Here is a 71430-nt window from a genome sequence, read left to right on the forward strand (position 1 = left end):
CACAAACCATGATGCACACTGTGGAGGACTGCAAAATGGCAACTTCCTGGAGCTCTTCATGCCTTGAACATGACTGATAAGAAGGCTGCGGCATACACTAAATAAATAAAACGAACCACACACAGCTGAGTTACGCCCCCACTCCAGCCTTCCTGGCTCACAAAGGTTGGGGCATGATGTAGAGTATCTGCACCCAATACACTGCCTAGAAGCATTTGTCTCAGTACACCCAGTCCCCAACCCAACATATTACCCAGCCAGTCTCACACCCACCTTGCAAAACCTAGGTATTGTTCCTTGCTGTGATATTGACTCACATCATCCTTTATTGCCTCTAACGTTTGTGTGGTTTTGAATTGCAAGACCACCACTGCACCTGGTTTTGGGTCCCAGAATGAAAGAAGTTGTGAACTGCTGCTCTAATACACAGAAGCATATATTCACCAAACTTAATGCCTATAGCGGAAAGTTACTCCACTCCCTCCTTTAACCAAGTTTAAGATACTTGCATACTTTCAAAGATCTAAGCGGTCTCTCACTGTATCTTTGCAGGAACCATGAATAGAAACAGAGAATTGCAGGACTGGAAGGGACCTCGAGAGGTCATCTAGGCCAGTTCCCTGCATGAATATTAGAAGCCAGCAAAGAAACACTTACCATAGTTGCCTTCTAAATCCATTTGACTGATGCTGAAAGAACTGAAGCTTTGTTGGAGGACGCTTTGAGCCAGTCTCTGAATCTCACTCTCCTCCTGAAAATATCAACCCTACAGACAAAAAATGAGGAGATTCACAGATTTCTAAGGCCAGAAGAGAGAATTACGATAATCTAGGAGTGGTTTTTAACCTGTCACCTGCAGACCTCTGGGGGTCCACAGACTATGTCTAGGATTTCCAAAGGGGTCCTGCACCTCCATTCACAAATTTTTAGGAGTCCTCAAATGAAGAAAAATTGAAAACTACTGATCTAGGCTGACCTTCTGTAGAACACAAGGCATAGGACTGCCATGAGTTAATTCCCATTTGACCTAGAGCAGATCTTTTTGAAATCAAAATTGGATGTCTTTGGAAAATTTGATGGAGAATCGACAACAGTTGGTAATTTTTCCAGTGGTTAGTTATCCTCACTGTTAAAAATAAACCTTATTTCCATTCTGCATTTTTCTAGCTTCAACTTCAAGGCACTGGAAATAACTTTAAAGTTATTTCAATTTATCCATCACAGCTATTAAGTGTCAAAGATCAACTGCACTACAGCAAGTGGTAGACTTTACAGCTACGCTGTGCAGGCATAGGATACAAGCTTATTCTTGGGGGCCCACGTATAATGTAGGGTACCGGGAACCACGTATTCTTGTGCTCCACAGAGAAAAGGTTTCCTTCAAGATGCTAACTTCCACAGATTTTTGTCTGAAACATCCTCTTTTCCCAATACATTTAAGAGGATTCAAAGAACCAGTTCCCAAGAAAAATTAAGCCATGTATTTGGGGAGCTCAGTTATCTTTTCTTATACACACTTAAAGTAATACACACTTGAGCCCCTCCACCTGCCTGAGAGGTCAACACTTTTACACCTACCTCGTGGCTCATGATCTGTATGAAGAACTTGGTTCCTGATGTTTTAGTTAAAACAAACAAACAAAAAACGCAAAGAGTTAGATTCTCTCCTGTCTTCACTGCAATTCACACAATTTGAATGCATCAGTCATCTAAAAAAATCCTTCCCCCCAAGATTATAAGTCTAAATAAGAGAGAATTTAAAGGACTGCACAGTCTAGAGTCAACCTGAATCTCCGATTTGGTTGCCCATCACAAAATATGTTTGCTACCCCGCTGTGACGGTCGTGACAAAAATGAGAAGGGGGAGGATTTGTTGCCTTTTGCTCATCTTAACTCTGCAGAGCCAGCCCAGCTACAGGAGGGAGAGCTCAGGTCTATTCGGCATCATCATTGTTATTATTTATTTGTATTAGCATAGTGCCCAGGAGCCCTAGTCATGGACAAAGATCTGTTGTGCTAGGCACTGTACAGTGATTAAACAAATGCAACATTAACAGAAGAAAAGGAGGACTTGTGGCACCTTAGAGACTAACCAATTTATTTGAGCATAAGCAGAATTAATATCATATTGCCTCTATATAAATCCACACTACATCCATATCTTGAATACTGTGTGCAGATGTGGTCGCCCCATCTCAAAAAGATATATTGGAAATGGAAAAGATACAGAAAGGGGCAACAAAAATTATTTCACTGCAGAAACAGCTTCCTTATAAGAAGAGAGAAGACTGGGACTTTTCAGCTTGGAAAAGAGATGACTAAGGGGGTGAAAGTAAATAAGGAAGTGTTATTTCTGCTTCTCATAACACAAGAACTAGAGGTCATCAAATGAAATTAATAGGCAACAGGTTTAAAACAAACAAAAGGAAGTATTTCTTCACACAATGCACAGTCAACCTGTGGAACTCCTTGCCAGAGGAAGTTGTGAAAGCCAAGACTATAACAGGGTTTAAAAAAGAACTAGATAAGTTCATGAATTAGTCAGGATGAGCAGGGATGCAAAACCAAGCTCTGAAGTGTACCTAGCCTCTGTTTGCCAGAAGCTGGGAATGGGCCAACAAGAGGTAAGGAGGAATTCTAGGCTACCCTGAGCTGTATGGTTATGACACTATCAGACCCCCCTGCTGGATCCCAAGGCCATAGAGCCATTCAGCCAAATGGATGGTATTGAGATGGGGGACTATGACCTGTTCAAACAGGCTTTGCTGCTGAAGTTTGAACTGACCCCCGAGGCGCACAGGAAACGATTCCGGGGTGTACGCAAGACCCCAGGTGTCACTTACAAGGAGGTCACCAATCTGCTGGGGGAATATCTCCGTAGCTGGGGGAAGGGCACAGGGGCCACTACCGCAGAGGAGGTGTGTAACCTGGTGGGGTTGGGGCAGCTGTATGACATCTGCCCTCCAGACCTAAGGATGTGGTTAGTGGACCGGAAGCCTAAAGATCTGGGCAGTGCAGGGGCACTAGTGGATGAGTTTGTGAACAGCAGATAGGGGGCAGGAGGGAGACCCATATCAGGGACTCAGAAGGGGAGTCACACAGAAACCTCTCCAGGGTGGGACTCCAGGAAGCCCAACTCACAGGTGCCCCTGAAGGCCGGGGCAAACCGACCCCCCATGGGACTTGAGGGACCTGAAATGTAATTACTGTGGCCAAAAAGGACACAAGGTGGCTCAATGCCTGAAGATGGAGGAAATGGCAGCCAAGCAGAACCCGCGGGGAGTCAACTGGGTGGAAGCCCCCCGAGAGGGGGCACCGCGGGTCCAGGGGGCCGCAGTCGATAGGGCTATGCTGGGGTCAGGGGACACACCGAAGCACGAGGGTAGGGCTTGACAGTGCTGGGCCAGAGCCTCTGTCCCAAGGTGGGGAAACTGAGGCACCGCCAACCAGGGCTGTACCCTCAAACCCAGCAGCCGAATTCCAGATGGAGCTGCAGGAGGATCCCTCCTCAGAGAAGCTGAGGGCCCTTGCCGGCCACAGTGGTGCAGGATCCCAGGGGGAGGACCGCCGGGAGAGATTCCTGTGGGAGAAGGGATTCCTGTACCGGGAATGGGCTGGTTCAGGGCCAACTGAACCTTGGAAAGCCAGGAGGCAATTGGTGGTCCCCCCCAGAGGGACCACCACAGACTGTTGTACTTGGCCCACAATATTCCCCTTTCAGGGCATCTGGCGCACCAGGCAGAGGCTGCTGCAGAACTTTTAGTGGCCCGGGGCCTATGACACTGTCCAACAGCATTGCAGGGCCTGGGACTCCTGCCAGAGGGGGGGGGGAAGGTCCAGGATAAGTGTAAAGCAGCTCTGAGACCTCTGCCCATCATAGAGGAGCCTTTCCAGAGGGTGGCCATGGACATAGTGGGGCCCCTCAGCAGGGCAACCCGGTCAGGGAAGAAATACATTCTGGTGGGGGTAGATTTCGCTGTGCGCTACCCCGAGGCAGTGGCCATGTCCTCTATGGAGGCAGACACCGTGGCAGACGCGCTGCTCACCATTTTTAGCAGAGTGGGTTCCCCAAGGAGGTCCTTACAGACCAGAGGTCCAACTTCATGTCAACCCTGCTCCAGTGCTTGTGGGAGAAGTGTGGGGTCTGACACACCTGGGCCTCGGCGTGTCACCCTCAGTCCAACAGGCTGGGGGACAGGTTCAATGGGACCCTAAAGATGATGCTGAAAACCTTTCTGGACCAGCACCCACAGGACTGGGAGAAGTATTTACCCCACCTGCTGTTCCCATACAGGGAAGTGCCCCAGGAATCCACAGGGTTTTCCCCTTTCGAGTTGTTGTATAGGAGGAGGGTGAGGGGACCCCTCGACTTGATGAGGGACGAGTGCGGGGGGAAGGCCTCCCCCAATGGAGTATGTTCTGACCTTTCTGGAAAAGCTCGCGGAGCTCATGGGCTTGGCCAGGGGAAACCTAGCCAGGGCACAGAGGAAGCAGAAGGTCTGGTACGACCGCTCAGCACGTGCCTGCTCCTAGGCTACCAGGGACCAGGGGATGCTTCTCATCCCCATGAGGAAGCACAAGCTGCAAGCTGCCTGGGACGGCCCCTTCAAGGTCATCAGACAGGAAAATGAAGTGAAATATGTCGTGGAACTGTCCATCTGGGCACACCGCCACCGGGTGCACCATGTCAACATGATGAAGCCATACTGGGACAGGGAGAAGTTGGGGCTGGCTGGGTGTGGGCAGTGGGAGGAGAAGGGAGAGGATCCCCTGGTGGGACTCCTCCCTGAGGGGGGGGCTGACCCCTCGCTGGAATCAATTCTCCTCTCAGACCAGCTAACCCCTGCCCAGCAGGCAGAGATCAGAGAGGTGCTGCCTTCACACCGGCAGCTGTTCTCCAGCCGGCCTGGGCTCACTAACCTGGCTGTTCACCGGGTGGAAACAGGAGCCAATCTTCCCATCAGGTGTTCCCCATTCAGGGTCACTAGGAAAACAGCCCAGGACCTGGAGAGAGAGGTTGGAGACATGCTGGCTTTAGGGGTGATCCAGCCGTCCTCCAGCCCCTGGGCCTCTCCCATGGTGCTGGTCCCCAAGAAGGATGGGTCGATCAGGTTCTGTGTGGATATCGGAAGTTCAGTGCCATCACCGTGTCCTATGCCTACCACCGATAAAATCCTAGACAAGTTGAGGGGGCGCTGATGTGATGAAGTGGGACTGTTCTTAATGTTTCCTCTGAATAGTGTGGGGGTGCCTCAGTTTCCCCTATGCAATTCTTAAGGATCTAGGTGGTGGGATAAGGGTGTCTGATCACTGCAGAGCCCTAGAGGGCAGGTGTGTGCAGGAGTCTGGACACAGAGAATGGCCGACACCCTGTTTCCTGGCCACTGATGGCCTGGGCCCTTTCCCCCTGCAAGGTGAGAGCTAAAGGGTTGGAGAACAAGGGAATCAGGTGCCCTCCTGGCCGGGGAAAGAGACAAAGCCCAGAGGAGGAGGGGCTGGAGGGAGTTTCAGTTTGGGGCTGGCTGGGACATGGAGTGAAGGGCAGACGTGGTTGTCTGGCTCACTGCCCCCCAAAATGGAGCCAGCTGAGGGGTCCTCTTCTCTGCACCTACAAGCTCTCTTTTAGACCATGTTCCTGTCATTTAATAAACCTCTGTTTTACTGGCTGGCTGAGAGTCACATCTGACTGTGAAGTTGGGGGGCAGGACCCTCTGGCTTCCCCAGGAGCCCCGCCTGAGCGGACTCGCTGTGGGAAGCACACGGAGGGGCAGAGGATGCTGAACGCTCCGAGGTCAGACCCAGGAAGCTGTGTGAGCCCTGTGTCCTGCAGACAGTCTGCTCACAGACAGGAGACTTCCCCAGAGTCCTGACTGGCTTCATGGGGAGCAGTTCCAGAGCATCGCCCGGGGACTCCATGACAGCTATCAAATCCCCCCTCACTCTTCTCTTCTGCAGACAAAATAACCACAGTTCCCTCAGCCTCTCCCCATAAGTCACGTGCCCCAGCTCCCTACTCATTTTCATTGCCCTCCGCTGGACTCTCTCCAATTTGTCCGCATCCTTTCTGTAGTGGGGGCCCAAAACTGGACGCAATACTCCAGATGAGGCCCTCACCAGTGCTGAATAGAGGGGAATAATCACTTCCCTCGATCTGTGGGCAATGCTCCTACTAATGCAGCCCAATATGCTGTTAGCCTTCTTGGCAACACGGGCACCCTGCTGACTCATCTCCAGCTTCTCATCTGCTGTAACCCCAGGTCCTTTTCTGCAGGTCCTTTTCACCAGTTCCTTATCCACCTTTCAATTCTCATATTAAACCCCAACTTCTCCAATTGAACTAATAATTTCCCAATTGTATCAAATGCCTCGCTGACATCCAGGTAGATTAGATCATTGGTTCTCAAACTGGGGGTCACAACCCGGTTAAGTGGGGGGGGTCACGAGCCCCGACCCCAGCGCACGGCTGTAAGTTGCGAGCCCCGACCCCTGTGCCAGGCTGTCAGCCCCGACCCCTGTGTGGAGCTGCGGGGCTATGAGCCCCAACCCGGGCACACGGCTGTGGGTCCCGACCCCTGTGCTAGGCTGTGAGCCCTGACCCCGATGTGCGGCTGTGAGTCCCGACCCCTGCGCCGGGCTGTGAGCCACGACCCCGGTGTGCAGCTGTGAGTCCTGACCCCAACCCCTGGGCCGGGCTGTGAGCCGCGACCCCAACAGGGAATCGTGGTTGCGAGCCCCGACTCCAACCCCCACACAGGGCTGCAAGCCCAGACCCCAACCCTGGCCAGGAGCGGGGCAGTGATCCCTGAGTCCGAATGCCACATGGGGTTGCAGGTCCTGACCCCAACCAGGAGTGGGGCTGTGAGCCCTGAGCTGGGGCATCCAGGACGCTGGGAGCTCCAACCCCTGTAATGGGGTTTCAGGCGGAGCCCGGCCATGCTGAGGGTTATCAGCCGGGAGCACACACAGGGTTGTCAACCCCGAGCCCCGCCACCCGCTGTGTTTTAGTCTGAATTTAAAAGCAGTGAGTAAAGGTCTATTCATTTTAAGCAATAGGGTTTAAATTTAGTATTTAACATAGTGTTAAATATCAAAAATGTGTTTTTAATTTTTAAGGGGGGGTCGCACTCAGAGGCTGGGTGTTCGAAAGGGGTCACCAATACAAAAAGTTTGAGAACCACTGGATTAGATCTACTGCGTTTCCTTTGTCTGAAACCTCAGTTATCTTCGCAGAGACGCCGCTCAGGTTGGCCTGGCAGGACCTACCGATTGTTAAACCAGGGTGTATTTTATCCCAGTTACCGTTCACCCCTTTGTCCTTCGTTACTTTCTCTCTCAAAATTTGTCCCAAGACCTGGCAGAGAGCTGAGGTCAAATTAAAAGGCCTGTAGATACCTGGACCACGTTTTTTTCCATTTCTTAAAAATAGGAACTATATTAGCAATTCTCCACTCCCCCGCCCCGAGTTTACAGAGTCATCAGAAATCCTTGCTATTGGGCTTGCAATTCCATGTGCCAGTCCCCTTACTGTGCATGGATGGAGCTTATGGGGTGCTAGGGGCTGCAGTGAGTGGGGTGGGAGGACCCAGTAGGGGGCACTCGCCCCTTCTAGTCTGTGCCAGCCCCAGCATAGTGCTCAATTTGTGCTATTTTGGGGGTTGTAAATCTAAGCTCCTGAGCGCTTGTCACTAAGAAGCCCATGTGCAGTGCAGCCTGGTCATAGAATCATAGAATACCAGGATTGGAAGGGACCTCAGGAGGTCATCTAGTCCAACCCCCTGCTCAAAGCAGGGCCAATCCCCAATTTTTGCCCCAGATCCCTAAATGGCCCCCTCAAGGATTGAACTCACAACCCTGGGTTTAGCAGGCCAATGCTCAAACCACTGAGCTATCCCTCCCCCCGGCTCCCTGACCCAGCTCCCCACGCTCTGTGCAGCGCAGTGCAACTAGATGTGGGATTCTTCACTTGTCCTAATCTACTGTGCTGTGTGGCTGTTAAACAGCTGCTCCGTCCCACCCCAGAGGTGGCTGCATCTCAGTGCTGGGCAAAGGATCCCTGTATAAATAGCCCCTGCACCCCACCCCAGAGGTGGCTACATCTCAACCCCAGGGATGAACTGAGTGACTGGAATACAAGTGACTCTAGTCCTAGGAGTGACCAGGGCTGCTGGGCCTCTTGCCGGGGAGGTGGGCAAGGCCTCAGCAGAGATTGGGGCCCTGGGGTGGTGCAAGGCCGGGGCCGAGATTCTTCTGGCCGTGGGAGCCCAGTGACTCAGTCAGTGCCCCGCTCCCAGCCAGCCCTCCCCATTCACTGAGCCCTTTGTGCCAGCCATGTCGCTCTGAGTCGCACTAGGTGCCACTCGATAGGTCACCTACAATCACACGGTTTCTTTTCGGTGCCTCGACTGGGCAGCGGGTAATGAGAGGTGGATAACGGATTCTCCAGGCCAGGACTGCAGACCTGCTCCCCCGCTGTGCCAGGGATGCCCCGCTGGTCCCATCTCTGCCCCAAGAGCCTCCCCCCGCAGTCCCTGGCAGGGAAGGGATTGCCCCAATGCCAGCACCCAGCAGGCCTATGTGTGACATGAGCTTGGGGGTCTCAACCGCATTCCTAGGGGGATGGGTCCATGCTCTGATGGGCATTAGCTGACAGCCAAGGACTGGCCAAGAGTGCCCTCCCCGCCTTCTCGGGCAGGGCAAGGGGTGGAGTACAGAGTGATCTGCTGTGGGGCCCAGGTCCTCAGTCTCTGGGGCTGGCAGCACTGCCCCAGCGATGAACCTCCCCCAGGGGCAGGGAGCAGCTGCCGGGTCCAAAGCATCCCAGCAAACACTGGCCATTCGGCACCAGCCAGGGGAAGGTCTCGCACCCAGGCCATTCTGGATCAGAGGCGTGTGTGGGGAGATGGGAGCTGAACACGGACCCCTCTCCAAACTCCCAGCGGCCCCCAGGGCCTCGCCCCTGCGATCCCTCTAACGCCATGGGCACAGGGTCCCTCAGCCAGCACCCCCATAGGGCCCAACAGTGGGGAACCCAGCCCCTTACCTGGCTGCTACCTCCCATGGCCTTGACGCTGGCCCCAGTTCAGCCCAGTTCCCCCACTCTGCAGGGCACTGGAGAAGCCTCCACTGGCAGCTTTGCCGCTGGCACTCTGTGGCAGCTCCTGCTGAGGCCCCAGGGCCCACGCAGGGCAGCGCTGCCCTCCCAGGGGGCTCGTTAGCCAGGGCCATGCAGAAGCCTGGGTCCCAAAAGCCAACCATGGCTCCCCAGCCGGGAGCGGGTTTCCTTGACACCTGGGTACCTCAGGGGGCCAGATCCTAAAGAGCAGGAGGGGAAGATGCAGAAAGAGGAGAGCTGTGCACGGGGCCATGGAGCGGGGGGAAGGGACAGAGAGACGTTTAAATCAGAGGGGCAGAGGGTGCGCCCCATCTTCCTCAGAGCCCTGGGCTGGCCTGTGCCCCCTGGCACCAGGGGTGGGGGCTGGAAAGTGACTTGCCTTGCCCCAGAGTGCCAAGGCCACTGGCTGTACCGGAGAGGCAGTGCGGCTGCAGGAAACACCGCCCCCCCCCGCCCCGAGCCGGGCTCCGTGGGGCCAGGATTCAGGCCTGGGGAGCTTTGGGCCTTGTGGAGGGGACTCCAGCACTGGGGAAAGGGCCAGCTCGACTGCCCCAGAGCCCAAGGCTTGCGTCACACCCCCATCCCCCACGCCAACGGCCCTGCCCTGAAGGGACCCATCTAGGGGCAGAGCGGAGCTCAGGCTCTGTAGCCCCAGCGTGCCAGTCCCACAGCCGGCAGGCAACGCGGGTGCTGTCCCAACAGGAACTGGACTGAGCCCCTCTCCACAGCCACCACCCACTGTCAGACACTGCTCCCCTGGGACAGATTCGAACCCGTGCCCCAGAGAGGAGAGACGCCCCCTACCCCCGCCAGCCCAGAATATTATTCTTCATCTTACATAGCACTGTCCAGCAAAACACTTCCCAAAGGAGGTCAGTGTCATCATCCCCACTGTACACATGGGGAAACTGAGGCAGAGGGCAGGGAAGGGATTTGCTCAAGGTCACCCAGTGGCAGAGCCAGACATAGACCTCCACGCTGCTGCATCCCAGTTCAGTGCTTTACCCACTAGGCCACACTGCCTCTCTTGACTCTGTGGCCATAGCTCGGGAGCGGCTTTCCCTCCACGCACTGCCAGGGGGAGCCATGAGATGTTTAGTATTGTCTGTCCCAAGTGTGGGGAGGCACGAGCCACCCCGGGTCCTACACAGGTGCCTCTGTCCACATGGCACGAAGGCCGAGCGGGCCCATCAGCTTTGGTGCCCCTCTTGCGTCCCAACATTCAGAAGTCACTAGTCAGGCCTCAAAATCATGAGATTTGCTTAAAAAATCACAAGATTTTAATATTTGTTTGCATTCTGGCATGGCTGTGTTTGGGAGGTGCGAGGTCTGGGGCTTCTCCTCCACGCCGAGGGTGGGCACTTTATCTAACGAAAGCGAAGATTCTTCGTTACTGATCCCATTCCAACTCACCCCCCCACCCACTGCTGGGCTCACCATGCAATGATGGGCGTTGGCAACGCTGGCCGTTTAAGGGTGAAAGTGTGACAAGGTGTTGGTCTACCCTGGCACTAGAAGGGCAGCAGGAAGAGCAGCAGCCCCACAATTGAGCTGCCTTGGAAATTTGGGGGTGTGTGTGGAACCCTTATGTTTTCACCCCTTGCAAAAAATTTTCAAAAGCCTAAAATGTACGTGTGTGTGTGTGTGTGTGTGTGGTTTTTTTCATCCCCTCCCACCCACTTTCCAGTGGCAAATGAGAAAAGGACAAAGGGCAGAGAAATGGGGGAGGGAGGGGTAATTTTTCGAAGGCTGTTTTTAAATTGCTCATCAAAAACCTGAAATGTTTAGAAAGAAGCCAATTTTTTCTACAACACTGTCAAGAAAAAGGCCAATTTACCAACAAAAAAGCTCAGGCTGTTGTTTAAAGAGGAGCAAAAGAAGCAGGGTTGAAATAGGTACAGAATATAATGAAAGGAGGGGGGTGCTCCTATTTGCCCCCCCTTCACCTGCCCCAGTGTTGCAAGAGCAATGGGATGCTCTGTGAAAGCAAATGTCAAGGGAAGTTACATAATTAGCCAGGGGAACTCACTGCAACTAGATGTCACTGACATTGCGAGCCTGGCTGGATTCAGACAAGGATGGTGGGGGGTCGGGGAACAAGGGTGTCAGGACAGAATTTAGAAAAGAGGGCACAAGGCCACTGCTGACTGTCAGGATGAGGGGGATATGCCCCCCTTCCCCCCTCCCCCGACTGGTTATATCATCATTAGCCACTAGGAGGGGGTTCTTGCACCTTCCTCTGAAGTAGCTGGTGCTGGGGTGGCTGGCCCCATTGATCTGATTTGGGGAAGGAGGCAGCAGGGAGAGGGCGGGGTACTGGGCTAGATGGGTCCTGTGACGCTAGCAGACCAGGTGCCAGCTCATGCCCAGGCCCTTAGGCCTCACTGAACACTGACAAATGCAGAGCTTGACCCAGCCTGTGTGTTAGCCGTGTGAAAACAGCTGCTGATCGGCGTGTGTGGAGTGTTTCGACTTGTGGAATTGCTTGCAGGATTGATCTCTCCCATAACCTCTGTAGCCCGTGGTATAAAGTTAGAATGAATGTTTGCATCGTAAACCTCTGTAACTGCTCTACACCACTGAGTTTGCAAGGCAGCTTACGTCCACCTAACACTGCGTCTACACTAAAATTTGGCTCCCGCTGATGTAACTCACCTGCTTTGCCGACTTAATCATGCCACTTCCCCCAGTCAGCGTAGTTAGGTCAATGCAGTGTCAGTGTACGTACTGCGTTGCTTACATCGACTGTCCCACAATGCCCCACACTGACAGTACAATCGATACCACACACCACAGACACAAGGAGCCAGGTGTACGCACACACAAGCGCTGTAACTTGTGTTAACTTGTGTTAACTTGTGCACTCAGGGCGATTTGATTTTGTAGTGTAGCCATGGCCTGTGTAACTCCCCCAACAGGGGAGAAGCATGAATTAGTGTAAAGTGCTGGGCCTGCCCATTGAAACCAAACGAGCCATTGCAAAACATCCTTACTGATTGCCTCTGTTGTTAGATATTTCACTGCGTGTGTGTGTTCTCCCGGTGTGCTGCCCCAGCTCTGTGCAGACAGCCAGCACAGCAGACCTTGAGTGAACCGCCCAATGACCACAAGATCTGTTAAGGGACGAAGGCACCCGGCCAGGTTTATTGTTGACAAGGCATGGTAATAGCACCTGGCAGACTCTACGAGGATACTAAGACATGTATGCCTGTGACAATGGATGCAGCTCAGTGAATGGCAGGACTTTCCATTTCCCCTTTGGCTGGACCAACACATTCTCTCAGAGATACCCTGATACAAACAAGCTGCCCCTCTGACTTAGATACTGCCCTCTGACCTGGCTAGTTATTGTCCACTTTTTTGTACATGTTGGTTTGATTAAAACATTTGTATTTATTACGTTGCTATTTGACCTTATCTTTTAGGAGGGCTCAGTGTGTTCCTGTTATCCTTGGGGAATGTTTTTGTGCCATTCTTGACATTGTGGTTTTTGTACCACGCTTCTGGAATGTGTTTGTGTGAGTCCTTTGTGCCGAGCACTGTCCAGGACTGCACGTTTCTGCACGATCAGCGCTGGGCTGGCCAGGTTCTGGGAACGTGCAAGTGGGCAGGGCCTGACGTTTGCTCACAGCAGGGAGAGGGGATACTGGGCTGGATGGGCCCTGTAGGAACCAGCCAGGCTGAGTTTCCTGCAGGGCAGAGGGAGGTGAGTGGGCCTCGTTAGATGCAGCCTGGGGGGCTGGCTGTGGTGAGGGGGGTCTCGGGCTTTGGGGGGGTTCTCTCCAACAGGCTGTCTCTGTGACTGATGCTGATCACACTACGCTGCCCCCTTCTTAAAGCCCAGCCCAGCCCAGCCCAGCCCAGCAGCTGGAGCCCACCCAGTAATTAGGAAATGAGATTTAATTTCAGGCAACGAAATGCCACGAAAGAGGCGGGTGAGCGGCTTTGGGCTGTGCGGTAAGATGGTAAGCAGCATCACAAGGGCTGGTAGCATAATTGTGAACTTGGCTCAGGCCGGTCGCCTTCCCCACCCCCCACCCAGCCCTGGAGGTTGGGGGCCGACTCTGGGGAGGGCTGGGGGACGAGATGCTGGGTCTCTGCCCGGGAGAAGGGGTGTGCGCTGGGCATCATTCTGGGATCGCTCAGCCCCCAGCATGGCCAGGCCCAGCGCAGGGGGCACCGGGCTGCAGTCCATACCCACAAGGGATGGGCAGGTTGGGGACAGGGCTAGCTCAGCCTGGGTTTGGTGAACTCCGATCTTTAGACAATATTTCCTCTAGGGCCCATTGGATGCACCCGTGCTGCCTACAGGGGGCACTGCTGCTGCATGGGGGTATCACCCACCCGCACCTCCTGCCTCCCACTTCCCCACCCCAAATCACCCCCTGGCCCCTCAACCCATGCACTGTATACAGCTTGCAGTTACTGTAAACCTCTCCCCCTCCCTGCTACTCCCACTGCCTCCCCCCAGCCCTGCTGTAAGCCCCCCAAGTCACCCCGCTCTGCCCCAAACAATCTCCCCAAACAAGCAGGGTCTGCATGCAGGTCTCTGCAGGATGAGCTCTTCTGCAAGCCTGGTGCAGCTTCACCTGTCCCTGGGTCCCAGCTCCACCCTAGTCATGATCCCCCCAATCCAGGCCCAAAGGTCTTGGGGGCCCTGGCACAGCTGACACTGGGAGCTTATGCTCAAATAAATTGGTTAGTCTCTAAGGTGCCACAAGTACTTCTTTTCTTTTTCCTAACCCAAATGTATCCCATTGGCTACAGGGAGTTCCAAGCTGGGACAAGTTCATCTTGAAGTCTTTCTCCAGCAGGCGGATGGTTGCAGAATCTCTCCTGGGTTGCAGAATCGCTCCTAGCCAGGGCTGGCTTTGATGCAGCAGCCTGGGGACGGTGCCCCTTCCTAGCTGGGCAGGGCTCATGCCCTCCTTGCCTGGCCAGTCCCATCGGGCTCCCCTTGAATATGTCCAGGACGCGATGGCTGCAGCCCTGCAGCCGCTGTACAGCCATGGGCACAGTAGGCCTGTGTGTGGGTGTTCGTCTGGCTCCAGGGCTGGGGAGGGAGGAGGAGACCCGGGAAAGAGCAGCAGCAAGCCGTTCGCTGAGTAGACAGGACTGGGCTGGCAGCTTCAGGCGTGTTCCCAGCTCCGCGGAGAGGGACGTCAAGGCTGGCTGGACTGGGTCTGCGCTTCCCTCCGAGCCAGGCTCCGGGCAAAGCGTTGGTGACTGGGAGACCCAGCGTGTGTGTGATTACCCCAAACCTTCCTGCAGGCGCCGGGGGACTGGGTGGCACCTGGAAAGACCGTGGAGGTGTTTCCTTTGGGCCAGCTCCAGCCGGGCCAGGCTCCAAGCTCAGCGCTCCCCTGCCAGCCTCGTGAAGGGTCCTGGAGGAGCCAGAACACAGGGCAGGGGAGGAGAACGTAACCCTGCCGTGGGGCTGGAGCTGCTTGGCAGCCGAGGGCGGTGGGGGGCTGCATGGGGGCTCCCGCATGGGCACTGCTGCCCGCCAGGGGACGGACGGCTGGGCCTGCACAAGGGGGCCTGTGTTTATACCTGGCACAGACACAAGCGCTAGCGCCGCACAGCAGCTCGTGAGGATCTGACGGGCTCCATCCCCAGCCGCGCCCTGACGTGGCCCAGCTCTGTGCCTCAGTTTCCCCCTCTGTAGAACGGGAGGATAGCGACACCAACCCTCCAGCTGTCCCGCTGCAGGACTGGGCCCTTGGTGGCATGGTTCTGGAGGATAGATCCATGCAGCCAGGGAAGGCTGGCATCAAGCTGTCTGTGTTTTTCAAAGGCCCTCCAGCTCCCTCCCCTCCCCCTGCACTCTGGTGCGGATTACAGGGATCCCGGGGCGGTTGTTGATTGGGAACGCTTCCCAGCCGCTGCTCCAGGCCCAGAACACGGTGTGTTCGCTTTCAAACCTCGCACTACGTCTGTTAGCGTTAGCCTTTCACAAGGCCAAGACAAGAGCTGGGGACGCAGCCAGGGCTGGAGCTCTTCTCCATGTTCCCTTCCCGGGATGCCAACCAGCCGGCTGCACCGTGCCACAGCCAGCAAGTTCCTTTCCCTTAACGCTCAGTGGAAACCCTTCCTGCTGCCCCTTGCCAGCCACGCCAGCGTCACACCCACAGACCCTGGTCGTCGGCGGGTGGGGATCAAACCTGGGGCCTCTGGAGCTTAGTGCATGAGCCTCTATTGCATGAGCTAAAAGCCCCCTGGCTGTTAGCGACGGCTGCAGAGCAGACTCATCTTCTCTCTCTCTCGAATGGTCTTGGTGCCACTCGATGGGACACAACACCACACCCAGAAGGCGCGTGGGTTACATCAGCTGGCGGAGGATTAACTTTATATCGAGCTTCAGATCCCCGTCTTGGGCTTTGATTGATTGGGGAGGGGAGTCCCCAGGCATGCTGGGGTGGCTGGGAGGAAATCGAAAGGAGCTGTTTGTGCTGAATTTCCCCCCGCCCCCCTCACCCCACATTCTCCATCACAAACTCCGGGGCAGCAGCAGCTTCCAGTACACTGGGCTCCCCACAGCTCCCATCAGGGCAGACCTCAGCTGGGGCAGTTTGTCCCAGCCCTGTCCAGGGGCACAGCACATTCTCCAGCCCCGTTCCTGGAGCTGTGGTCACTGACACGAGCAGCGGATCTGCCCCAGTGACTTCAGTGCAGCTGTGGGACTCAGTGCTGCAGAACAGGAGGCCCTAGGTCACTAGCAGCTGAAGCGCCAGGATGAGAACCTGGGCCCCAAAGCCGCCCTGTATGACGTCCCCAACCGCCGTCCAGAGGAGAGCGCTTGCCCTGGCTCTGGGACTAGGGTTTTTAATCCGCTCCGGGTGGCTCCGTTCCCCAGCGGCGCAGGCTCGTTCCTACCAGAGGGGTTTATTGCAATCTCTGTTTGCCTCCCGTTAACAGCAGGCGGGAGGGAGGGAGAAGCTAGGAATTGCACACCCGCCCCGCAAGGCAGGTCAGTCTTTCCCGGAGGCCTGGGGAGAGGCTCTGCTTTCACTTTGGCCTGTTCGCTCCATCTGACGCTGTTGTGGGCCGGATGTAAACCAAGCTGGCTGGGTTTCAGCCCAAAACTCATTGCAGGGCCTCTTGATGAGGCACCAAGTCCCAGGGTTAAACAGGGCGCCCTGGGGCTCCCAGCTCCCTGCACAAACAGCAAAATCTCATACCCAGTGTGATAAAGTGGGACTATTCTTAATGTTTCCTCTGAATAGTGTGGGGGTGCCTCAGTTTCCCCTAGGCAGTTCTTAAGGATCTAGGTGGTGGGGTAAGGGTGTATGATCGTTGCAGAGCCCTAGAGGGCAGGTGTGTGCAGGGGTCTGGACACAGAGAATGGCCAACACCCTGTTTCCTGGCACCTGATGGCCTGGGCCCTTCCCCCCTGCGAGGTGAGAGCTAAAGGGTTGGAGATCAAAGGAATCAGGTGGCCTCCTGACCTGGGAAAGGGACAAAGCCCAGAGGAGGAGGGGCTGGAGGGAGTTTCAGTTTGGGGCTGGCTGGAGACATGGAGTGAAGGGCAGATGTGGTTGTCTGGCTCACTGCCCCCCAAAATGGACCCAGCTGAGGGGTCCGGTTCTCTGCACCTACAAGCTCTGTATTAGACCATGTTCCTGTCGTCTAATAAACCTTCTGTTTTACTGCGGGAAGCAGCGCGGGGCGAGGGATGTGCTGGCCACGGCTTCCTGCAGCCCCCGTTGGCCTGCAGTGGGGAACCATGGCCAGTGGGATCCGCGATCGGCCAAACCTGCGGATGCGGCAGGTAAAAAAACTGGCCCGGCCCGCCAGGGGGCTAACCCTGGGGGGCTGCGTGCCAAACGTTGCCGACCCCGGTGCTGCAGCAATCTCCCGTACAGCAATGGCTGTTACAAGACAGCGTAATTTAGAACAACCCAGAGTCTAAAGCTCGGGTGTATTTGAGGATCTGGGCCAGTACTTGGCTGTTTCTATAGTAATGACCCCTGAGCGAGCAGTGTAATGTACATGCTTATCACTGAGCGTGTCCAGAGGCTGCACGTCCATCAGAATGACTAGATGTCCTGATGTGTAATAAAAACACCTGGAGTCATAAAAAATCAACCCAGCCTACTTTACAGGGCCTGATCCTTCTCTCCCTTACAGCATCTGAGCAGTAGGAGAATGGCTAATACGGGCCAGCGTTATGGTTGTTGTATTCTATTTATAAAAGTATAATACTGGCCAGTATTCTAGTTGCTGTATTGTGTTATAAAACAACAACAAAAATAGAAAAATAAAAAATACAAATTAATGTTTTGAATTAATTTGGGGAAAAGAACAATTTAAACAATTTAAACAATTTAAACAATTTAAAACATTTACACAATTTAAAAAATTTACAACAATTTAAAACATTTAAAACATTCCTTTCTTTCTCTCCAGTATTATAGTCTCTCTTGTTCCAATTTTAGGTAGCGGGAGCGAGTAGTATAAGAGCCCGACCATCAATCAAACGTTAACCCCACCCCTTGACCCCGTAAGCCCTGCACACAGGTCACTGGAAGTCCCACCTCATGGGAGTATTACTTCCGGGGTCAAGGCGGACACATGTCCGGAAGCAAGGTGTGTCATGTGACCCCTGTAAGAACTCCTCCCACTGTCCTCTGCTGATCAGGATGGATTTTGCCCCGACAGGAACGCCTCGAGAGAAGATTTGACCAATCAGGGGGAGTTCCGGGGTTTGTGTGACCCCTCTAAGAACTCCTCCCGCTGCCCTCTACCAATCAGGAGGGTTTTCAGCCGCTGGGGACCACCCCGAGAGGAGATTTGTCCAATTGGGGGGAATTCTGGGGCGGGGTGACCCGTCAGGAAGTGGCTCGTGTGACCCCTCTAAGAACTCCTCCCACCACCCCTACCAATCGCGATGGGTTTTGGCCACAGAGGACAGCCCCGAAAGGAGATTCGACCAAAATAGGGTGGGTTCTGGGACGGGGTCAACCGCCCAGAAGAGGGTCGTGTGACCCCTCTAAGGACTCCTTCCAACACCCTCTGCCAATCAGAGTGCAGCACCATCACCTCATAAGTCCCAGCGCTGGGAAGAGGAGGCCATCTCTTACCAAGAAGACGTGGTTTAGAAATTGTGGAAAGGCTGAGAGGAAACGTGGACTCCTTTACCACCCCTGTGAGAACTTCAGACTTTGTTTTAGCCCCGAGGACCTTTGGAGTTGTGTGGAGAAAGCGCTACAGCAGCGACAGTTCTGAAGAGGATGAGAGAGAAGCCAAGGGGATTCCTTTGGCCCAGCCATTGATGGACATGCCAGAATCCGAACCTGAAGCCCAGCTCTTCATGAGACACCCCGATGAGCATGGTGGCCTCTCGTCATCCGCCACCCTGGAGGAGGAAGGAGATCATGGCTTGGGGGAGGCACTGGCAGACAATGTGAATGGAAAAGACGTAGCTCAGGTAAATGAATGATTAAGAAGCGACGGTCGATGATTGGGTGTAATGGGGTTAGGAACCAGGGGTTGTGTAAATCTAAAAACAAACAGTGGGAACTTACGCTTGTTTCTTGTCTGAAAATCTCTCGACAGCTTGACGATGCCTTTCTAGAGGACCCGGAGGCCCTGGACGGCGTTGCATCAAGCAGCGAAGGTGAACCAGGCCCGCCTTGTTTTTGCTCAACGCCGCTAGAAATTGTTGAAGATGACTCCGAGGAGGACGGCTAGGAGGAGTTTAGGAGGAGGCCTGGCATGGAACTCGCTGAGCCAGTGCCACGTCACGAGCGTAAAAATGGTATGCGGACTATTGTACGCGTTGCCGTTTATGCTGTTCTTCATCACTGTCTTAGGGAAAAGCTTTTTGAAAATTGTGAGGGCTGTGTCATAGATGCCCCAGCCCAATGGCACCATGACTGTGACTTGGACTTCAATGGCTAGAAACTGCAAGTTCTGGGGCCTGTGTGCTGAGCTGTGTTTGGAAAGCTTATTGAACACTATTATTGCCATAGGTTATGTTATGCAACGTCTGTGCCTAACCCAAGAACATTTAGCGCAAGGGGTGACCTTGAGAAATGCTGTGCAATTCAGTGGAGACCCTGACCGTGTTTTAAAGAAAATGTCCAAACCGGAAGATGCCTGCTTACAGCGTTACATTGACCGCCTGGTCCACACAAAAAGGGACAGAACCCTGCTTAAGAAAAAGACTATTTGTAAGAAATCTAAAAGGATTAATTGAGAGAATGATGAGGGGACAAACATGCAATATAAAACTTGGTCGCTGTACATTTAAAAAAATCGAATGAAAAGGGCTTTGTGATTATCTGTGTTTCTGTTAGAAGGTCTCTGGCCCTTAAGTGAGCTAAAAGTTTTAATGGAGCATCTGGGTTTGTTTTCAAGAAGCTGTATGACTTTTAAATTTAAAAAAATGGTTTGTGAGAACCTAGGTCTTGTGTCTTTGTGTAAAAGAGACCCATTTACAGCAAAAAGCTGTGAAGTGGGAGGGGAACAAATCCTAAAAATGTGTTTACAGTGTAACCCTTCTGCCCATCAGAGTTGGCCACAACAGGGGCTGGATTCAGTATCGAGGAGTTCCATTCCAGTAACACGACGCAAAACCGGGTCAAGCCCCCACCAGTGGGGCACTGAAGCTCCCCTACAACAAGCTGAAATCACTGAATACTGTGTTAAGTAGTAGGGGGGCCTCAGAGCTGGGGCACCATGAACCCAAAGTGAATTCAGCTCTGCAGTCTGTAACCAAACTCCTAATAGAATCAAAATTACCTCTGACATTACACAATGGCGAGAAAGTGCAATTGGTGTTTGGGGCCCTCAGAAGGGGGCTCACACCACTAGGCACAAACCTCCAAACTCTCTCAATTCACTGGCTTTTGGAATCCTTGTCCCTTGCCTAGCGAGTGCTACTTAGTTGATGGCGAGTCCCTCCGTCATAAAAGGCCAAGGACAGTTCCACTGTCCTTGATTCACATCATCAGGATAACAACACTTTATTCTTCCTGCCCCGATAACAGAGAAACTGGGGATCCCACAGCAGCCAAAGTGACTATTTGGGCTCCTGTGGGCTCATGCTAGGTGGGGTGAGTGTCCTGTGCAAACGAGATCAGCTCCTGAAGTCCTTTTCCACAACTCACCACCAGATGTCAGGGTAGAGCTCATCCTGCCTCTGCTTACAACACGAAAACAAAACAGGGATGGTTCAGACATGTGTTTGAGTACAACAGAGTTGACTCATCCTGTTGAACTCAATGGTTTTAACCACACCCCCCACTGAATAGCGAAGGTAACTGTGATTCCTTACCCTTGTTGCTATAGGGATAAATTTGATGGGTGTGCACCCATAGTAAGGGAGGTGGGTGGGTGAGTTCGGATTAATATGAAATGAAATAAAACCGCAGGAATTCGCAGATGCTATTGGGCAGTTTAAATATAATCCCTGGAGTTGGTAGAGCACTATTGGACAGTGAAAATGACCCAGGAACTGGCAGAACTCTACTGGACAGTTTAAATATGAGCCAGGAGTTGTTTGAATGCTATGGGTCACTCTTTCTAGCAATTCAAAGCCATTAAAAGTTTGAAAAACTTTGAAAAACCCAAAACAACCAACCAAAAAATCCCACCACACACACACACACACACACACACACGGGTCTAACCCAAAACTGAAATGTTTGAAGGCTTCACAAATCTTCACCATGCTTTAGAACAATCATTTGCTCGAAAGACAAATTTTTAAAAGCTGTGGGTGCTTAGTATGGTTGTGATACAACCATTTTATTTCAAGCCCCCACCCCAAACTTTAAGCATGAAAGAAACATGTTTAAAAAACAAGCCCCAAAGACATTTACTGAGATCTGCAAAGGGTCCCCACTTGGAAATGGGTACAGTTACATTACGGATTGGTGATTTACTGTTGAATACTGTAAGAAGGCCCTACAGAAAAATGTATTTTAACTAAAAGGAAAAAAATGGGCCAAAAGCAGCTCGGTTGTGCAGACAGCTTCATTTGTTGGATCATACTAAAGAAGTTCTGTATTAAAATCACAAATGAGTTTGATTCCCCATAGTTTAAATGCCAGGGTATTACTAATTAAGAGGTCTCTTGGGTTTTGGTACTGTTTCTCTCCCTCGCCGTGTGAAAGTTGCAAGCTGCTAATTGTGTTAGTAAATCCTAGACAGAGTCTGTTCTCAAAGCAATACTTTGTAACAACAGAAACAGCACACAGAGACTCCCCGCCCTTTTGTTGTATTTATCTGGCTTTGTTAACGATTGTGCTTTAAAATAGAGATAGAGGATGTATGTGGATGGATGCTTGGTGTGGATAATAACTGAATGATCAGGGAGGTGCCAGCCTAAGAATCCAGTGTCCGTCGGCCAAAGAAGGCGTCAACCAGAGGACCCCCGGAGGGCAGACTGGAATCCACCCAACAGCTTCAAGGATGGGAGAACCGAAGAACAAGACGGAGCCGTCAGGAATGTGCCATCTGCTGATTGATTCAGCAACAGCATGATGAAGCAATTCCCATAGGCTGGCATAGGAATAAATTCCTATAAAAATGGACTCTAGAAACGGAAAACTTTGGGGTCTGATTCTGCAAACCAACTTCCAGGAGCGTCAGATGTGCATCAGACAAGGCCCTGCTCCCTCCTCGTGTCCAGGCCACCTGGCCAGTGGCTTGGCATGAGCAACTCTAAGGCTGGTAACTATGATAACAACCTTGCAGAACCTCTGTGTGTGTGTGTATGAATGAATGTGTGAATAAATATGAAATTGAATGGAATGTTATACCTATAACTAACTGCTTACTATGATTCTTTCTGTATTCACAATAAATGTGGCATTTTGCCTTTTCCCTTTTAATAAGATCCTGCTGGTTTTTATTTTATTGGTATAACAAATTCCCCCACCCCAGATCACAAAAGGGAATGTTAGGGAGGGGTGCCTAACGTCTTTAAGTAGCTATTATTTGAGAGCTGTAGCGATCAAATCAACCTGCTAGCTCCTATTTTGAAGTCTGTTTGAAACAAAGGCTTAGGATGGTGTAAAAACCTCAGGTATTTTGGAGACTCTTTCAACAGAAACTCTCTTGAATGGCTGCTGGACTGCAAAAGGAGCCATGCTCCCTGTTTTTAACTCTGAAAATATATATTCTATTATACCACTCATTGGCCATGCTGTCTTAGTAAATAATGGTGCCTATGTTTCTTGCAGTGTGATCTGTTTAGCATGGAACCAGTCACTTTAAACTGCATTTCATCACCGGGCCAAGGTAAAAACCATTTTAACTGGAGTTTTGCTTAATAACTTCAGGTATTACACAGGTTGGATAGGGATTTGGGGGTAATACTAACTAACATTTTTGCTTGTTCTTTAATTCAAAGGCCCAAACACACATGGGGGGGGGGGGGGCGTAACTTTCTGCAATTGGCTTTTAAATGCATGTGGGTTTATTGAAAAGTATTTTGTTGCAAACTGTGTTTTAAACTCTCTCTCTCTCTCTCTCTCTCTGTAAAAAAAATGATTGTTTTTTTTTTTAAAGTATATGGCTGCAAACTGATGGTAATGGTGTGTTTCAAACTAACAGGGTGTTTTTTTACTGTGCAAAATGTGTTTTAAACTGGATTTTAAAAGTTGATTTTAAAAGCAATTTGGTTTTTATTTTGCAAAATGAGGTGTATTTAAAAAAATGTTTGCGGGTTTGTTGTTTTTTGTTTTAAAGTGGTAGAAATAAACTCAAAACTCCTCTTTGTTATACAGCCTGAAATGGATTATTTTGTTTTAAAACTCTGACTTTTTAAATAGAAAAACACCCTAATGAATATTTTATTTTTAAGTTTACAAGACAGTTTCATGTAATTTATAATAATAATAATAATAATAGTAATAATAATAATATTGTCTGCTCCAGAGTAGGGTCAAAACGTGAGAGACCCTTAGACCAGAGGGTAAACAAGCTTAAAAGAAAAAGAAAAGAGACAGCTGAAAAGAAAATTTCGCCAGATGGATGGATGAAGCCCAGTAAATATACTGTGTTTGTGAGGTTATGAGGTTTTGTATTTTAAGTAAATACATCGGTGTGGGTGAGAAAGATGGTAAAGTTAAGTTTTGTTATATGTTCCTTCCCCCCTAATCGGGTATGTGCAGTTCTCCTGACAATGCTGTAGTCAGAGTTACAGGGACACGTCCACCAGACCAGCCAAAGAACCAGAAATCTGCTTTGAGACCTTTAACAACTCAAAACAGCACAAGAGTGCAGATGTAGCATCAGGGCAGTCCAAATCTCAAATACGTCAAACCCAAGGACAAAACAAAAGATTCTGGTAAAAACCAACCACGCAAACACAACTCCAGTTCCTCAGCGGCCACCTCCACACCAAGCCCTGAGAAAACCGTGAGTGAAAACGCCCACCTATGATGCTTCGTTCAGAAGACTGAGGGACGCTGTATCCTCGGGGGTTCTAAAAGAACGGTATTCTAAAAAGGTTTGGGGAAAATATGATGCTTCGTTCAGAATACCGGTAAACGGTGTATCTTCAGGGGGTCTAAAAGAAAGGAGGGCTGGAAAGCACATCAACAAAGCAAAAGCTTTGGTGGGTGACTTTTTGAAAAATACTTCAATTTTTGGCTCTGCGCAGGCGTGACTAGTTGTGGAAAGGGGCCTGGGTAAAAGGGGCACCCTCAAGGATACACATCAGCTCAGGTGTAAACAAAAGGGGGGACAGCGCTTGGTGGACAAACAAATGGCTGCCAAAAAGTTCCAGGCCAGGGTCGCTGGAAAAATTTTAAAAAGGGCTAAAGAGGTAATGGGGAGGGGGGACAAAAAGAGATGCCCTCGACTGGAGGCTCTCAAACTGGCATGTCTGAAAATGGGGAGGTGGAATCAGACTCTCACACAGAATCTGGTTTAGAAAATTCCCCAGAGGGCTCTCTAGAATGATGGGTCCCCATCTCCTTCCGATGACCCTCACGGAGGCGCCTCAGAGTCTGACTCTCAAATAGCATCTGATGTAGAAGATGCCACTGATGGTCCCATAGAGGAACCCCCCAAGTAACCCTGAAAATGCAGAGGTGTGTATGGAGAGAGTGAGAAGTTGGCAACGTGAATTACCTAGATTTGGGGGGTCAGTGTATTGTGAGGAATTTCATTTTGTCAATCTTGAGTGAATAAATTCAGCTCAGCAGGCTGTTGAAGCCATACACAGGGGGATACAGTTAGTTCTCGATGACGTTAATGGTAGGGTAGGCCCTGATAATTATGTTCAGTTACATTTAGAGAGCCGTAATTTAACTAACCTGTTGTTTTCGGTCTGAAGAACTAGGGATGAGCTGTCTGCTGAGGATTTCTTCAATCAGACCTCAAAGCTGCCACAGAGCAATAGAGTTGCATGTCAATGGGACATTGCACCTCGTTGTGACAGCTGTAAAAAAACAGGGGTGGGGGCCGCTCGTAGAGTTTTAAATTCTATCCTCAGTAGTCAAATCATCCATAAAAAAGAGACAATGTTTAGTAGACCTGACTTACACGGCTACCAATCTGTGTTTTGCGCGTGGGCTCTTGGCCGTCATGTCCGACCATAAACCTACGGACGCGGAATCGTTAGCGGGGGGCGAGAAAGTTGCATGAGAAACTGGGCTGGTCAGATCAAAAAAAGATTATGCTCAGTGACGTAGCAATGTCTGAACAGCATTTAGGAGTCAACATACAGGTGGTGCTGTATGTGGCGAAAGGGGCTTTTTTTAAAGGGGGCGGGGGCAGTTTACCCCAAGACTTATTTCATCCTGTTGCACGATGAGCATTACTATGGGGTTCTGGTTGTGAAAAAGTTGTTTGGAGCAAAAAATGATGGTGAGTTTTGCCCCACGGTGCACAGTCACGGCCACTCTCGCAGGTACAGCTGCTGCCTCTGCTTGAGCGTAACATGCTCAGACAGCGTGGACGTGCAGCTGAGGTGTCCTCGCCGTAGACTGTATTGTTAGTCCAGAGAGCGTTTAGACAGACACATTGACTGGGCATCGACAGAACAAGCTGAATGCCTGTCTAAAACGTTGTGCGATAAGGGTCAGTCTTACGTGGACAAGCGGCACAGGTGTAAAGGGAGGCGCTGTAAGCAGGGTCAGGGTTTGATCGCTGGTGATGTAGACGGTCACCTCAGTTTTATGGACAGCCTTAGAAAGTCCGAATCCTCAGAAAAGTGTATTTGTTATGATTCCGAATACACACAGGAGACTGGGTTGCACACTCCCAATTACATTTTTGCTATGTCCCTCAAGCCGGAAAAGTCCTGGGAATTTAAGGGTGATGAGTGTCTTTCTATGTTTGTTCAGACCTTTATTGGCAAAGAGTTCCGGGTCTACACGTTCCAGGCGCACAATTCCAAAGGTTATGATGCATACTTCATCATTAGACAGTTACTGAAGGAAAAGATGTGCCTAGAACTGATCACTCAGGGTAGTAAACTAATGTGTGTGGAAGTTAAGGCCCTGGGCATTCGTTGTATAGACTCTTTAAACTTCTTGCCCATGAAGCTTGGTAAGCTCCCGCAGGTGATGGGGTTTGAAGGGTGCAAAGGGTATTTTCCACATTTTTTGAACACTTTAGAAAATCAAAATGACGTGGAGCCTATGCCCGGTGTGGAGCACTATGGTGTAGAAAGCATGATGCCCAGGGAAAAAGCAGAGTTTCTCGACCGGTAGCAGGCCCACAGGGAGGAGACGTTTGACTTGCACAAAGAGCTCGCGTATTACTGTCAGCAGGATGTCAAAATGTTGAGACAGCCTTGTATCCTATACAGAAAAGAGATTATGAAAATGATGGAGAAGGGAGATCTAGTAGAGAGAGAACCTGGTAAATTCACCGAGATAAAACTGGGTATAGATCCATTCTGGTACATAACACTGGCATCTGTCTGCATGGCTGTGTACAGGTTTATGTTTTTGGAGCCTAACACGGTAGCTCTTCTCCCTCCAGACAATGATGACAGGCAGAAAAAGATATTCGACCCCATCTATTCAGTGGCTGTTGTATACCTCTCACAAAGAAACTATACAAATACGGCATGCTTTACAGGGTGGGGAACTAGAGGTAGGCTCCTACTCTTTAGAGGGTTATGCCAGTGTTGATAGGGTACACACAGCCTTAGAGTTTAACGGGTGTTCTTTTCCACGCTTGTGCCACCTGTCATTGTGAAAAAGCACAAAACCCTAGGACGGGGACAACCCTTGGGTTTCTTTATTACAAGACGCAGCTCAAGACCGACTATCTGAAACCACTTGGTTTTGTAGTGAGGACTCTTTGGGAGCAAGAGTGGGAAGTGATGAAAGAAACAGACAGGGAGCTTGCAGGTATTTAAAATGAGCCCAGTTGCCCTAGCCTCTCGTGCCTAGGGATGCTCTTTTTGGGGGGAGGACAAACGCTATCCGCCTATATTACAAAGTTAACTCCGGGGAAGAAATCCACTATTATGATTTTACCAGCTTCTACCCTTTTGTAAAGAAAACCAAAGAATACCCTATCGGACACCCCGATATAGTTTAGGACAAATTTGGACCCCTTGCAAATTATTTTGGAATTGCAAAAGTTAAAGTGTACCCCACACAAGGCTTCTTTTTCCCATTGTTACCTGTCAGAGTGGGTGGCAAACTTATGTTCCCGCTATGCCGAACCTGTGCGGAAACGGAGCAGCGGGAGATGTGCATCCATACTGACGAGGAGAGGGCCATCCTGGGGACTTGGTGCACGGTGGAATTGAACGCGGCCATAGCGAAGGGGTACGCGGTGGCAAAAATATATGAAATCTGGCTTTTTAATGAAAAATCTGATGAACTCTTTCCAGAGTACATCAAATGACACCTCCGCCAGAAACAAGAGGCTTCAGGGTATCCCAGCTGGTGCACAGACGAAGAAAAACAAAATAAGTACATGAACTATTTCTACCAGAAAGAAGGCATGCGTTTGTGCCAACACGAGATCAGGTTTAACCCCGCTAAACGCCAAATCGCTAAACTCTTTCTAAATTCCCTCACGAGCGAGATCCCGCCAGATCAACACATCACTGAGTTTGTGTTGGCAGGCCCAAAAACATACGGGTATAAGCTGTCGGGAGGAAAGGTCTGTAGGAAAGTCAAAGGTATTACCCTGAACTTGGCAAACTGGTTGCAGAGGCTTGGTTGGTATCTGTTCACCATCCACATACAAGGCCACAAAATTAATATCATAATGTTTAAAATGAAAGGGATTTTTAGTGTAACTTCCACTCAAGGCATAAGACAAACCCTAGGACAAGCATTTTGGGTAACTGTCCCAAAAAACAGGTTCTCCTGGTTATTGACCCTGCTGCCCACGGGGATGCTAAACACTCTCATTCCCACACGGTCCACGGGATATTTAGCATTTGTGGTAAGCAGGGACTCCGCGTGCCCCAGACGAACGCTCAGGGCCACCCGTACTTTCTTCACAAAAAGGGATGCTGATACAATGCGCAATTTAAAGCCTTCGGCTGCACTGCCCATTAAACAGAAAGCGTCTTATCTGCGCGTCAGTTTAAATTTTCACATCCACTCCGTTCAACAAATGAGACGTGTCTGTTCTGATCTGCCTTCATTTCAATGGTAATGGTATCGATGTGGTGTTTTCTGACAGGAACGTGATGAGGTTTATCGTAGGTGATGGTGACAAACTCATTGTTCCTTCCTCAGACAGGGAGACAGTGTAACAGGGGAACAGAAAAGTCCCTCACAAACGGGTGTTCTACAATATCTGTGTGCAGATACAAGGAATTAACCCCCCTGTGATGTCTGCCCAGAAGGGGAATTTTTGGACGCTGCGCTTGGGGCCCAAACCTAGAATGTTAGCTAGCTCCCTGCTGGTAGAAAACATAAAAGTAAAATCAGCGGATTTAAGGCTAACTTTTCTACCCACAGGGTCATCGTTCATGACCACCTCAGGCGGTGGGGGATGACGAGCCACGGTACTGTTCATATGATCCAATCATTCGGGTATGGACGAGTAATAACCTCGTCGTAGGATAAAACTCTATGCCATATCTTCAAAGGTGATTTCAAAAGGGGTGTCCTCGTTGATAGTGTTCCAGCTGTGCGGGTGTTGTATTTCCACTAACCCCACCTCCCAGGCACCCGGGAGATCCAAGGGCTTAATTAGCTGTATTGTAAAGTTCGAGCTGGTGTTCTGAGGAAAAACTGCAGAGCTGGCATTGCTGGGCAAAGTCATGTAAAACCCGCTGTCGCTCATTTTTCGCTCCCTCAGTCTTTGCAGGAGGAATCTTTTTGTTTGTTTGTGTCTAAACGTCAGAATTGAGAAGCTTCCACCCAGCTGGTAAACTTATCGCCCCCCCCGCCCCCCCGCAAACCATTTCACCAGTAGCTGCTTTTTTCTCCCTTTTCCTTTCTCCGCTAGAACTTTTTCGATCCTGCAAATCTTGTCTTGTTTGGGGTTTACTTTTTGTAAATCTTCAGGGTAAAAAGATCCAGTAACTGTCTCACCCTCGTAATCTTTTAATCGGTATACAGGTCTCGGGCTCCTGGTTAAGGCTTCATCCACTATAAATATCTCATTGGGAAACGTCTGTTCACAACCTTTTTCAAAAGCTCCTTTGGTTTTAGATAGTCTCACGTGGTCGCCTTTTCTAAAAGGGGCAACAACCGGTTTTATTTTAAAACCGTCTCTATCAACCGGTTTCCATATCTTCAGAGAATTGGAAGGGTTAACATCAGCGGGTCTGGTAGGTAGAGTTCTGTAAAAGCTCTGGTTGTAACTCTTCATAAAGTCAGGTAACAGGTCAATGTGGCGAAAGGCGTTATGGGCTGTAAAATATCGCCACATCCTCCACATCTTTTTCAAGTTCTCTTAAAATCGCTCCACAACCCCTGCTTTGACTTCATTATCAGTAACAAAAAGCGTTAACGCTGTGCCGTTTCAACAATCTGCTAAAAGGTTTGTTTCAAAATTCTTTCCACCGATTAGTTTGTCATTTTTGAGGCACGCGACCTTGGCTAAAAATAGCTTTAAAGGCCTTGGATTCCTCACCGCTCATCTTGTCTTTTAGGCCTAAGGCCCAGGCATATTTGGATAGAATGTCTATCACTGTTAAGATGTACTTAAAACCGCTGTTGTGTTTGGAGAAGCGGTGCATACGGACCAAATCTGCCTGCCATTGCGCGTCCACATCTGAAACAACAGTCCTGGTTCTTTTAAAACGTATTTGAGCTGGTTTGTGTAAAGTGTAAGCATCCTGGTGTGAAAGCCAAGCTCTTACCTGTCTTCTATTTAAAGTTTTATGATGCTTTTTGGCCACTTGAAAAAGAAGACTGACCCCGTCAAAGCCCCCAACTTTCCTGGGGGTTTAACAGATTTTCTTTAACAGAGCCATCTGTGGAGACATGACTGTTCCTGGGACCGTCTTTTACGAACACAAGTATGGAGGGGGACACGTTCATTCTGACACATTTAAATAAGTTTTATTAATCACCTGGTTTAACACAATCTTTTACAGCCGCCTGAAACAAAGGACGCCATGATCCCTACCATGAGGGAGTCTGAGCTGGTTCATTCTTCCATTTTTGTCCTTTTCTGGATTTTCCTCGTGAGATCTGGGTCTCAGACAGGAGCAAAAACAGCTGATGTGCGATGGATTTACTCCCACAGGGCTACCGATGTGTAACTTCTCAAAGGCCTCTAGAAAGGCATCGCCGAGCTGTTGAGAGATTTTCAGACAAAAAACAGTGTAAGCACCCCACTGCCTGTTTTTAGATGTATGCAATGCCAGGTCGATTCCTAACCCCATTACACCCCCATGATCAACCGTCGCTTCTTAATCATTCATTTACCTGAGAGCTGTCTTTCCCGTTCACCTTGTGACTCCCCCAAGCCACAATCGCCTTCCAACTTTAGGGCATGGACAATGAGAGGCTGTCACACTCATCGGGGTGCCTCACAAAGGTTTGGATTTTGGGGTCGGGTTCCGACGTATCCATCAACGGTTGAGTCAAAGGGCCCTCCTCGGAACTGTCACTGCCGTAGCGCTTTCTCCACACAACTCCAAAGGTCTTCGGAGCTAAAACAAAATCTGAAGGTCTCACGGGGGTGGTAAAGGAGTCCATGTTTCCTCTCAGCCTTTCCACAATTTCTAAAACATGTCTTCTTGGTAAGAGATGGCGTCCTCTGCCCAGTGCTGGGACTTATGGGGTGATGGTGCTGCACTCTGATTGGCAGAGGGCGTTGGGAGGAGTTCTTAGAGGGCTCACATGACCCTCTTCTGGACGGTTCACCCAATCCGAGAACCTGCCCCATTTTGGTCAAATCTCTTCTCGGGCCTGTCCTCTGTGGCCAAAACCCATCGCGATTGGTAGAAGGTGGTGGGAGGAGTTCTTAGAGGGATCACACGAAGCACTTCCTGACGGGTCACCCCACCCTGGAACTCCCCCCAGTCGGTCAAATCTCCTCTCGGGGTGGTCCCCAGTGGCTCAAACCCCTCCTGATTGGTAGAGGGCAGTGGGAGGAATTCTTAGAGGGGTCACACAAACCACTTCCAGACAGATCACCCCACCCCGGAACTCCCCATGATTGGTCAAACCTCCTCTCGGGGTGGTCCCCAGTGGCTCAAACCCCTCCTGATTGGTAGACCGTGGTGGGAGGAATTCTTAGAGGGGTCACACAAACCACTTCCAGACAGATCACCCCACCCCGGAACTCCCCATGATTGGTCAAACCTCCTCTCGGGGTGGTCCCCAGTGTCTCAAACCCCTACTGATTGGTAGACCGTGGTGGGAGGTATTCTTAGAGGGGTCACACGAACCACTTCCAGACAGGTCATCCTGCCCCGGAACTCCCCCTGATTGGTCAAATCTTCTCTTGGGGCGTTCCTATCAGGGCAAAACCCATCCCGATTGGTAGAGGACAATGGGAGGAGTTCTTAGAGGGGTCACATGACACACGTTGCTTCCGGTCATTTGTCTGCCTTGACCCTGGAAGTAATACCTCATGGCTTGGGACTTCCAGTGACCGGTGGGCAAGGCTTACGAGGGCCAAGGGTGGGGTTAACGTTTGATTGACGGTAGGGCCCTTCTACTACTGGAGCGCCTTGTTCTCTTTGTCTCCCGCTTCATTCCCCAAGCACTCGGCCAGGACAGATGTCATTTAGGACCTCAGTTGCCACCAGCTGGACAGAGGGACTTGGGTCTTTCTTGAGGACCTGGAGAGCTGAAATGACAGAGGACAACATGTTAGTGTACAGACTGTCAAATCACAGCTAAGCGTGACCACAGAATCTTGAAGTACCAGAGCAGAATGATCACATGGTAAAATGTGAAACTGGGCTCAGTCCTTCTATTGGGATGGAAAATACATGAGAGATGAATATGCCTCACTTTTCATATTGTCACCTGTGCCTGAAATAGCTGGAGACTTACTACCTCTGAATACCACGCTACAGAAGCTCTCCAATATAAAGAAAGCTTTAGGTTCCTCCATTGGCTCCCTTCCATGCTCCCAACAAGCGGGGAGGCCCTGACTCGACCAGAAAGTCATCCACTCTGCTGTAAATGGAAGAAGGTCCATTGTTTCAATAGCTTCCACTTTTAAGTTTATTTTCCTTCTCTATTCAGGAGCCACTGTCTGAGCTCCAATAACCCTGGAATTGAACAGAGGCCAGGTCCAAGCTGGTTTGTGCAGGATGCAGGGCACCTACTGGAAGAAAAATTGCTGGTGGGAAATTGGGAGTAGCAGAAAGTGGCTACAATTTCTCCTCACCTGGGGAGTCCACAGAGAGCCAATAAAGCCCAAAGAGTGGATAGCACTGGCTGCGGAGGGGGCCTTGCCAGAACAACCAGGAGATGCACGGACTCACATCACACCCTCTGCAGCTGCCTCCTTCAGGGGAAATTAAAGCTGACTTTCTACTGGGCAAGAGTGAATTTGTCCTTTGGTGTGTGGCTGATGCACTTTGCACCAGTGGTATCGGTTACTGCTGCTTGTCAGCTAAATTCCTTTAGAACTCATGGATGAGCAGAACTTCAGCTGTATTTATTACTTACACATCAGCAGATGTTCCAGGTCTTGCCATTTCATACGCTGCCTGTCTATGTGTTCCAGGATGATGCCTAAATACACAATGGAAAACAAACAACAACCATAAAACCTTCCCTTGTTGAGTGCAAAGTGATATTAGCAGCCCCTAGACAGGTCTTTGGCCTCTCCTACTGTGGGCCTAAGGGTGAGCTGTGGGCAAGAGGATGCTAGTGCAGTTTAGAGTCCACACTGAAGAGAATGAGAAAGACTTTTTTTTTTAAGAATGTTTACACAAAACCCATTTGCTTTAAAGAGTCTGTGTTCCTCTTGCCACTGCTGTCAGTTATTGGAGACATACTAAGCTAGTGTCTTGGTCTAGTGGTCTGAGCAAAGGACTGGGGCCAGGAATAAGTGAGTTCTAAGCAGGGATCCCACAAGGTGACTGATAGGTGAGACTTAGGCCACAATGCCTGCCTGTCTCACCTGGGTATGCTTGGGAGAAGAGGGCACAGGGCCAAAGCGGAGGAACCTTTTGCCTCCTTGACAAGGTGGTGTGGCCAGGAACCTGAAACAGCAGGCGCTGAGGGCAGGTGGGCTGCATGCCTCCCAATGATGAAGTAGTAGTGAAGAGCACTGAGCAACACTGTGGGTGGGTCTGCACTTTGAGCGAGGGGAATCACTCCCAGTTCAATGGGACAGGCCCACTCTAGCTCGGACAGCGCTCGCATGCTAAAATTAGAATGTAGCTAAAGCAGCACGAGCAGTGGGAGGAGCTAGCCACCTTGAGAATCGACTTTGGGGTTTGGATGGGATCATACTTGGGGTGGTTAAACCTCCTGCTGCTCCTGCCATCGCAGCTACTCTCTATTTTTAGCACTCAGGGCTAGTGCGGGTATGTCTCATCAAGCTGGGAATTAGACCCCCAGCTCCAAGTGTAAACATGCCCTACGAGACAGTGTCCCAGCCTCTACGACTAAATGACTGCACCATGCTCTCCCTGCAACAATCCCAAAGCACTTTATAGCAAGTCATGATTTCCTCCGACCACCACACTGGAGAGATAGGGATATTAACATCCCCATTTATGTATGGGAAGCTGAGGCACAGAGAGATTAATGGCAGCTCAGTGCTGCACAGTGGGATTTTTTTCTCTCTCCCTCAATGGGAATACCAAAAGGGACACTGGGCATCATCTCTCACCAGCTAAGTTGGCTGCAACTGCCCGGATCTCTTCCCAGCTGCTACAGAAGTACGTGATGGTGCTTTTGTACAAGTTCTCCAGCAGCTCAGCATTCTCTTTGGCCTAGAGGAAATCAGGGACACATGAGCTCTCTCTGGCTAGAAGTGCCCTTTGACTGCCAGCACATGCTTTTACGAGCCACAGGTAAATCAGAGAAAGAACAGGTGACTGGGTGGACGTGGGAAAAATGGGGATCTGTGGCAGATTTACATTTCCCGTCACCCTCAGTCATATATCCCACTCTGACCGTTATTTCCATTACCCATCACACATCCTCCCCACACCTCTACACCACCACATGCCACTCCAGTCAAGAATCTCAGACACTTCAACAGCTCACTCACAAGGTGTCTGCAAATGTCCACCTGGAGCTCTTCAGGCTTCAGCTCGGCTGTACCATCAAGGTGTTGATTCACGGCAGCTTGGAGCCTCTTCAGTCCCAAAAACGGGACACAGAGGTGAAACGTAGCTCTGCATTCCTGAAAAAAAGAAAGCATGTCACACCATTTCATTGTTCCCTACGGAGTGCTATGGTCATTCAAAGGGAACTCATCTGCTTGACTGCTCATCTATTCCAGGATAAAAAGGGATTCATCTGGATGTAATTGGCAGAAAACATGCAGGAATGACTAATAGAGGGGAGAGCTTCCACTGCAACCTGGAGGTAGCATCAATGTCTTTTTGGAACAGATCTACCTAGGAAAGCTGCTTCACCAGGTCTCTCTTCTGTTCTGGGGAGGCAGGGGCCTGGGATGCAGAGACAGACAGGAATAGAGAGCTGTCGGGCTCAGACCCATGACCTATCCTGGATTCTGGTGAGGCAGCCATGGACCAACCTGGCGGGAACTGACTCAGCAGGAGGGCAATGAACTGAGGGGAGAATTTGGGCCTCCAGAGCAGGCAGGAATAGCAGAGCTCCCCTGGCATTGGGAGGAAAATTCCTTTGGCTTAGTAAATAAGTCACTCTCGGTCTTACCACTGAAACCCTGGGGTTCGGGTCTTGCAGGTGCAGCAGAAGTGTGACCCAGCTCTGTCTAACCTGCTCGGCGAAATAGCCCTTCCATTTTCTTTTGGTCAGGCGGGCCAGGATGCCAAATAGGACAAAGGACAATAAACGAAGAGCATCGTCCTCCTACAGCCAAGAAAGCCCCACAAGTTAGTAACTAAGGGACAATCACATCATGTACCTCGCACAGCCATCTCTTCTACGCTAAAGTCGAGGGATTCCAACTACAGCTAGTCGGAAACACTTTCATGAACTAATTTTTGATTCGAATTTGCTGATTCATCAAACTATTTTAGCGACAGTTCCATTTGGATGAAATTCCTCCAGAAGCCAGGCAGGGTCCTTAGAAACCTGCCTGCTGTCTTGCCAGTGCACCCATTCAGCTCCTTGGAAGCCCATCTAGCAGGCTGACTGGGATCGTGGGCTTCCAAACCCCCAGCGTCTGGGACCCTGGCTCTCAAATTTGCAACTCCCTGGCACTTCTAGCTCCCACAGTTTCCTGGGTTCCCAGCACCGGGATAGTCTGAGAGCAGACTGCCCGGACCCAAGGCTTTCAACAGAGCTCGGCTGAGAATAGTCATTGTGTTTCACAAAGAGTTTTGAAGTTTGGGGAGAGGGATTCCCACAAATAGGAACAAAACCAAAATTTGAAATCTCAAAATTCTCTGCAAAACGGAATCATTCCAACCCTCTCACGTAAAAATGGTATAGAGCAGGCCCAACACTCTCTATTGTACCTTGGAACCCACTTTTCATGGTTATCTAGCTACCTAATCTAGTATTCAGACTTTCTTTGAGGTTCTCAGTGGCAAGAAAGAAGAACAGAAGGGGGAGACTGTGGGAGCAGGGATGTCATCCCCATCCTCCTAATGTTCTCCTCCTCCGTAAAACACCTCTCTTCCCTGGGGCCGAAACATCTCTTCACTCTGACATGAGCAATGCCCAGGGAGTAAATGGAGTCTAAATCAAGATCGGTTGAACTGGGGCTGGAGAGTTCTGGTCACATACATTGTCAAAGTAGGTCCGGATCCGCTGGGTGAGGTCTCTGAAGGAAGAACCTATGTCCTTCTCTTTCAGCTCCTTCAGGACTTTGGCCACTGCTTTCATGCTCTCGCCAATGACTTCAGAACTGAAAGGGTCACTTAAGGCCCTGATCAGTATGACCATAAGAAACTTCTTGTGCTTTTTCACCTGGACAAACATACGACATTAAAGAACACTTATCACTGATCACACTTCTAATACGTTTTCTTTAGCAGTTATGAAACTGTGGGGATTTCATCTCCCCCTCCCACCCCCCGGAGACCTATAGCTATATTTCAGACCAGCTTCGAGCTACAATGAGCCAAACTTGGTGCCATAATACACCTGTGTCATCCTATTATTAGATTCCTAGTTACTTAGATTCCAAGGCCAAAAGGAACCCTTGTGATTATCCGGTCTGACCTCCTGCATAACATTGAACTTCCCCGAAATAGTCTCTGTTGGAACTAGAGTGTATCTTTTAGAAAAACGTTCAATCTTGATTTTAAAATTGCTAGTGACGGAGAATCCACTACAACCCTTGGTAAATTGTTCCAATGGTTAATTAAAATTACCATTAAAAATCAATGCCTTATTACCAGTCTGAATTAGTCTAGCTTCATTTTCCCCCATTGAATCTTCTTATCCCTTTGTTGGCTAATGGGAAGAACCCATTCTCAAAATGTGTTCCCCATGTGAGTAGTTCTAGACTGTCCTCAAGTCACTCCTTAACCTTCTCTTTGTAAAGCTAAATAGATTGAGCTCCGTGAGTCTATCACTAGAGGTATCTTTTCCAGTCCTTTGAGAATTCTTGGGACTCTTCTCTGAATCCTCTCTAATTTATCAGCATCCTTCTTGAATTGTGGACACCTGATCTGGGCACAGCATTCCAGCCGTGCTCACATGAGTGTCATATTCAGAGGGAAAAGAACTTCTTTACTCTTAGTCAAGATTCCTCTCTTTCTGCCTCTAAGGATCATTTCAGCCCTTTTGGCCACAACTTCGCATTGGGACACCTTATGTTCAACTGATTCTCTGCCATGACTCAAGTGGTTTTCAGCATCATTGCTTCTTGGGATAGAGTCTCTCATCCTGTAAGTATGGCCTGCATTTTTTGTTCCTAGATGGAGACATTTACACATGGTCATATTAAAGTGCACAGATTGTTTGCTTATGCCCAGCTTAGCAAAGGATCTAGCTTGCTCTGTATTGACTGCAAAGAGGTTACTCGGGTATGTGAGAGAGCAGAATTTGGCCTAGTGCATTGTGTGCAGCCTCTGTAAACTCCGAACAACTATTTCCCTTGGTTTCTCTAGTTATGCTGCATTCTAGTCAGTATTCTCTCTTACCTTCTCAGGCGCCCCATAGACTAAATTTCCCAGGCCTCTTACAGCCATCTGCCGGACAATGCTGTTCCTATCATGGGACTTTTCTTCCAAGATGTGTAAGACTGGCTTAAGGAACTTCTTCTCCCTGAGCATGGGATCACTCATTAGCTGAAAGAAAATCAACCTGTCCATTAGCCCCAATAGAATCATTAAGATTGGGAATAGAATTTGAGCAGACATGTCATACACTAAAAACAACAAGGAGTCCTCCTACAGCCCCACTCTTGAGGATACAGACAAATATGGCTACCCCTCTGATACTTGGCACATAATACACTCTAACTTTAGTATTCCACACAAATGAGAAAGGTCTACAAAACATGGAGCTTTCCTTTTGGGCACTAGAATAAGGATCCACTCACCTCTTGAGAGCCTCTTAGTGGCTGGGTATGGTATCACAGTCCTTTTCTCACCCCTGGTGCACCCTGCCAGCCGTCCTCAGTGAGTCTTCCGGGGCTCAGGCCTCTGGCTGAGTCCCAAAGTCCAAATGAACCCCTTCTGGGGTAGTCAAGAACAGTCCCATTGCCCTCACTAGGGTCTCCAGCCCCAACTCTGGGTCCTTTACATTCTGCCCTTTGTTCAAGCTCTCCATTAGCATTGTCCCCTCCATGGGGCTTAGGCCACTGTTGGTGGTAGGGGAACCTGGGTCTGCCCCTAACTCTGGGTTCCAAACCATGGATCCTATAAACAGGAGCTAGGCACTGCTTGATTTCAGTTCATTGTCGCTTCTTCCTACCGGCCACTTTTAGCTTCACCCTCACCTCAGGGTTAAAGTTCTTTGGGACTCTCTTCCTGAAAACCCAGCTTAAGTAAAGGCTGCCAGAATCAAACTCTGGCTGTCCCCTGAATTTCTGTGGCCAGAGAGCAGCGCCCTTTCTTGCCCCTCCAGTTCCTGCCAGGAACTGACCTGCTAAAGCCCTTCAGCGCCTTTTAGCCGAGCCTGAGGGGCTCGGATTGGCTGCTTTCATGAGGCCTCTCTAGACAGACCCAGATTGGGGGCTCTTTTCCTGGGGCAGGGTGTAGTAGGACCACGGGGCCTCTTGTAAGGAGCCTTAAAGCCCAGGTACAGCTCATCACAGGCACAGAGAGGTTGTTTTTCTTAGAACCAGATAAGCCCCAAAGATAGTTGCTTAGCATAAGTGGGAAATATGATGCAGATGTTGGAGGAAGACTGTGGAAAGGGAGGATGCTCCAGCAGGTATCCCCACACTAGTCTAGGACTTAGGAGACCCAGGTTCCATTTCCTGCTCCCTCAAAGACTTCCTGTGTGACCTTGGGCAAGTCACTTAGCCCTTCTGTGCATCAGTTCCCTGCCTGTAAAATAGGAAACATAGTGCTTCCCTACCTCGCAGGAGTGTGGTGGGGATACAGACATTAAAGAGTTTGGAGGTCCTCAGATACTAGAGTAATGAGAACCTAAGATAGACATTAATGTAGTTGTAGGTTGCTTGGTTGGTAGTATTAGGACGCTCGGTTCATTCAGAAGATGTGCTGAGCTAAACCAAAATCAGGAGCTGTTGGTTAGGATCAGCACTAGGACTTGGCAGAAGAGGTCCACTCATCCAAACTCTGTCCGTATCTCTCTCAGCCAGCACCTGTGGTTGTGTAGCTAGTATAGGCAATGACGGCAATAAAAACCACAGAGAGAGAAGGACTCAGAAAGGTATCGTGAAGTTCCTGGTGAGGTTTCCATATAAAGGAGGACCTATTCTACTGTCTAAAATGACAATTCCTCCTATGAACTGAACTGTACAACTCCCAAAAGAAAGGCAGACAAGAGTCTAATGGTGAAACTGCTCTTCAGAGCCCTGTGTCTTACCTGGGCAAGGAAAGCTGTGCTGGTGACTCGGTGGTTTTCTGAGGGGGAATTCACCCAGGGGAGGAGGCTCTGTATGATCTCAGGTGTTATGAGTCCAGATCTTAGCAGAATACTGGAAGACAAAAGAAACTGCTCATGGGCTAGATTGCACACTTCAAAAACTCAGCTGCTCTGAGCATACAGCTCTGATAGCTAGGAGTGGGAGCTGTGTGTTTCCACCCAGGACACCCCCGCACTCCCCGCCCACAAAGCTATAAATGGGAGGTTCCCTCTCAGCCACTCTATTGGCTACTCATTCCCAAGGATAAAATGATGCCTCCTAGATCTCTTACCTCACCAGCAGACACACTCCCTCATGGTGAGTCTTGGGGTTTTCCACAAGAATCCAAGTCCTCTGCTTCCTGAGCGCTCTCACCAGTCTCTCATTCCCACCCTTGAAAAGCACAACTTCTAATGCTTTGATAGGAAGCCTGGGGAAAGAGAGGCACAGAACTGCAGCAATCAGGAGGAAGGTGCAGCTTGAACAGAGAGTCAGGAAGCCCCGGTTACTTCTCAGGTCTGCTGTTCAATCGGCAGTTCATCCATTGGCAATGTCCTGGACACCAGTGTCCCTGGAAGGACTTGATGCTGGGAGGTAAGTTTCAGTCTCATACATCTCATAGGACTAGTTTTGCTAGGGACAAAATTTTGCAGTCCTTTTTCTCTTTCTGCAAGGAGTATGGGCACTAGCAGAGTACAGTGATATGGAAAAGATACATGATCAGGACCCAGAAACAGGGGGCATAGAGTGTGGTGATCACTAATGGACATTTTGGGGTCATATCTCCAGATATGAGGTGACAGAGTGCTGAGGGTTTGCACTTGAGTCAGCACTCTGGTCACTATTCGTACTACTTCGGTTCCTCACAGAAGGCCTAATTGGATAGAGGTGTACCCGATTACGAGGTCAGATTGGGGCTAGTGAGTCAAGGAACCAATCATTCCATTAACAGGGAAACTGTATAAAAGGACATGGGCAGGAGCCCTTTGAGGGGAACAGACAGAGAAAGAAACTTGGGTGACCAGATGTCCCAATATTTGGGGCTTTATCTTATACAGGTGCCTATTCCCTCCCCCCCCCCACCCCCATCCTGATTTTTCACACTTGCTGTCTGGTCACCCTAAGAGAAACAGAAAGACAAAAAGCTAGGAGAGCCTGACAAAGTGAGGTCTCTGAGTGGAAACACCTTACCCCCCGCCTGACTTTTGGAGAAGAGTTTAGAAAGTTGAGATACAATATAAAGGTGCTATGTATTGGTAGGGGGATTAAATAGACTATACGTTGGTGTTTACAAGCAAAAAAGTCTCAACGCGGTCTGTGTTTGTGGAAGACGTGGGGGTGTAACACCCCTCTCTGTCACAGCTGGGGGCTCATCAGGGATTTCCCTGTTATCTATGCAAATGGAGAGCCTGTTGGAGAAGCCGGTGTAGAGGTTTGGCAGTCCAGGTGATGGAGGGAACACTGAAATGGGTGATGAAGCAGCAAAGAGAAGTGTAGAACAGGGGTTCTCAACCTTTCTGTTTCTGAGCCTCCCCCCACCCTCAACATGCTAGAAATACTCCATGGCCCAGTTCCAGGCCTCTGCCCTGCCAGGCATCAGAGTTTGGAGCTCCTGGCTCCAGATTTTAACCCCACAGGGTGCAGGGACTTGGGGCTTTAGTGCAGGTGCTGGGCTCAAGGCTTCAGCTTTCTGCCCTGAGCCCCAGCTAGTCTAAAGCCAACCCTGCTTGGCAGACCCCCTAAAACCGGCCCGGTTGAGAACTGCTGGTGTAGAACAGTGGTCTCCAAACGTTTTGGCTCTCGCACCCCCAGGGTGACCTGCCGCAGACGCGCCACCGATGGAAGACCTGCCGCAGGCGGGCCGCCAGAGGGGAGCACCAGCCGTGGATGTGCAGAGCTGCTGCCGAAGGAAAAAAATGGCGGAGTGCAGTCCGGCGGCGCTACTGCTCCCACGCACCCCCCGGGATCATCCCGCGCACCCTAGTTTGGAGATCACTGGTGTAGAGGACCCGACAGACCTTCCAACAATCCCAGCAGGCAGAAAAACAGCCTTTCCTTGCCTGGTAGGTTTAACAGCAAAAGAGTCGGCAGGAATTTATACGGGAGCAAGCCCAGGTCTGGCAACAACTCCTCCAAAGTTTGGTGAGTCCCGTGACAGGAAATGGAAACCAGGCACAGGAGATCAGACTGTAAAATGGGACCTGCGAACAACCCCGATGTGGTTTTGGTTACTCTTCAAGGAGGAGCAGTGAGACCTCCTAGGGACAGAACAATGTGGGCCCTTCAGCTGACACCCTATTTAACCGGGGAAGCACATATAGGGCTTTTAGTGATGAGCAGGCAAGAGATTATGACATGATTAAGGCAGCCATGCTGGACGAGGTGGGGCCTGTCCACAGAAAAGTACTGCCAGAAATGTAGAGTTGAAAGATGGATTGAGGGATTATGCCTCTGTGCATTTGGACAGAAATTAAAAGATTGGGCCACTCATTGGTAAGGCCAGATACTCAGACTGTGGGGGAGATCATGGACTCTATGGTTTTGGAAGTTTCTTCAGAGTCTCCCTGAGCATACCCGAGTATGGGTTCTGTGGCGCCAGCCAGTTCATCTGGACCCCACAGTTAAAGTGAGAGGAATTTGCAGAGGCGGACATTCCCAGAGTGAGTCAGTGGTTTAAGGGACTAGATTTGAGAAGGACCAGAGTGCCTACTGCTGGGAAGGGCAGCAAGAAGAAGAGGGAGGAGCCTCAAGGAACTGTAGTGGGAGCTTGGCCTACGGTGTGCTTCCGACATGGACCTGAAGGACATCTAAAAAGAGACTGTCCGAAAATGGACTGTGGGTTTGCCCAGTTTTGTGGTTGGGACAAGACTCCTAGGCAGGGAAGAAAAAAGAAAGTACCTACCGTATCGGTCTGGGTAGGGAGGAGCCACCAAAGGGACTAATGGACACAGCTTCATCCTGTTTGCTAATCAGGCAGGAGTTAGTGAAACCCCACTGGATACTTCCCAGAGGTAGGATCAAAACTGAATACCAGGTCCATGGGGACAATAAATTCTGCCCAATGGCAGAGGTGACTCTGAAAATTAAGGGGAAGTTTAGGCAGAAACATGTAGGGGTAGTGGATGGATTGCCCCACTGCCTTCTACTGGGCATAGACTGGAATCCCTTTCTAACAGGGACACCAAGGCAGGTATGGAGGCCCAGGAGGGTGGAAATAAAACCTGAAGGGCCAGGTAAAGAGGAAATATACGTAAAGGGGCTGGAGGAACCTAGACACGAAAGTATAGACAAGAGGGAGGAGAAAGAAAACAAAGGTCAAGCGTAAAGGTGACTTAAGATCATCCATTGGGGTCAAACAGTCATCAAAGCCCTTACCACCAGCATCTCAGGAGCAGGCATCCCTAGAACACTTTGGAGGGACTCAGAGCAGTCTGTGTCCATGGAAGAGGCCGGGGCACAGCCTACCACCCCGTCACATATAGGTACCTAAAATGGGCCTGCACATGGGCCAACAGCATGAGCAGAATATATACTCGTGTCTGCAGCGCCAGCTGGGTACCCATCCATCTGAACAAATTCAAGTTTTGTGGACAAAACTGAGGCACCCATCTTGAAAACCTGACCCACTGTGGCCACTACATAAGATCAGCCTTACTGGGTCAGTCCAATGGTCCATCTACTCCAGTACACTGTCTTCCAACAGTGGTCAATGCCAGCTTCTTCAGCAGGAATGAACAGAACAGGGCAATCATGAAATGATCCAATCCCTGTTGTCCAGTCTCAGTTTCTGGCGGTCAGAGGCCTAGGGACACCCAGAGCTTGGGGTTGCATCCCTGACCATCTTGTCTAATAGCCATTGATGGACCTGTTCTCCATGAACTTATCTCATTCTTTTTTTTTTTTAAACCCAGTTATACTTTTGGCCTTCACAACACCCCTTGGCAATGAGTTCCACAGGTTGACTGTGTGTTGTGTGAAGTAGTACTTCCTTATGTTTATTTGATACCTGCTGCCCATCCGTGAACAGAGCTGAGATCCTGGTTTCCTAGGAAAATTCAGAGACATTATAAAACCATGAAGTCTGTAATTTGAGCACCTTGTTGGCATGGAATAAAGAAACACAACAAGAAGAGAAACTAATAATGTTGTCAGATTGGTGGGAAATGTACATGAATGTGCTACCAGAGCTGAAGTCAACTGAGGACTCAGGAATCTTAGTGTTAACTGGCGAGAGCACAGAGTGGGTGCCGAGGGGCCTGGTACGTACATTCTAGCTCACTAAAAGATTGCCCCATGAGTCTCAAATAAAAGCCCATGTCACCAATATCATTGTGAAACACATGTACAGATGCTGTGTCAAGAGTCATGGATATGCATTGAAAATTACATTCTTAGGATCTGTGTCTTGGGACTAGTCACCAGGAAAGGTGACAAAATGGTTTTCTTTCAGGCAAGAAATGTTTATCCATCTCTTTGTTTACATGTACATTAAGCATGTAGGGTTCACATTCAGTTGAGAAGGACTGTGAGAACTTCAAAGAAAGAAAAGTAGCAGGAAGTAGACAGGGGGTGGGGACCCAATTTTGGGGTATACATCAAAGGTTTGCTCTAGTCTATTTGGGGGACATCTTTCACTTAGGAAGTAGATGGACCGCGAGTTTGCTTCATGAAAGAGGGGTTGCGATCAGGCTTGGTTGAGAACTTTGGGTGAGAAACATCTTTAGACAGGAGGTTAACCTGTTGGTTAAGTTTAGTTTCTAGGAGCAGGATATGATTTCATTTGAAATGTAACCATTTTTGGCTTGCATTCTTACTCACGGTCACTGGAATCTCTGTTCTTTGAGAATCTCGGTTCTTGTTTTCACTAGAAATATATCTAGGTGCTGTGAGTTTTGCAGTACAGAGTATAAGTATCTAGTGTAGAGTCTAAAGTAGAAGTAATAAACTGGTGTGTCCTGTTCCATTGGGAACAGCAGGCCTGATCATTCTGTGGGAGTTCAGTGGATAAAGGTCTGGACACTCTACGGAATGGTCAGAAGACTCGGGGGTTGGTGTGTGCCTGTCATTAACCTGTACAAAGAGACTGAGGTCTGAGGAGGCCTGGGTGGCAGCGTTTGTTTTGCCAGAGCCTGGTAGTTTCAGGGAACTGACCCACAGCAGGCACAGACAAGACTTCCTCACTCAAAGGGCATGTGATGGTAAGGTGCCTCGTAACCCTGGGAACTCCTGGGGAGTGTCACACAACTCTACTGGAATTCTCTTTGTTTCTCTCCCTTCCTTCTAATTACCGGCAAGGGTTGCCCTCCGTAAGTTGTAGCCCTTCTCGGATTTTGCTCGGGCTGCTTCTCGTTGGCAAAGGCAGCTTTTGTCCGAGGGTTTGGCTGACCTGCTGCAGGAGAACAGGAAACAACTCTGGGAGCAGTTCCTGCACAGCTTTGCTCGACTGCAGGGCTGACACCACCTCAAAGATGGCACATGTTGCCTGAAAGGAGAGCATGGTAAAAAAGGAGATCTCTTCCCAACACCATCACACCCTCTCTCCCAGTCTGATATCTGCTGTACTAAATTCTCCCTTCTGCCAGTAACTTGAATGACAGCGAGCAACTTGCTTAACTCGTGGCTCACTTTCCCACATCTGTACAAATGTGTATGACCTCCCAAGGCATGCTGTGAGTCCAAAGGAAGATTTGCAAAGCACTGTGAGAAACCTGCTCCAAAGACTTTCTAATGGCCAGATAGTATTAAGGAAATGAGTAACGTAGCTAAAACTGCCGTATTTGGTCCACAGACAGCAGAGCCGGACTCAGGGAAACAGTCCATCAGAGGAGAAGTGCCCACACACCAATATTATACCACACTTCCCGCTTTCCATCAGCAGGATTATCACAGGGCACAGGAAAGCCTGAAAGACGTGTCTGTCATCTAACTTACTGAGAGAGGTTCAGCAGCTGCCAAATGCCTGTCAATTTCTGTCTCTGAGGTGATGCTGCCTTCTGTTCTTGTTGGAGTCTTTATCTTCTCTATTAGGGCTCGTAGGACTTGAGTGGCAAGCAAGGGGTCTCCCCCCAGAGATCTCCACAGCTCAGCGGTGTCACTGCAGTTTAACAGAAGTTACAGGTGAGCCCTGGACACTTTTGTGGCTCACACTGAATGCGTCATATTTTAGTAAAGACCAAATGTTCTCCTTGCCTATGATGAGAGAGTTAGGAGTCCTGTCCTCCTTTAACTCTCCTCGTGTTTCAATATTGAGTTTCCAGTTACAGAACTAAGTTAAGTGACCTAGTCTTCCTGCAGCCTAACCATTAATACTAGACTTTAGAAGGACAGGACGCAGAACGCCAACCTCACTTCCTGTTTTCTCCACTTCCCAGTCAATATGGAATCATGAGCATGTGGCTCCCAAAGATCTAGGGTTTGGAAGGCAAGTGGATGAAAAAAAAGCCAGATTCCTACTCGATGGACATACAACTATGAGAACGAATATTCATGGCCATCCTATGTCCCCTTCACAAATGGTGTCCCTACCCTCTGTTTGCCAGAAGCTGGGACTGGGCAACAGGGGATGGATCACTTGACAATGACCTGTTGTGTTCATTTCCTCTGGGGCATGTGGCACTGCTCACGGTCGCAAGACAGACTACTGGGCTAGATGGCCTTTTGGTCTGACCCAGTATGGCTGTTCTTATGGTCTTAGATTCCAGCACTGATAACTGATAACTCAGTTAGGGATCTTTAAACGAAATGATGGATCTGCTTCCAGTCCACTTTTAAGTACCAAGGATGGCAACTCTGCTCTAGCAGCCACACCCTCACTGATGCCAAGCAGAGGTCTGATGATAATATTGGCCCTAGTCTTTGCAATCGGCCAGGGATTTGCACTTGAAGCTGTCATGCTACCAGGAAACCAACAGCCACTGCTCATTTCCAGAGTGAGCTCAATTCAGGCGTCTAGAGAGGTAGATGTTTCCAACAATACACTCCAGTTATGCCAGTAAAGATAGGTCTTTAGGATGTCAAAGCAGCTATTAATGAATGGAAACAGAATGACACTTAATTTCTCTCCGCACCCCACCTTAACATGTTCTTGGACCTTCCTGCAGAAAGAGCCAGGCTATTAACCCTTAGGAATGATCCCAAACTGTCTGCTGCTTAAATGAAGCCCTACATCTCCTAGTAAAGCTGTGGGATCCATGTTTTACCAAGATGAATGCAATAGGTAGCGGTATATACCTGTCCATCGGCAGACCTTTGCTGAGGAGGCTGGAGATCATTGCCTCTTGGTGATGGTGAGCTAGAATGGACACTGCCTCCACCAGGAACTGCCTCAACCTGCCCTCCTGGATAGTAGGCATGTGGCGATATAGTATAGCCAGGATATCGGGCACCTGGAAGGAACAAAACCAGAAAGAAATGTCCCTTTTTCTTTCTCTCCATTCAGTCTACAGAATCAAAACCTTTCTTTAGCCATTTGCTGCTTTTTTAGAAATGCCTCACTTCAAGAAGCAAATGTTCAAATACGTCTGCGTAACTTGAACCCACACAAATTGCCCACTCACGGCTGTAAAAATTAACACTGACACACACATAGACATACCAGGTAATTTAATGTGGTGGTGCCCAGCTATGCATTACATAAACCAGTTCACATGCACAAAAGGCGGCTTTGCTTGCCCAGATTTTGCAGGTGTGATTTAAGCAGCCAAATCTGACCATTTGCCTCGAAGAATGCAGAGCTCATCAACAACCACAAGCACAAACTATGCAAGTGCTTTAAAGACAGTGTGTAAATGCCTGGGACTATGAACAGGGGACTACCTCTCATATTCATTCCTAGCCCTTCACATCTTCAAAACACTGTGCAAACATGGCAGTTCTGCTGCGAGGGTTCCCTGTCCTGAGGCCTTTCACCAGCCTTGTTAGAAGATTTGTGGAGTGCTCCTTTCATCTAGCCCTAATGCACTGGGCTCCAGAATAAGGCATATAAATAGTGGATCCCAAAGACACTAGAGTTTTCTCCCTCCCTCCTTCTCTTCTTAAAGGGTAGGTCTACACTGCAAAAAAAATCCCACAGCACTGAGTTTCAGAGCTCAGGTCAACCTGGGACTGTGGGGCTTGCACGATGGGGCTAAAAGTGGAGCTGTTCCTGCTCGGGCAGGAGCCCAGGCTCAGAAACCTGGCAAGAGGCTGGCAATAGCCCAGTGCTCTTTTTAATCCATGTAGCCCTTAACCATAGGCCTCCTAATACCTGGAGGCCTCCAAGTGCCAGTCATTCTGTCTTCTTGTATTTTCCCCAGAGTCTGTTTTCTCAAGCCTTTCTTGGCTGAATACTGTGGCAACAAGCTAGACCAATAAACAACCAACCATCTTCCTTTTCCCTTGGATTATCTCGGTCTACTGCTATTGATTCTGCCATTGCCTATCTTAGGGTAGAAACAGAGATGGAATCGACTCTATGTCCGAGGGGGAGAAACAGCAAGATTTTTCTTCCTTACACATGAGGGCAAAGATCAAAAAGCCTAGAGTTCAGGCAGAAAAGCTCTCCAGTTCCCAGTTTTACCTTGTCCAGCATGGCATCTCCACGCTCCATCAGGATGATCTTCATCCACAGTCCAGCTGCCGCAGCACAGGTGGGGCTAGCAGACAGCAGACCACCCAATGTGGCCTCAATAAAGTCTGTGGCCTGTTCCGAGGGAAAGTACTCACTAACAATCTGGGAACAAATCAAAAACAGGAGAGACCGCAATGATGTTTGGCTCCAGCACTTTTAAAAATGGAAAAAAAGATACATGCATCAGCAGATGGTGAATTAGCCTCCTGTCTAGCTCGCCATTTGGGATTACAATTCTCTCTCTAGTCTATAGACTACATTTTTGTCTTCTACACTAATGATATCAGATTAGAGGCAAAGACTCTGTTGCACAGTGAGCACAACATTGTACTGGATATGCAGGAGGTAAGATTCCCCTTTGTAGTCTCTTACATACACTGCATCTTTTTACAGCACATAGAATTCACTCAAGAGAGGCGTGCACACAAATATCGGCGAAGGCAAACCCACAAGGTGACAGAATGAATCCTGGGTGGTTTCTCAGCTTGATGTTCCACTAACACAGTTTTTCTCCTGGATGGCTGGATGGCAGGGCTGGCTCCAGGCTCCCGCCGAGGAAGCTCGTGCTTGGTGCGGCAGATTGCAAGGGGCGGTGTTCCAGCCAAGCTTAGGGCGGCATGGGGGCTCTTTTATTTCATTATTTTTTGTGCTTCACCGCTCCGGATCAGTGAAAAAGCAAGAGCTGGCCCTGCTGGATAGGTACATGTGTGCGTGTGCATTTTCATGGGCGTGCAACATTCTGTGGAATCTGGTTTTTACGTGGCATTCAGAGCACACATCTATGAAAAGCATCTTGCTGGTTACAAGCAACCAATGCCCCACTCCCACAGCTCTCTCCGAGTATGGAAAGGCATCATGAAAGAGCAAATGTCAAATGAACGGTGGCCGGTCATTCGCACATCCGCACAAGCTTTTTGAGTCAGTTACCCTGGCCATTTTGGAAGATGCCTGAAACAGAGCCTCGGGGTCTGGAGCTGTTACTGCTTCACGGAGACATCTCAACTCCTCCTCTGCTGAGCCCAGGTTTATGGACTGGCCTGGAGTGGAGAAAAGGAGAAAAAGTACTGTAACGATTAAGGAAACTGAACCCCTACTGCATGGTTCTTCATACGGGAGGATCCATGTGCTATGTTGTCATCAGCATAGTGTAAAATCTTGGCCCCACTGAAGACAATGGCAAAACTCCTGGTGACTGGAATGGAGTCGGGATTACACCCTGAAATGTCTGAACGTTACCAGTCGTGGTATGTTATTGTGAATGATCCAGGATTGAACAAGCTCTGTGTTCAGCTTGGAGCAGCTTTCTGTGGGTGCCTGGTTTCAGTAGTCTCTCTGCTCTCACTATTTACATCTCAGCTCCTATTCAAGTGCAACTCATGCAGGTAGATCAGAGGTTCCAGTTCAGAGGTGAGTCCCTCCCCCAAACTCTCCTTGTAAAAGAGACGGGGATAGACAAAAAACTTCGGCAAGAAACCCAGGCTCATCAGTCACTTCTAAACAATGCTGGGATTACTATGTTGTACATTCAAAGGTTGGAGTCCCTTATTCTGTTTCTGAATCACCAACACTGTTTTTAGGACTGATTAAGAATAATTGGAAATAGGGTGACCAGGGGTCCCGATTTTATAGGGACAGTCCCCATTTTGGGGTCTTTTTCTTATATAGACTCCCCTTCCCCCCCCACCCCCTGTCCCGAGGTTTCACATTTGCTGTCTGGTCACCCTCATTGGAAATGGCCTTAAACGATAACCAAGCTCTATCCTTTAACATCTAACCATTAGGTGAAAAGAATATCCTACTCTTTCACAAAGGGGAAAAATGGCCTCTACTTACTCCAATAGCTCTGAATGCTCATGACAGAGGGCTGCTGGAAGAACTTTTTGTTTACAGAATTATTCCAGGAAACTTCTCCAATACAGTCAGTGGCAGGGGAAAGAGAATGAAAATGTTTAGTACCAAGGGCTTGTCTCCATGGAGATATTCAAGAAAGCTAATCCACATTCATTTTCAAAATGCATTAGTTAAACTTCATTCAACACCTATGGGGACACACTTATTTAGAATTAAAGTGGCCTTCATTCAGGTTAGTTTCATTCATGGAATTCACTACAATTAATAAGGCCCATTTTAATTCAGAATCCGAGCACCCACACATGTGTTTAATGCCATTTACCTCATGCACTTTAAATGGACACCTTTAGTTCATTTGGATTAACTTTCCTTAGTGTCCCTGTGTAGACAAGCCCTAAGGAATTTAGCGCTTATCTACCTGTATGCAGACCATTGATTAGTTGTACAGTTCCCAAAAGTGTGCTAGGCTCTTTACACATCAGAATCTTCTCTTCTAATGAGGTATTTACAAGATGCCCACCATTCTGTTATCTAAGCAACAACAGACAGGACAGAAAGAACTAGATAGGCAGAGAAATGGACATTACAACAGTGAAAGAAGGTGAAGAATTCCTTATACCTGCTAACGGTCTCCTCACCTTGTATACAGAGAAGGCAGCTGATACAGTCAACCACCCACTGACGGGACGTGGCCAGCGAATCACAGCTGAATGGTGCTATTTTTCCAATCAGAGATCCAAACCGATCAAAAGTTCCCTGAGTCTAATGAAAAAAGAATGAAGAACGAAGAATGAATGGTCTCCAGTTGGACTAGACTTCACTTGCCATCCTTATTGTTCAGACCAGTCAGCTCTGTGTTTTTGGGGAACCAGGGCGCAGTATCTAGCCTGTCTGACTCATGAAAGACACCCCCCGCCCCCACCAGTCTCTGTTTGAACCAAAACCCATCAGAGAAAAGGCTTGCAGAGAACAATGAAGGGTGTTGGGAGTCACACCTAGACCCCTCCGGAGAAGGGTGACAAGATTAAGACATCTCCATTTGCATACAGAATGAAGAACAGAGACAACTCCCCTAGCCTCATCTGCATGAAAGATGGGATAGGAATTAGCATGAAGAATGAGGGACAGAGAACCGCACTCAACTCTGGGACCAGAAAAGCAGGGACGCACTGCATCATGGGAATCCCTGCTCCAGATGCTAATGAACCTACGCCTGCACACACCTAGCTCAGCAATTATCAGACCAATTCTAGTAATAAATCTTTGTTATCCTAAAATACTGAAGCAGCCTAGTTGCCTTGTGAGCTCCCTGGAAAAAACCACCACCCATAGCCAAGAGCGATCAGCTCCTATTGTCTAGCCTAAAGAAAACCCTTGAAAACCCATCAGTTTACCCATAAACAAATCTAGTGTTCTCCCTTGAACCGTTGTATTTTCTCTACAAAACCCCCTACCTATGCCCAAGTAACGGTTCTGATGTATAGACCCAAACTCTGCTTCAGTTCCACTGGGATTCCATCTCCTGACTGATTGTGCGGGGGGCTCTGCCTGTCTCCAGCACTCAGGACCCTGAGCTACCACCATCACCTGGGAACCCCAACCAGTTCAAGCCTCGTGGAGTGGGTGAGATTCCCCCCCCCCCCCGTCCCTCCGTTTTTTTTTTCTTCCTCAGATATTAACCTTTCAAATGTAACCATTATGATTGTTTAGCCCTCCTTGTGTAGTTATCACTATTATTCAACAAATAACTTTTATGGTTCAGCTGGTTGCTTCTCTCTCTCTCTCTCTCTCTCTCTCTCTCTCTCCAAATTTTACTCTGTATTTTCCGCTTCCCCCATTTACTCTGCAGCAACCCTTCTTTTACCTAAGCTAAAGATCCCGGTAGTGCCCAAAAATACTGTGGGGTTTGCTCATGAAGTGGGTCACTACCAGTACAATTGTAACGTGAAAGTGGGATAGGGATGTGTTGAACTTGGGGCACATAAGAGGGGAGCAGCTGGAAGTGCTGCGTAACCCAGCCCAGTGAGCACAGGGACATACGAGAGGATCAGCTGGAGAGGGCTGATGGACCTGGTCCGCTCAGACTTGCTCTGCTAGTGTGTGCGTGCGTGCGCGCGTGCTCATCTAGTTCTAGGGCGGGAGGGACCCAGCCCTGGGGAACCGAGGTCCTGCAGGGCAGCTCCATTGGGAGGGCACTTGCAGAAGGAAGGAGTAGAGCTCCATAGGAACACACAAGTGACATAAGCAGCACAGTAATAGAATTACAGACCCTCCCCCTCTCCCCAAGAAGAGTAACCCTAACCAATGAGCCTACCACAAAAGTAACAGGCACATCTGGTAACACTGTGCCCCTGATTCCTGTACTGTACTGGGTAATGCACATTGGAAAACATAATCCCAATTGTACATACAAATGGATGGGGTCTAAATGAGCTGTTATCACTCAAGAAAGAGACCTCAGAGTCATCGTGTGCAGTTCTCTGAAAGCATCCGCTCAACATGCAGTCAAAAAAGCTAACAACATGTTAGGAACCCTTAGGAAAGGGATCGATAAGAAGACAGCAAATATCATTATGCCACGATATGAATCTACAGGACCCCCACACCTTGAATACTGCGTGCAGTTTTGGTCATCTCATCTCAAAAAAGATGTGTTAGAATGGGAAGAAATACGGAGAAGAGCAACCAAAATTAGGCCTATGGGATAACTTCTCACCCAAGGGAGATTAAAAAAAGAGCGACGTTTCAGCTTGGAAAAGAGACGACTAAGAGGGAATATGCTAGAGGTCTATAAAATCATGACTGGTGTAGAGAAAGTCAATAAGGAAGTGTTATTTAGCCCTTCACCTAACACAAGACCAAGGGGTCCCCCAATGAAATTAATAGGCAGCAGGTTTCAAACAAACCAAAGGAAGCATTTCTTCACACAATGCAGTTAGAAGACAGGATACTGGGCCAGATGAACCATTCTTTTGCGGGAGGCAGGTTAGCCATTCTTATGTTTTATGTTCTTAGCTAGTTAAATAGAAATTTTCCTTTACCATCCTGGGAGCCTAAGAACCAAGAATGCATTTGTGACACTGGCAGACCAGGCAACCTGTGTATGACCCATAATAACTTAACAAGAGGCACTTCCACTGTATCAAGACAAAAAGAAAAGGAGTACTTGTGGCACCTTAGAGACTAACCAATTTATTTGAGCATAAGCTTTCGTGAGCTACAGCTCACTTCATCAGATGCATACTGTGGAAACTGCAGAAGACATTATATACACAGAGACCATGAAACAATACCTCCTCCCATCCCACTCTCCTGCTGGTAATAGCTTATCTAAAGAGATCACTCTCCTTATAATGTGTATGATAATCAAGTTGGGCCATTATGCTTTTGATTTTGTCTCCTTGGATTAGAAACATGGATACATTTAACACCGGCAGGAGAATGACATGCCTTCTCTATTCTGCAGTCTCTCATCTGGATCGGAATGAAAGCTCCACCCAGATATCCATTCATCCCATAACACTGAAAAAATTGAAATAGTTCACTGTTCCACACACAATCTTACCGTAGCATTCTGATCACTGAGAGTGGATTTCACTGCCTTCACAATCAGAAGCTTTTTACCTCTTGTCTCAGGCACTGAAAGATAAGGAGAGGTGTACAGTACTTCTTTGTTCCACACACACTCACTTTCCACACTGGAATTAATCCTGGATTTCAAAGGGCCCTACTTAAGAATAGTACCAAGCTTCTCTCCTCTACAGAATCAGTGGGGAAAACGTAGGACCAGATTCTGGTCTCAGTTGCACCAGTGTAAATCTAAAGTCATTCCATTTCTCTAAATAGTGCCATCCTACTACCATGATGGAAATATTATAAAGGGGTTTGATAGACTGAGGTGACTGAAGTTAATCTGTGTTTACACCGGCATAACAGGACTCAGAATCTAGTCTAGAGTGTATAATACTTAGGATTCTCGAGTCAGGAGTATTATTCTATTTTTATCTGATTATTATTAACATGCATTAGCCCCAAGTTAACTTCTGTATTTGAAGTTGAAAAAGACCTTGACAAATATCTTGGGCTACATTCAGCACTTAGTTGAACCTGTTGATTTCCATATGGGGCCATATGGGAGTAACTTAGGGCAGCATTTGGTCCCTTAGTGGATCTCCAAACCACTGGTGACTGTGTGTTCTAGAGCCTTTGTGCCCCAGGTGCAGAGGTGATGAGTCTGTTGCAGCCCTGCCGTGCCTACAGAGCCTTGGTTCTTTAGCTCAATCTCTAGTAGCTCAAGCTTTTAGCTCTGGATGTCCTCAACTCAACCCTCAGCATGTCGGCCAAGAGGGCAGCTGGCACAGTTGCTCCTGTGTTACTTACAGTGAGCCCCAACAATAGCTCTCAGGAGCTCTAAAGACGCCACACGAACGGCCTCATGCTCAATCTCCTGCTGCTTGTGTAGAAATGCCAGCAGGTCATCAGGAGAAGAACGGGCTACAAGGGAAGAAATCACATCCTCACTGTCTGCAGAACTCTTCTTCTTACCGTGCCTCACAAAGGTAAGGAAGTAACAAAGAAACCACTGTGTAACTCAGAGTCTCTTCCCCTTACCTAGCAGAAGTACACAATGGAACAGCTCTTTGTGGTTTTCTATGCTGAGCTGCTTAGCTGGAGAAGAGATCTGGGGGAAGAAGGGAAATGGTCAAAGAAAAACTAATCAGAAGCAATGGAAAAGAAAAATGTTCAATTAATTTCTAAGCTTCCACTTCCTGCTGGTCCAACTAGAGGTCTGAACCCCAGGGAGATGGTCCTGCATGCACAGCAAGACTCAAAGACAATGACCACTACATTAGATAAGAGAAGCTAAAGTGTTTTGAGCAGCAGAGCTGACCTAATCAAGACCCAGCCACAGTTTTTACTTTACAACTCTGACTCCCCCTGGTAATCGGCTTATGGTGAAATTGCTTTACAAACTGAGCTGGATAGTAGCTAAGAAAATGAGAGCGCTCCCTGCTTACTCTTGAGCCTGCAGAAATCAGTAAGGCATGAGGAGGTCCCCAGGCTCTGCACGATCATTCCATCGATTTTTCAGTGTTAATATGCTTCAGATCTGCTGTGCCTAAGCTCAAGGGATCCAAGCAAAACCACTCCTCACCTGGTTGTGCAGAGCACTGCAGATGGCTTGAAACTTCCCTTTAGGTAGAGGGATCTTATATTCACCAGAGACCTCCAAGAGCTGGCTCAGACTCTGCAACAGAGGGCGAAAGTCAGATGGTGGGCACACAAAGGAGCCATATGTAGTGACTGAAGCAGATTCAGGGGATTCCTAGATTCCAAGGCCAGACCGGATTCTTGCCATCATCTAGTCTGACCTCCGGTCGGTATGACACATGCCATAGACCTTGCCCAGAATAATTCCCAGAGCAGAGCTTTTAGAAAAACATACCAATCCTGACTGAAAAATCGTCAGAATCCGCCTCGGCCCTTGATAAATGGCTCTAATGGTTAATTATCTCACCATTAAAAATGTACGCCGTATTTCCAGTCTGAAAGTGTCTAGCTTCAGTTTCTAGCCATTGGATCAAGTGACATCTTTCTCTGCTAGACGGAAGAGCCCATTAGATAATAGGAGTCCCTCATGTAAGATATTATATAGACTGTAATTAAGTCACCCTGTCACAGGATAGGTCCACCCCGTCAGGGTGGTATCAGGTTGAGGAGGAATTGAAGTAGATCTGGAGTGGCCCAACTGGCCTAGTCTCCCTAGCTACCACAGCAGTCCGGGCTCCTAGGGCAGCATCGCCTAATGGTCAGGATCAGTGCAGCAGCCCTTGGGTGAGGGTCCGCAGCCCAACAGCCTGAGTCACTCGGGCTGCCCTTCTAGGGATGGCAGTGCGGCCTAGTGGCTAAAGTCAATAGACCCACCCTTGGCTGCAGGGCAATGCGGCCTAGTGGCCAGAGTCGATAGAACCACCTTTTGTGGCAGGGAAGTGTTGCCTAGTGGTGAGCCCTTCTCAACTGGGTCCTACCTATTCCACAGGGCCCCAGCCCAGGGCGCAGGGGTATCTGCCACCAACTCAGCGGGGATCCTTCCAAAGCATGCTGAGTCAAGCCCGCTACCTCAACTGGATCAATGCTTCGTCCACCTAGGCTGCTTCCCACCCGTTCTTCCGCAGCTGGGAGTCTCAGGGATTCTGGGGTCTCTCCTCCATCTCTGGCATTGGGTGCCTGGGGGTCAGCTGCAGCCACAGTCCGGCTGGCCTCTGAATCCTGGAGCACTGGCAGTCTCTCTGCAGGAGCCTGCAATGCGCCTCCGCTCCCTTCGGCAGCCATCCCAGCCTGAGCTGAGCGGCTCTCTTTTGTATCCTGGGTCCAGCTGAAGCATGCCCAGCAGAGATGAGGGGGCATGGCCTCCTCCGCACACAAAGCATGATTAACCCCTGCTGAACCAATGCGGGGTAGGTAAACCCCATCACACACCCTTTTACTTTCTGTGTATTAAACTAAATAGATTGACTTCCTTGATTCTCCCTCTGTAAGGCATGTTTTCTAATCCTTTCGTCACTGTGGCTCTTCTGTCAATTTATCAACACCCTTTTTGAATTGCGGGCACTAGAACTGGACACAGGATTCCAACAGTCGTCAGACAAGTGCCACATTTAGAGGTAAAATAACCACTGTGCTCCTCCTTGAGATTCCCCTTTTTATGCATCCCAGCTTTCGCTTTTTTGGCCACAGCATGAGTTCATGTTCAGCTGATTATGGCCCATGACCCCCAAAATCTTTTTCAGAGTCACTGCTTCCCAGGACAGCATCCCCCATCATGTATGTGTAGCCTAAATCCCTTGTGCCTAGACGCATACATTTACATTCAGCCGTATTTAAAGGCATATTCTTTCTTTGCGCCCAGTTTGCTAAGTGATCTAGATCACTCTGAATCCATGAGCTGTCCTCTCCATTATTTACCATTCCCCATTTTTATCTCATCTGCCAACTTTATCAGTGATGATCTTATGTCCTCTGCCAGGTTATTGATTAAAAAAAAGGTGAAAATCAAATTCCTTCCTGCATCTAACACACTTTTCTCCTTTGCTGCTTGAAGCTTCCAGGATGTCTCGGATGCCATCTACATATTTTACTATGTTTACACAGTTGTGTAGTGCCCTGATGCTATCAAACAAGTCCATGATGCATTGGTTCCCTCCAAATCATGGGTATTTCAACCCCCAAAGTGACCACATACTCTGTACTAGAAAGCTTCAACCAACATAGACGGTGAGTAAATATCACTACCAAGAAGTTAGAGCTGTCTCTTGACTTCATTTACAACTGTGTAGCCCCACTGAAGACAGAATATGGCCCCTTACTTCTCGCTCATGTGGTACTGAGGGGGGATGAAATAGAGAGACAAGGTGAGTGAGACAATATCTTCAATTAGATTATCACACCCACCTTGTCGCTCCAATATCTTGGACCAACATGGCTACAACAGCACTGCATAGAACGGTAGATGAAACAGACGGGCAATGATTTTATATCTATCGAGTTATGCAATGCAAAGCAATGACCCTCAAGCCTCCTTATTATTAATTTTCAACCGTTGACAGTTGGCTTGGTACCGACAAGAGACAACATATGGTAGCCCCTGCTCTGAGGAGCTTATGATCTAAAAGAGAGACACAGAGTTGACAGGATGTTTTGGGAAATCACAAGGAGGGAGTATCTTGTTGTGCAGGTGTTTTGTTTTTTATCTCCTTCTCCTCCTCCCCAGGAAACAGAGGATGCTTTTCATCAGAGGCAGTTACCTACAAATCTTGTTGCCTGGGTCACCATGTGTATAAACCCAGAACTTGTGTGCCTATTTATTATCTAACAAGTCACTATCTAGACCAGGAAACCCCACTGGCAGCAAATTCCTCCTGCAGTTCATACATGCACACACAGAGACAGTTACCTTAATGAGTGGTACCTCACCTTGGTGACGTGCAAAACATCAATTTCCTCCTTATATTGCTCAAGGAGCCATGAGATCTCTTTAAATATCGGATTTTGCGGCCCCTTTTTGTGTAGCAGGATGCCCATCATGGGACCAAGGGCTTTGATGATGGCCTGCTTGAGCTGCATAGATGAGACACAGAATTTATGTTCCTACGAATTCATTTAATATCTTCCAATAGGCACACCTTTTCTACTTCTAATGAGTGCAGTTTCCCTTGTTCCACTGTCGGAACGGTCCTATCCCAATATTTCCTGGTAAAGAACCAGGACTCGTAGGGTTGGTGTCAGGATTATATTCTAATGCACCTCACAACTAGACCAGGTAAAATATTTCCCCAGATTAGTATGCATTCTAGGCCAACTCATCCCTGCTGTAACTCCACTGGGGCTGAATGGACTTAGACCAGGAATTAATTTAGCCCACTATCCCGGGTTCATCTGCACATTAGGTGCACAAAACTAGACTCCATGTACACTGGGTACAGACCGAATTTCCATGATGTGGTGACATTATAAACGTATGGGTTTTCGATGTTTTACTTGACAATCTGTTCCATCCAAAAGGACCTACCCTTAAATGCCATCATCACAAAGAGTGCCAGACACACAGAATGTAACATCACAATTTCCGCTAAAGGTTTAGAAAGCCAGCAATTCTCACCTCCAGCTCCTCACAGGTCAGCCAGTTGCTGGTCACATGACAATATAAGGGAAGAATTTGATTGCAGAATTGTGATTCACCCATTCTGGGGAATGGGCACTTTTCCCAGTTCATAAAATATACATTCACTGCCCTTGACCATTTTTCCAGAACTGCACGGAAGGAGAGAAGACAGGCAATGTGAAAAGGACATAGTAGTAATGAGGAGAAGTTGCTTTCTCAGAGAAGACACCCAGGCCTATCGTTTACTCCAATTCCATGGCAGCTACTGCTCAGTTCAGGACTAGATGCTGAAATCCCATATCAATTTGGAGCTATTTCTCTTTCCCCCATTCCATTTCTTGTTTCTTAAAAGGCTTTTTTCTTTGTACATCTTTCCATCTTTTTTCAATTACCATCATTTGAAGACTCTCGTCCCCTGCAGTTATTGTTTATTCAACCCGAACACTGTATGATTTCATCCTGAGTTACAGTTTGTCTGAAAGATGTTCAGTGCCCCTAACTGCCATTGGCTTTCCTGGGATTTGAAGGTAGTGGGGAGCACTTTGCCCTAAAAGTAGGTGTGTCTAGTGTCCTTGCTAAGACAAATTAGGGCCCAATCCTGTTCTCTATGAAGTGGATGGCAAAATTCCCATTTCCCTCAAGGGCACAGGATTAACCCCTTAGTGAGCATCACCTGAAAAGCAAAGGAAGAGAGAAGTGGAGAAGACAGAGAAAGAGGGTGAAAGGAGATGATGATGATGAAGAAACTGAGGAGAGAGAATGGGTGGAGGAGTGGGAAACAGGGGATTTTTAAATGTACAGTAATGAAATCTGCTCCCTTCACCTCCTCCCCCAGGAGCCTCCTGGCAGAGGGGCAGCTTCAGCCTTTGTGTCTGTTTATTTTAAACGATATGTGTGAGTCATAAAGGGCCTGAACTTACAAATGCTCAGCACCTCCTGCAAAGTAAGGAGCACTCTCAACTTCACTGAGTGCCATGGGAGCCAAGGAACGCAGCACCTGGTGCAATCCAGGGAAGGGAGCACAGTTCAGGGCCTGTTTGCAAACTTGGTCAGTCACTTAAATCTGTACCAAGACCCCCTAAATATCCATTTGGGGCACCTACAGGAAGTGCTGGCACTTACCACCACAAAATGCTTGTCTCATCCTGCTGTCCTTGACTAACTCCAACATGGAGATCATGTCGTTCAGGATCACTCCCACAAAAGGGATACACTTAAGTGCTGCAGAGAAAGGCCAGAAGAGAAGGAAGACAGACAATCAGCTGCTCTCTGCCTTCTGACAACACACTTAGAAACACTGTGGGGCAGGATGCTATGGGTTCCGAGGCCATTGGCGCTGCGTAAGCAGAGCAGAATGGCTTTAAAGCACCCATTGAAAGCCAGTGGGGGATTCACCCTGAAGAGGGGAATCCTCCACAAGTGTACAGCTGTGCCCAATGCCCAACTCACTCCCAGAGTAAAGGGAGAGGGCACTGGGGCGGGATGGGAAGTGGGGTGGAGAAGAGCTCCACTAGACCTGATCTTCCACTCATTCCCATCCTTAAGGTACTTCACTCAGGGGCATAAGTTAGAGCTTGCACCTCCATCTGGATCGCTCATGATCTGGAGGCCAGAACTAGCAACAGCAGTTAATCTTGTGTTTCTACACACACACACACACACACTCACACTCAAACAGAGCTCTGTTTAGCGGTAACATTTTTAGGTAGAGAGATAATCCCCTGTCCTTAAATGAAAAACAATCACTTTGAAAGAAAAGAGGGAAGTGACCATACCATAGGCGGATGACAGGTTGCCCAATGTAATGAAAATAAACTCTTCAGGCAGCTCCAGATGATACACCAGCTTGAACATGACATCATTGAAATAGCAGCGTGCCAGAGTCACTAAGGTGTTGCTAGCTGCCACTTTTAGTTCATTTCTTGCTTCCTAAAAACAAAAACCAAAAGAGAGAGACTGAGGTGACTGAAGCCAGTTGTGCTAGCCAGAGTTGTTTACATGAGTCAAGTCCTTATTTCTGTGCACAAGTTGTGAATGAACCAACCCAACTTTCTGAGGGTAGAGTCATTCATCATAAATATTCCTTGAGTCACTTGGCTAAACAGTTTTCAGCCTTTGAGTTGCTTGCAAGCTGCTTCGTTAGCCTATTCGCTGTTAGCTACTTGTGGTGGGTGACTGGTCACCATAGTCACATGATATTTTCCCTGCCCTTCCCTGAGGCGGTAAGTGAGACACAGACTGGGCAGCTTCAAGATATTCCGAGAGCTTTCCTGGAATAAACTGTCCCCCAAAAGCAGGCTGACTTCCTTTGGAACAAGAGAGGGATTTTTCCATGGGTTTTCCTGCTGGCAAACTATAGTCTAAATCCAATGCTGCTTCTTTTGGAGATAGCTCAGATTCTGTCTGTCTTGGGGCTTTATACTGCCACTTATCGCTACAGTATCAGAGCGCCTTCCACATAAAATCAGTATCAATAATGAAATCCCGAGTAGACTTCGGGAAAGACTTGCTCCTTAAGACACCATAGGCCTGTCTCTGGGTCTCAGTTCATGTGTCTCAGGTCCTGATCCTGCAAAGCACTTAAGCACATGTGTAACTTTCAGCATGTGAGTTGTCCCATCTTATGCATGTGCACAAGTGCTGTCTAGGACCTGGGCTTTGGTCTGGAGGAAGGTGTGGACCTCTAACAGAAGAATACATTTTCATTTCAGTATATAGTTTATCCCCCAAAAAGAGAGTTTGAATGAGTTAAAGCTTTGGATCCTTTGATTGGTATCTCGGGAGAACTAACTTACCTGAGTCTCTGTCATGTGGTTTGAGGCTAGTGTTATTATTTTCTGCAGAAGCCGTCTCTCTAGGCCCTGGATGTCCTGCTGTAAAACTTTCTCCAGGACACAGTAAATGTCTACTCTGTTTTGCTGGGGACAAAACATAAAGGAGAAGAATTGGGAAAAGTTTTTCTTGACGACCATACAGTAATTTGGCTAATAAGCCCCTGCCCTAATTGGAGGCTTAATTGGTGTAAAACATGCCCTGCCCTCCACAAGCACCGCATTTAGCAGCGCTTCAGAAGCAGCCGAGCAACTGACATCGTTTAATCTTCCTGGAGAGAAAAGAGCCAGAAGAAGCGCCCTTCACTGCCCCCTTCTCTAGTTTCATTTATTCAGAACAAACAATAAAAATGAGCACCTTGCCCTTGCTCTAGCCACTCCAGGCAGAATTTGTAAATGTGGAATATAAAATACCCAACTCCTGCAGTAAGTCCTCAACAGCTCCCAGGGGCAATGAGCTCAGCTGTTAGATCTACACTGACAGTAGCACGCTCGAAGGTGTCTTTTATGCGGCCCATCAGTGTAGAACTTCACAGATGAGACTCACTATGGAGGAGTTGTGGGATCAGTTGGGACCGAGAAAAAATAAAGCGGGACACAGAGAAATTAAAAGCCTGAGGAGAGAACAAGATTCATTTCAGAAAACTGCAAACTAGGACCTCTGGAAAGGAGGTAGATGTAACTGACAGAATGGGAGGGAGACAAGTGGGAAGCAACAAGTGCCCTGGGGGTGACAGTGGAAAACAAAGTCAACAGGTATATTGCAAGGTGTGATGGCTACCACAAAGAGCCATGTGGGTTGGGTCTTTTACACACAGGGATCATGGCACAAAGCAGGAAGACAACAGTTCCTCTCTGTTCAGCTGAGCTGTGACTGCATCTGGATGAGTGCCTTTTCTAGCACCACATTCCCAGAGAGATCAACAAATGGGAAGTCATTCCTGGGAGAGCAAAAAAGAATGCAGGGGGCTGGCAGAAGTGACTTCTGGATAGAGCCCTGCAACCTGACCCAAATCCTAGGGGACCTGACCACAGGCGTCCGGGTCAGGTTGGGTGAGAAAACAACTGGACCCTCTTGGGCTCGGGTCAGGTCGGCTCTCCTCCTTTAGCCCCTGGGATCGGCACAACCGTGACTGCGTGTTCCTGCCAGCCACCACCTCCTTCCTGCGCTGCACGCGCTGTGGAGCGAGGATGCCGAGGAGTCACAGCGTCTCCCTCTCTCTCTGCAGCGCAGACCCAGCGCAGCAGGGGCCGTGTCAGAGGATGGAGCCATCGCTGCACACAGTGGCCGCTGCACCAGCCCCATGAGCAGGATGCAGCGGCAGGATCCGGTTGGGGGGGAAGGGTTGGGACCAGGATGGAAAATGATTCAGCCCTCTCAGGGTGAGGTGAGTGGGCCGGGGGCCAGTTCAGGTTGGGCTTAAAAATTGGGCCCGAGCAGACCCCTACTTCTGCAGACAGACGGAAAGAGCTGTCTGTGTCCGATGCGGCCAAGGGATGACTCTGAGGGAGAGAGGATAATACCATACAACTACCTGGAGGGTGTGAACACCAAGGAGGGAGAGGAATTTTTTAGGATAATACATTTCGGTAAAAGTAGCAGTAATGGGATTAAGCTAAAAAAGGACATTCAATTTAGACTTTGATAACAGGAAAAATGCCCCAACTGTGAGACAGGGCTATTAGGTTATGACATAGTCTTCCTAGGAAAGAGGCGGAAGTTCAGTCCTTAGGAGCTTTTCAAATTAGTTTGGCCAAAACAGTGGAAAATGGCTGCTGGGAATGCTCCTGCATTAGCAGGGAAATGGACTGGATGATCCAATAGGTCTTTTCCATCTCTGTCTCCTGTGAGTCTAGACATCTGTGTGACCTGCATGCCAAGGTCATAACCCACTTTGCAATGTTCAAAGCCAATCAGATCTCTGACTGGGAGAGGTGAGGGGTCAGACAGGGTCTGCATCAGATCTCTTGATTGGCTATACGTTCCAGTGGTTCTGCTTTAAAAGGCATGCTTCTGCAAACTGCAATCATAACAGACAGCTCCACTGGGGAGAAGCCCCTTCCATTCATTTTTAAATGTAAGGAGGATTTTTTTAATTGAAAATTGTCACTGACAACTTATCAATACATAAGCACTACATAATTCAAGTAATTCAAGTAATTAATCACATGAATTAACATCATTACTCACTCTCCTTACAGTGAGTATGATAACACCCATTTTTTCATGTTCTGTGTGTATATAAATCTCCTCACTGTATTTTCCACTGAATGCATCCGATGAAGTGAGCTGTAGCTCACGAAAGCTTATGCTCAAATAAATTGGTTAGTCTCTAAGGTGCCACAAGTCCTCCTTTTCTTTTTATAATTAATCAAGTAATTCAAATAATTAAAGGAGTCGGAGGCCAAGACAAGCAGTTCAGTTGGCCTCCTAGTACTTTAATGGAAACTAAAATGCCTTCTGTGTTGGCTCTTAATAGAGAAATGGACTTTGTCGGATGCAAGTATTAATCAATGGAAAAAAGGGGTCTGAATATTCCTTCTGGGGCAATTCTGCACTACTGCACAGGTGCATAATTAATGAGCCCCGCCTATTTTTATTTTTTTGCACAGTAAAAAGCTTCTGCTGAAATGCTGCTGCCGTTCCATCTCTTGCCCACCAAAGGGTGCTGGGCAATAGAACAAAGCAACAACTCCCTATCAGCGAAGGAAGAGAGAGAGAGCCTGTCTTCTTCACAGCAAGCCAGTCAGGAGACAGGGGCTCTGGGGAGACAGACAGTGTGGGATGCTGGGGTGGGGTCAGTCAGGGGCTCATAAGGGCTAGTGGGGGAGGACAGACTGGGGCAGGGGCTGAATGGGAGTGGAGGCACAGAGTTAGAGGAGGAGGGAGGTTCAGGGCCCCATAGTGATGGGGGAGGAGGTGCAGAGTTACATAAGGACAGGGGCTGGTTGGCTGGGAGCACAGAGACACATGGGGACTGGGGGAGGGGGTACAGGGACACATTGTTAGGATATAGATGTTCAGGCCTGTCTGTAAAGGCCTATCATCTAAGAATTTAGGTGTATTCTTATCACTTGGCTAGTTCTAGAGGTATAAAAGAAAGAATCAAAATCACTGTCTGCCAGTGTAAGGTCCTTCTCTTACTGTGACAGTCTGAGGCCCTGTTCTTAGGCTAAGGCCTTTGACTAAGCAGCAGAGGCAGCCATAAGCTGGGAAGCGACCGGTCACCTCTTCACATTCCCAACTAGTCACATTGAAATAAGGTGCTATTGGGCTGTTAGGAACACAATCCTGTCCTGATAATGCCTATTGACTCCAGAGAAAGGGAAGGGCCTAGAAGATGTAAAAGGAAACTTAGTTTGATAGCATCCTGTCTGGCAAGAACTCACTTATCACTAGCTGGGATGTGAAATCCTCATTTCTGGGTTTGTTCTATCACTGTAGTCCCCATTTCCCCATTGTTTTGTCTGTATAATCTCTGTCTGGTTCTGTGATTGTTTCTCTCTGCTGTATAATTAATTTTGCTGGGTGTAAACTAATTAGGGTGGTGGGATATAATTGGTTACATAATCATGTTACAATATGTTAGGATTGGTTAGTTAAATTTCAGGAAAAGGATTGGTTAAGGTATAGCTAAGCAGAAGTCAAGTTTTACTAGATTATCTGCAGTCAATCAGGAAGTGAGGGGGTGGGTGTGTGGGTGGGGGAAATGGGAACAGGGAATGGGGGTGGGGAAATTGGAATCATGTTTGCTAAAGGGGGAAATGGGAACAGGGAATGGGGCTGGGGAAATTGGAATCATGTTTGGCTAAGGGCAGGAATGGGAATAGGGACACAGCTGTAAGGCTCTGTGGTGTCAGAGCTGGGAAGGGGGACACTAAGGAAGGAAACTGAAATCATGCTTGCTGGAAGTTCACCCAATAAACATCGAATTGTTTGCACCTTTGGACTTCGGGTATTGTTGCTCTCTGTTCATGCGAGAAGGACCAGGGAAGTAAGTGGGTGAAGGAATAAGCCCCCTAACACACATGGGGATGGGGGGAGTGGGTTTCTGAGTGGGGGTGGAGGGACACATGTGGACGGGGGTGCAAGGACCCATGGGTGTGCAGGAACACATGGAGACAGGGGCAGATGTGCCTTACTGAATGGGAGAGGTTAGGGGTCAGACAGGGTCTGCATAGGGGGAGCTGCCTAACAATTCCTCCCCGCCCCTCCCAAAAAACCTGTTCCAGACTTTTCCCACCCATACCCAGCAACGCTCCAAGTTCACACCCAGGCTCCTTCCCAGCAATTTACTTCCCTCCATTACCCCTGACTCTACCAAGCCTTTGCACTGCGCCTAAGGGGTGCAAAAAATATGGTTCTGTATTGAGTTTAAATGAATTATTACTCAGAGTTCTCTATTAACATGCATAGTAAGGAATTGGTTTGTCAAAAAACATTTCCTGAATCCTTTTTGTTGTCTGTATTCATACAGACATACTTGCTGACAGGTATTTTGAAATAAATAATCAAAAATAATTTTAACGGGTGTAATTATATTGTATTATTTTGACAAACAAAATATGCAGAATTTTGCAGAACTTCTAAAATATTGTACGCATCATTTTTATTTTTTTCTTGCAGAATTCCCCCAGGAGAAAATATATAGATAAGGGTCCCTTCAATGCTATAATCTCAATAATATGTCATCACAATAAAGGAGTGTTGGCTAGGATTTAGAGCAGGGAGTCAGTTCACTTGGGTTTTATTCACATTCTTTGACTAACTTGCTAAGTGGTGTTGAGCAAGTTACTTAATTCCTTGTGACACAAGTCATCCGTAAATGGGGATAATGCTTCCCATTCTCACAAGGGTGCTGTGAGCCTTAATTCATTAGTATTAGGGAAGTGCTTTGAGATTTTTGGACGAAGATGCTAAAGAAGGGCAAAGTATTATTAGAAGAGATTACTGCTAGTCCGATCGTGTACTTTTACTGTCTACAGCCCATGTACTCCACTGTGTGTAAAAGGACAATGCTCTCTTTAGAGAGCATTATATCATCCTGATCTGTAAGAACAGCATTTTGCATGATGAGTTTACGCCTGAGGACAGAAGGGCGAATACTGATTCTACTGATGGTGCGCCAGGCCAAGTTCTACACTGAATTACCCCCGTGCAGTCCCCTGTACCCCCATGAAGTCAGGCAGAATTTGGTGTGGACACCTGGAAAGCGGATGTAATTTCATGAAACTGCCCTACCTCATCCTTTTGCAGTTTCTCGAGCAGAACTGTCAGAACGATAGCCAGCTTGATCTTGGCTATAAAGGCAATCCTGAGGGCAATTTTGCCCTTATTTTGGTCATCCATATGTGCCAGGAGGGAAACAACCTCATTATAAACACCTGAAATTAAATAAAAGGATTCGGCTGGTTACCACTGATAGCAGAAATTGGTGCTGGCCTCTTTAATTCACTCTCCAGTAAAGATTCTGCAGGAGCCCAAACACTGTGAGAAGTAGACCTGGGAATCCTGGAAATCCTCTTCCTTCCTCCTCATGACCAGGTTTGTTTGCTGAACTACCCAGTGTGCTTGGGGGGAAATCATAATGAAGCAAATTTGCTCCTTTCAAGTAGGTACCCACGTAAAATAATCTTCCTTTCCCTCTTTACTGTCAATTGATGAGTTTTGATAGCATACAGAGTAATAATTTAACTCTAAGCCAAGAAATAGAGCTAAAGTTAAGCACATGCTTAAGAGTTTTGCTTAGTCAGGGCCTCATTTTCAAAAATCCTGAGCACCCAGATGTACCTATTAGCTATGCTGGGAACTTTTGGGGCTCGGTATCTCTTGAAAATCAGGCCACTGTTGTAGACCTCAGTATGAATTTAGAAGCCTAACTTTAGGCCCCTTGTTTTGAAGAAAGCCTTTAATCTTCTTTTATGGTCGTTTAAATACTTGCAGAGAAGACTCATGGAACGGAGTTCATCCAGTTCATAGAATATCAGGGTTGGAAGGGACCTCAGGAGGTCATCTAGTCCAACCCCCTGCTCAAAGCAGGACCAATCCCCAACTTTTGCCCCAGATCCCTAAATGGCCCCTCAAGGATGGCCCCTCACAACCCTGAGTTTAGCAGGCCAATGCTCAAACCACTGAGCTATCCCTCCCCCCTCTACAGTTGCCTGTAGAGGTCATAAAGGAATTCCCCCACCCCCCCTTCCACCCCCATGCACAATTGGCGAGGTGTACGCTGTGAGTGGGGTGGGGTGGGGTGGGTCCCTCCAACCTTCATCTGAAGCGTCAGGGATTGACCATAGCAGGAGATGGGACACCTGCTAGGGTGGACCAGTGCTCTAAGATGGTTCAGAGAATCTGTTTCCTTAGCTGTCCTGCTCACATGCTCAGGGTCTAACTGATCTCCAGAGTTGTGGGTGGGAAGGAATTTCCCCCTGGTCGGATTGGCAGGGACCTTTGAGTGGCAGGATGGGGCACTGATCACCTGCTAGGATAATCTGAGTATATCTGACCTAATCAATTCTCGACCACGGCAAGGGCCTCAGGCATTGGTGGAACCCCAAAAGACAAGTTTTGGGGTTCAGTGTAGGGTTGCTAGGTGAAATTTAGTGGCCTGTGAAATACAGGAAGTCAGACTAGATGATCTAATGGTCCCTTCTGGCCTTAAACTCGAGGAAACAATGAAATAGCTGGTGTATGAAAAAAATCAGGATTTGATCTCCCATGGATCTCTTCGCTCTGGGCAGAAATTCTCCAGGAGACTTAATATTTCACAAGAAATCTGAAATGCCGTATTTATCTGTCTCCATTGTAACAGCATTCCAAGCATGAAGGAGGAACTAACAAGATTTCCCCTTCCCAGGAAAGACTGCTTGAGGTTAGGTGATTGCCCATCCGTTATGCAAATTGCATCCTTCAGTTGTAACACCCAGATGCAAACGGAATCATAACTGTAACCTACTCTGCCCATCTGTGTGGGATGAGGAGCACTAGTGTTGCTAAGAAATGTGACTCCATGCTTTGTTCTCCCTCATTTAAGATATTAGCAGAGCTTCATTTAGACAGCTAGAGGAGAAGTCCTTCTGCCTTTTTTGTTCTCATTTCCCCTATCTCTGATGGAGTTGGCTCCATGGATGCGGAAGACATAAAATGAGGACCCATAACAAACATAAAACAACTGGGAGAAAAGAAGGAAGCCCTCCCCCATAACATTCCCTAGAAACTCAGATTCTCAGGAAAGTTTCCAGGTCCAGAGGCTGTAGGCCAACGCCTCAACTGGTGTAAATCAACACAGCTACAAGGAAGTCAACAGAGGGACACTGGTTTACAGCAGCTGAGGTTCTGCTCATACAAATGGAGAACATTACAGCTAATCTGTATGCCTATGCCTTCTAAATGTGTGTGTGAATACAGAATGGATATAGAGAATACAATGCTGACCCTTACCTCTGTCGGTTACCTCCTGCTCACTCACAAATTTATTCATGTTTTAATCTTTCCTCAACACTTCCTCCAGTCCTTTCTCCAAAGAGCTCCAGTACTGATAGGCAGCTGGCCTCTCAGGCTGTCCTGTCTAGGATAGCCAGTTCAAATTATGCAAGCACTATTATGACATCGCTGTGACTGTGACATAGCACATAAACTGCCGCTGACCAGGTAGGTTCTGTGATGACATGGACAAGAGCCTCAAAGGTATTTAGGCTCCTAACTCGCACTGAAATCAATAGATGTGAGGAACCTAAATACATTTCAATATCTGGGCCCATCCATGTACGCAGTCCAATAGGTGGCTAAATTTGCTCCAGTGTAGAATTTCTCATTCGCTCTAAATCTTTTTGAATTTTGGTTCCGTCCCTCTCTCAGTTTGCCACACTTTCCAATATTGGTTTTATTGGAAAATCTGCTCCTGGTTGAATTGATAGAAAATAAAAGCACCGAACAAAGAAAGAGAAGAAACTGCCTTGGAGAATGCACAGTGACACTTGAGTGTGGTTGGTTGGTTGGAATGCACAGTGACACTTGAGTGTGGGTGGTTGGTTTCCTTTGCTTTTTAATTCGGTTGATTAAAAAGCTTGATGAAATCTTATTGGACTGTACTACAAATATTGATTTTTATATTGTTTTACAATGAATTGAAATTGATTCTTCATTTCCATGTCCTGCCAAACAAATCAGCTAAATTATTTTTGGTTGTGTTTAATACAGTGTGGTGTCATATGTATGGCCATATGTAGAGCCCACACTTGATTTTGGAGATGATGTTGCCTTTAAAGCATTCAGAGTGATGACACTCTTTGCAGTAAACCATATGGAAAAAGAATTCCAATTACATGTGTCCTTTGCTATGTATAACTGATTTTGTGCCTTACCCTTTCTGATTTTGCCCTTACACGCACACACTATTCTTTTGTACTCCTCCTTAGTAATTCGTCCATGTTTCCCCATTTTGTAGGATTTCTTTTTGATTTTCAGGTCATTACAAAACTTCTGATGGAGCCATTGGCCTCTTACTATTCTTCCTCTCTTTCCTTTGCATTGGCAGTTGTGCCTTTAATATTGTCTCCTGGAGAAACTGCCAGCTTTCCTGAACTCCTTTATGCCTTAGACTTTTTCCCCGTGGGTCGCTACCTACCAGTTCTCTCAGGATGTTAAAGTCTGCTTTTGGCAGTCCTTCTCCTGTCATTCTCACTCCTTCCTTTCCTTAGAATCATGAAATCTATCATTCATGACCCCTTGCACCCAAATCACCTTCCACCTTCACATTCACCACCAGCTCCTCCCCGCTGGTCAGAATCAAGTCTAAAATGGCTGTCCCCCCCGCTTACTTCCTCCATTTTCTGAAACAAAGCATTGTCCCCAGTACATTCCAGGAACTTATTGGGTAATTTGGGGTTTTACCATATTCCTTTTTCAGCAGATGTCTGGGTAGGTAAAGTCCCCCATTACAATCAGGATTTGTGTTTTGCATATTTCTGTTCTTTGTTCTAGAAATGCCTCATCTCCCTCCTCTTCCTGATTTGGTGGTCTGAAAAAGACCCCTACCAGGACCTCACCCCTGTTTATTCCCTCTTTTATCTTTACTCAGAGACTTTCAACTGGTCTGCTTCTCACCTCCTTCTGGACCTCAGAACAGGTTTACAATGCAATACGTCCTCTCTTTTTTTTCCTGCCTGTCCTTCCTCAACAAGCTATAGTCCTCTATACCAATAGTCCAGTCATGAGATTTACCCCATCAAGTATCTGTGCTGCAGTTGAGCTCAGTTAAGATTTATGTACTAAAACTCCCAGTTCTTACTGTTTATTCCCCATTATTACCTTTGAGTGGCAGGATGGGGCACTGATCACCTGCTAGGATAATCTGAGTATATCTGACCTAATCAATTCTCGACCATTGCAAGGGCCTCAGGCATTGGTGGAACCTCAGTCTCTCCTGTCCTCTGCCGATGGCATACAACAGTTTTGTCTCCTAAAGACTGAAATGGTTTCGTCCAAGACAACTTTTGGGGTTCAGTGTAGGGTTGCTAGGTGAAATTTAGTGGCCTGTGAAATACAGGAAGTCAGACTAGATGATCTAATGGTCCCTTCTGGCCTTAAACTCGAGGAAACAATGAAATAGCTGGTGTATGAAAAAAATCAGAATTTGATCTCCCATGGATCTCTTCGCTCTGGGCAGAAATTCTCCAGGAGACTTAATATTTCACAAGAAATCTGAAGTGCCGTATTTATCTGTCTCCATTGTAACAGCATTCCAAGCATGAAGGAGGAACTAACAAGATTTCCCCTTCCCAGGAAAGACTGCTTGAGGTTAGGTGATTGCCCATCCGTTATGCAAATTGCATCCTTCAGTTGTAACACCCAGATGCAAACGGAATCATAACTGTAACCTACTCTGCCCATCTGTGTGGGATGAGGAGCACTAGTGTTGCTAAGAAATGTGACCCCATGCTTTGTTCTCCCTCATTTAAGATATTAGCAGAGCTTCATTTAGACAGCTAGAGGAGAAGTCCTTCTGCCTTTTTTGTTCTATTTCCCCTATCTCTGATGGAGTTGGCTCCATGGATGCGGAAGACACAAAATGAGGACCCATAACAAACATAAAACAACTGGGAGAAAAGAAGGAAGCCCTCCCCCATAACATTCCCTAGAAACTCAGATTCTCAGGAAAGTTTCCAGGTCCAGAGGCTGTAGGCCAACGCCTCAACTGGTGTAAATCAACACAGCTACAAGGAAGTCAACAGAGGGACACTGGTTTACAGCAGCTGAGGTTCTGCTCATACAAATGGAGAACATTACAGCTAATCTGTATGCCTATGCTTTCTAAATGTGTGTGTGAATATAGAATGGATATAGAGAATACAATGCTGACCCTTACCTCTGTCGGTTACCTCCTGCTCACTCACAAATTTATTCATGTTTTAATCTTTCCTCAACACTTCCTCCAGTCCTTTCTCCAAAGAGCTCCAGTACTGATAGGCAGCTGGCCTCTCAGGCTGTCCTGTCTAGGATAGCCAGTTCAAATTATGCAAGCACTATTATGACATCGCTGTGACTGTGACATAGCACATAAACTGCCGCTGACCAGGTAGGTTCTGTGATGACATGGACAAGAGCCTCAAAGGTATTTAGGCTCCTAACTCGCACTGAAATCAATAGATGTGAGGAACCTAAATACATTTCAATATCTGGGCCCATCCATGTACGCAGTCCAATAGGTGGCTAAATTTGCTCCGGTGTAGAATTTCTCATTCGCTCTAAATCCTTTTGAATTTTGGTTCCGTCCCTCTCTCAGTTTGCCACACTTTCCAATATTGGTTTTATTGGAAAATCTGCTCCTGGTTGAATTGATAGAAA

At 48.3% G+C, this 71430-nt stretch overlaps 1 protein-coding gene across 1 annotated transcript; it reads right to left on the reverse strand.

Annotated features, from left to right (window-relative positions):
• Positions 1-31182: 31182 nt before the first annotated feature.
• Positions 31183-58963, reverse strand: LOC141975068 (maestro heat-like repeat-containing protein family member 2B). Its single transcript, XM_074935238.1, has 22 exons — positions 58876-58963; positions 57751-57902; positions 57066-57209; positions 54247-54339; positions 53703-53772; positions 53472-53585; positions 52657-52730; positions 49730-49853; positions 48168-48277; positions 47190-47342; positions 45863-46017; positions 44564-44726; positions 43921-44114; positions 38925-39062; positions 38593-38704; positions 36735-36881; positions 35371-35553; positions 34333-34488; positions 33701-33835; positions 33317-33419; positions 32143-32208; positions 31183-31309 (listed from the first exon to the last, which is right to left on the reverse strand). Exons 1-22 carry the CDS (start codon positions 58931-58933, stop codon positions 31212-31214), a joined length of 2742 nt encoding a protein of 913 aa, XP_074791339.1. The 5' UTR covers positions 58934-58963; the 3' UTR covers positions 31183-31211.
• Between the last annotated feature and the right edge of the window lie 12467 nt (positions 58964-71430).

This window comes from Natator depressus, chromosome 20 (assembly GCF_965152275.1).
Source record: "Natator depressus isolate rNatDep1 chromosome 20, rNatDep2.hap1, whole genome shotgun sequence".
NCBI lineage: Eukaryota > Metazoa > Chordata > Testudines > Cheloniidae > Natator > Natator depressus.

What these genes read in the sequence shown, in the direction of transcription:
- LOC141975068 (XM_074935238.1), bottom strand. Translation starts at nt 58,933, where the DNA reads ATGATCTCCATGTTGGAGTTAGTCAAGGACAGCAGGATGAGACAAGCA. An exon ending in CATCTTCCAAAATGGCCAGG is followed by an intron (nt 47,343 to 48,167) that starts GTAACTGACTCA and finishes ATTTGTTCCCAG; the next exon opens with ATTGTTAGTGAGTACTTTCC. An exon ending in AGTTGCAGCCAACTTAGCTG is followed by an intron (nt 32,209 to 33,316) that starts GTGAGAGATGAT and finishes TTGTGTATTTAG; the next exon opens with GCATCATCCTGGAACACATA.